General features: G+C 37.8%; 1 protein-coding gene across 1 annotated transcript; it reads right to left on the bottom strand.

Annotated features, from left to right (window-relative positions):
• Positions 1 to 17,606: 17,606 nt before the first annotated feature.
• On the bottom strand, positions 17,607 to 54,364 carry LOC133207280 (lysine-specific demethylase 4C-like). The gene is made up of 5 exons (XM_061344043.1): positions 54,146 to 54,364; positions 48,243 to 48,413; positions 26,294 to 26,413; positions 20,939 to 21,031; positions 17,607 to 18,550 (listed from the first exon to the last, which is right to left on the bottom strand). Exons 1-5 carry the CDS (start codon positions 54,362 to 54,364, stop codon positions 18,374 to 18,376), a joined length of 780 nt encoding a protein of 259 aa, XP_061200027.1. The 3' UTR covers positions 17,607 to 18,373.
• Between the last annotated feature and the right edge of the window lie 17,725 nt (positions 54,365 to 72,089).

Genomic DNA, 72,089 nt, shown 5'->3' with positions numbered 1-72,089 from the left:
ATCTATTTTTGCTATTAAGAAATGCCTTCGGTTGAAAGACTCCAGGAAATTTTTTTAATAATAAAAGTTCAGAATTTGAGATATACTAATTTTTCTTTTGGAGTACTTATGGAACTTTGCAAGGGTTGCTCTTTTTAGTCAGTCTTCTTTTTAAATACATAACAAAGTAAAATTAGCTGCAATTACTACTTAAGGAAAATCTCATCTCATTTTGGAAGTTAGTAGATTCAGAAACCCAAGAACAGTGCCTTTAAACCATTTCCCATTTATGTCTTTACTTGCCTCCAATCTTTTTAAAAATATATTGTATTTCCTATATTTCCTTACCCTTCTTACCTTAAAAAAATAATTAAAATTTAACAATGTTTTATATTGTCCCTGATAAAATTCTGTGGAACAATTTTAAACTGTTTCAAACCTTTTTCAAAAACATGGTTACCAATTTAACTTGTTTTCGAAGGTATTAAAGTTGTGTAAGAGTAAGGAATAATTGGATTTGTAATGTTCTATTATTTGCTCACTAACATCCTTGACAGTACTTTTTCGGCATTAAAAAAAGTATTGGAAATTGATTTTTTTTAGTGAATTGTATTGACTTTCCCATACCTTCAACCATAGGGCCAAAATATTGGACAAGATATAAACCATTTCTTGTCTTTTTCCTTTTGGTTTGGAGGCAGAGTTATAAAAAACAATAAAAACTGAGGTCCCAGGCCAAAGGTTTAAAAACCATGAGATTTTGTACAAGGGTGTACATCTCAACATATACAGCAGAAAACACCTGATAATTTACAGAGTTAAATGCAATATCCAAGAGGAATCACCTTGTCCTGTTACACCCTTTTTGACAGGAACAAATGTTACAGCATGCACATAAAATAAGGAGAATAAGAAACAAGCACATAGCAATCTTGTATGATAATTGTTCAAAATGAAAAAAAAAAAAAAAAGAAACAGAAAAGTGTATGCTAAGGTAAACCTGTCACTAATAAATCCAAGTTAAATAGTATCATAAATTGATCTGATATTACAAAATATCAAAAATAAAAATGCAATGGTGTATGCTATCAAGAGACTGAAAGCAATCCCTCAAAAGAGGACAGGCTGCAAAGTGTCTGACAGAGATAACAGCACATCATGGTGCCAGCAATGACCAATGGCAATACGGGCACATCAGCCCTTGAGATAATAGCTACAGCAATTTCCTAAAGAACAAAATTTTTCATAAATCTAAACTACAGGTCACTATACAGCTTTTGCCAGCACCTGAAGGCAGCAGCTTGGGAGAGTTTGTGAGCTGTAGGCATAGAATTTTGCTACAAATTTGATATGAATTTTGACTTGGGGCTCATAAATGATACCTCTAATTGAACTGTTCTTTCCACATTACCCCTTTCTTTCCCCTGACTACCATGACTAGCAAGAAAGAACCTAGTAAAATTAATATGAGGAGTATGTGAACATTAAATTGATTTCTCTTTCCACATTTGCAACCATTCTAGTTGCAGAGTTCCTGCTCTGCATCACAGATAAAGATCAAAAGTAAAAGGACATCTGACTCCTTAAAGAAAGCACAGGTCATGTTATAATGCAGTGGTAATAGCACATTTCATGACACCTGGCTTACAAGAGGGAGAAGAGCTTTCTAATGCACTGGTAGAAATTAAATGTATGGTCTTAGTACACCATCTGTAGTTTAAGCAGTATAGTCCCTTTGGGTGCATAGAAAAGAGTGAAATATCTTGTAAATGTGATTAATTTCAGGCAATTCAGGTAGTTTTCTCAAATTCAGTCTGACACAGAAAGATAAAACTTGTTTTTTTTTTCTTACTCATTACATGAAAAGGCTAAGACAATAACAATGAACTTCAGGTCTAAACTGAGCCATTTGCTCAGCATGGTACCCTTCATATTCTTAGGTGGTTCTTTAAGGCACTGACATACTATTCATGGATTTTTTTCTGACAGAGAGTGAATAAGCTATTCTTTTTTTAAATAAGCTATGGGATCCTGTAGTTCCTTTCTTAGAAGATTTAACCTACCTACCTCATTATACACAGACTGATATACTGCTTCCCATTACATTGGTGGCACTACATGAACTTTAATGATGTGGTTTTATCAAAAAATTCAGCTTTCAGACTTTTGGGAATATGTCCTAACTTCATGTCCATTCACAAAAAAGATAACACCAGCCCATGTCTGTAGTGACAATTTGCCAGCATTATGAAAATAAATACTTCTGATTGCATGAAACCTCTGTCATGATAGATCCTCTTCCGAAAACAAGTGAACCTTTTTCCTGACGTGAATAGTAGACAGAGATAGATATGTTAACAAACTTGTAGATTATTGCTAACTGGCAGAGTTAAATCTCTCAAGCAGGAATTTTACTTACCACAAATCACAAGTATGCCATTTCTCCAAACAAAGAGATGCAATTGATCTGTCTTGGGAAAAAAAAAGAGGAAAAATCCTGTTTAATTCCAGAATGAAGTATAATTTGTAGTTATGTTTAATTATAAAGGGAGAGATCCAGTGCCCATGGAAATCAATGGAACTATTTCAAAGTACTTTTGGTCAAGTCCATAAGTAGGATGGGTTTGTGAATCATTGTATCATGCCAATTCAATCCAAACTGCTTCAGAGGATTTACTGAACTTTCAGAGTGGAAGTGTGCAAATTTCACAGAAAATAAAGAAAAACTCCCACATGTGATTTGGGTTCTTACAGAACGTCCCATTCAGAATGCAAGAGAAACTAAAAATACGCTTGGTATTGTTGCAGAGATTAATTACCTTGGCACTCTTTGTAAGTAACGCTGCTTCCACACTACTAGGAGCCATTGGTAAGAAGGGTACATTTTTTCTTAAAAGCCATACTAGCTGCCAGACTGGTAGCTCAGATGAAACCACATCAGTCTTGTGTGGGGTGCCTAGCTAAAACCTTCTGTGCTTACAGACACTTTGCAATTTAGATGGACGGCAAGTAGTTATTATTTACCCAGGGTTTTGGGACCCAAATTCTGGTTGCTGAACCAAATGGCCCTTTACCCTGGTAGCCACAGCAGATCCTATGTGTAAAGGTCTTTTTTCTGCTTTTCATGTCTCACTGTCTTTTTCTGTTCTCATCACAGAGCAAATTCTTCTAGCAATAAATCAACCTCAGTGACAAAATGAACATAGAAATGAGCAGCCCTATAGCCAGAATGGAGCATCTTCTCCTTGGCAGTGCTTCATAATATCCCTGAAGACTAAGTATGAGCAACAGAGAGAGAAGAGACATTCAGGTGTCAGGACACTATCAACTCCTCTCTGTCAGCTTTGACAAAGCATGTAACTTCTCTACCTATTCGAACAAAAGCCTTACCCTCAATTCTCTGTCTACAGAATAGACCTGCCTTAGACAAACTTGGGTCTATAGCATTTCTTTTTCACTTGCATGCATATTCTATTTATGCGTACCTATTGCAGGAAACAGATGCTCAAAAATGAATCAGTATTTTTTTCATAGAATCATAGAATAGTTAGGGTTGGAAAGGACCTTAAGATCATCAAGTTCCAATCCCCCTGCCATGGGCAGGGACACCTCACACTAAACCATGTCACCCAAGGCTCTGTCCAACCTGGCCTTGAACACCGCCAGGGATGAAGCTTTCACAGCTTTCTTGGGCAGCCCATTCCAGTGCCTCACCACCCTAACAGGAAAGAATTTCTTCCTTAGATCCAATCTAAACTTCCCCTAAGTTTTAATCCATTACCCCTTGTCCTGTCACTACAGTCCCTAATGATGAGTCCATCCCCAGCATCCCTATATGCCCCCTTCAGATACTCGAAGGCTGCTATGAGGTCTCCACGCAGCCTTCTCCAGGCTGAACAGCCCCAACTTTCTCAGCCAGTCTTCATACGGGAGGTGCTCCAGTCCCCTGATCATTCTCGTGGCCCTCCTCTAGACTTCTTCCAACAGATCCATGTCCTTTTTATGTTGAGGACACCAGCACTGCACACAATACTCCAAGTGAGGTCTCACGAGAGCAGAGTAAAGGGGCAGGATCACCTCCTTTGACCTGCTGGTCACGCTCCTTTTGATGCAGCCCAGGATACGGTTGACTTTCTGGGCTGCAAGCGCACACTGAAGCCGGCTCATGTTCATTTTCTCATCGACCAGCACCCCCAAGTCCTTCTCCACAGGGCTGCTCTGAATCTCTTCCCTGCCCAACCTGTAGCTGTGTGTGGGATTGCTCCAACCCAGGTGTAGGACCTTGCACTTGTCATGGTTAAACTTCATAAGGTTGGCATCAGCCCACCTTGCAAGCATGTCAAGGTCCCTCTTTAGGGTTCCCTATTTCTTCCCAGACAGGTTCAAGAATCCCACCTGATTTGCTTTGTCTTTTCCATTCCAATTTCACATATAGATTATGAGGAGAAAGTGAGTGGCTTCTCTGCCCGAAGACAACACATAGCAACTCTTCATTTCGGTTAGTGTAAGAAACAGCAGGTATGACAAATAGTAATATAAAATCAGATACACAAATAGAAAAGAAAAAAAATCTCAGTGCACTGGCCAAGCACTAGAAAGGTGCAAAAAAAGAAAAAAAAAAAAAGAAGACCAAACCAAAAACAGCTGAAATGAGGACAACCTACTATTATTGCATGCTTACTTTATAACACTTCATTTAATAACTGGTTCTGAAGTATAACCAGCAGTGCACTGAACATACTAGTAGTATATCTTCTGAGAGGATGAGATGCTGCAAAGGAAAGCATGTGAAGATTCATCAGGGTTAAAAGGAAATCCATGCCATCATACGGAAGGGAATAGTTTTGTTCATTTGTTTATTGTATTAATGCTGTCTGTGCACGTTTTGCATACCCTTCTATTGATGAATTTACAAAATCAAAGAGCACATGAAGCTCTTTCATCTTTTTTGTTTCTCTGCCATACTGATAAGTAAGTAAATCTAATGAGATGAAAGTGATAATCTACAAAGCACATTTTTTAGACTTTAAACATAGATCAATACCAGTGAGTAAAACCATGGCCAAAACTGCATGAAACCTCTGGGCTTATCTGTGTTTGGTTAAGCCATTGTCCCGGGTTCAGCAGTAGCAATCATTTTTCTCCTGCTTAGTAGCTGGTGCAATGCTGTGGTTTTGACTTTCAGCCTGGGAACAGTGCTGATAACACCAATGTTTTCAGTTGTTGCTCAGTAATGTTTACTCTGACCAAGGACTTTCTGAGCCTCATGCTCTGCCAGGGAGGAGGGGAAGCCAGGAGGAAGCAGAGACAGAACACCTGACCCAAGCTAGCCAAAGAGATATTCCATACCACAGCACGTCATGCCCGGGATGTAGAACTGGTGCCAGTTACCCAGAAGGGCTAAATCACTGCTCAGTCAAGCTGGGTATCAATAGGCGGGTGGTGAGCAGTTGTATTCTCTTCCCTTGGTATTTCCCTTATCATTATTACTATTGGTGGTAGCAGCAGTGATTTGTGTTATACCTTAGTTACTAAACTGTTCTTATCTCAACCCATGGGAGTTACATTCTTTCGATTCTCCTCCCCATCCCTCCAGGAGTAGGGGGAGGAAGAGGGAGGAGTGAGCGAGGGCTGCATAGCTGGGCTTAAACCACGGCAGCCATACTTTCCAATATTCTGCAAAATCCCATTCTGGAGTGGGCAAAACAACACATCATGTTACTTAGATATCCCATACACAAAGAGCAGTCAGATCCTCCCATTTCAGACAAATCTGTTTTATAGGGAGAATGACAGTAACTTTAATGACAACAACAATAAATGAAATAACAATGAGAGTAAGATTTCTTTAAGGGAGCAGTGTTGTGCTCCCCATAGCTAGCAAGGTGCATCATAGCAAAAAGACTTAGTTGCTTCCATCTAAAATAACGAAGCCAGCACAGCTAGAGGTTATATGTGCACCAGGAAATTCAGCTGTGAAAGACAAAAAGTATGATAGAAGGCTAACGGTCTGCCTTTCAGATGTGAACAGAAGGCACAGGCATTACTTAACTGCAAAATTTCTTGATTATTTCTCCCAAGCATGTTCATTGATATTGTATATCCAACAAAACAAAGAGTATGACTTCATTCTCTTTATTCTATTCTGACAGACAGTGTATGTTTAGGAATTCCCTCTTGGGCCTGTCATCTGCTTGATATATACAACCTTCAGATATCCAACTTTCTTGAGATTTAAATTGTAAAACTACCTGTCTGCTACCATAGAGCCCCAGGTAGTCCCTGGCAGCTACCATACGTCCCTCCAATGAATCAGTAAGGAGGGCTAATGAAGAGCTCTCACTGTATGTGTAGAATAGAGTAAAACCCTCTGGTTGCCAGCAAATCAAAGATCAAACGAGTATGAGGCAGGACACCCACTTGCATAGAAATGCTCTTGTTGGAGGCTGGTTAGAAAAAGGATCAGATAAATAAGTAAAAAGGTACAGAGGGTGTATGATGTGCCAAAATAGAGAGTGAAAGAACAGGAGACTTACAGCAGAGTTCAAAAGTACCTTTCCCTTTATGTTTTCCTCTGGATAGCTCTGACAAGTATTACTCAGATTTGCAGGATGGGGGGGTGGGGGACTGGTGGGTGGCAGGGGAGGGATGTTCCTTCCTGTTTGTAATTATTAAATAATGACAAGGTAACATTTGAAAACTTAGGAAATCATATGTCATCAAGTATCTATTCATATTTCAAGGACCCATCTTTACTGAATGTGCTGAGTTCATGCCCCTAAAGAGAGACAAAGAAAGTAACTGTTACAATGCTACAAGTAGTCTGGAAAATCTAAATCATGTTATGATGTGGGTAGTGAAACACTGGAACAGGTTGCCCAGAAGGATTGCAGTTGCCCCATCCCTTGAAACATCCAAGCCCAAGGTTGGATGAGGCTTTTAGCAACCTTATCTAGTTGGAGATGTCCCTCGTCATCTTCAGCCAGGTTGGACTAGGTGACCTTCAAAAGGTCCCATGAATCCAGACCAGTCTATGATTTTATGTGAAGACTAAATCATAAAGACAGTCTTCACAAAGCTAATCTTCACAAAGATGTCCCTGCCCATTGCAGGGTGGTTGGACTTGGCGGCCTTTGAAAGTCCCTTCCAACCCAAACTGTTCTATGATTCTATATTTTTAATTAGTCTTATCATAAATAGATTTTTGAAGATGAAATGGAAGACTTTGTGTTCCCCAAAAAAGGAAGTTCCTGGTAAATGTCTTCTTAATGTCATTATAGTGACTATTTCCCTCGACTGACCACAGAAAACACAGATTACCTGTCTTCCAGTATAATGAAAGCTTACACTTCACTAGCCTTATCTTATTCCTCAAAACAGGTCTTGCTATCCATGAGCTATTTTAGACAGATGTTGTTCCAAGCTGTTCTTAAAGACCTTCAGCAACAGAGATTTCAGTTACCTATTGCAGCACTTCCCTCTTAACAGAGCTGCCCCTCAACTGGCAAGAAAAATAAGGGACTAAAGCTATGCATTTCTGTAGGGTCATTAATTACCAGCTTGTCTTGGTAACCTCCACAATTTTACGTAAAATCATTTCCATCCTTGTTGGTGTCTCTGTGCATTTTACAGATCCTTGTGTCATTATTGTTTTTAGCATGTGGACTGCCAGCAAACCCAAGCCACAGCAATTAACATCCAGCTAGGCTTGCTTGAGCAAGACTTTTTCTTGGAAAAGGTTGGAATTAGATGACGTTAAGATCCTTTCCAACCCTAACCATTCTATGATTCTATGATTCCAGTCACGCTATTTGTAACTTTCTGCTCACCCAAGGAACAAGTACTAACTGAGTTTGGAAGAAAAATTCAGACTTTTCTCCATCAGTGAATATAGCTCCCTCTTTCACCAGTATCTTTGCAGTACCCTTTTATCCTATGTAGAGAGTGACATGCTGTTGCGTAGTAAAAGTTTCACTTGATGCCAAAATGCTAATAAACAAAATAAACTATAAAAGCCTATAAAAACCATTAACAGTCAACACAGAATTAACTGTTGAGCAGGGTTTTGTAGTTTTGTACCAAACAAAAGTTGTGCCTGAAAGGCTGGGAGGGAGGAAGAAATTACTTCCTCAATGATTACTTAAGCTAAAAATTAGTTTTTTAAAGACTTTTTTAATGATAAAAAACACTTTCATATAAGACTATGTTTCTTGTACTTAATTGAATACATCCAATCTTATTAAACCCAATGAGATTAAGGGGATATCTTGCTCATGTCAGCAAACAACCAACAATCAAGTCACAAGAAGAACAGAGAGCAGAGTGATGACAGGGCACTGGAGGGAAGCCTCCTTCTAATTGACCACCTGTATCAGCCACAACATCTTAAGCCTTAAACCCTTTGCTGAGGGAGCAGGTTTAACTCTCTCTTCTAGAGTTTTAATGCGATATTTTCATTCTATTCTGATTAAATGTATTGTCAACATTTCATCTGAAACAACAAATCATTTAAATAATTTGTTTATAGTATGTATTAATATATTATAAACAATATATTAATACATACAATATATTAATTATAAACATTATTAATAATATATTAATAATTATATATTAACATAATTAATATATATTAATATATAGAGTATATATTTGTTTATAATATATATTAATATATGTCTCAAAAAAGAAAACAAGAATGGGCTTTCACTAAAAATTATAATTTAGATGTATGTTGATCTAGAAATCAAAAAGACAACTTTTGCAAGTTTGTTTTTTTTTCAGTAGATGGTTTGAATACATTTTTTAGGTCTGTAGGCCATAATTGAGATTACTGTATTTTCTTATTTATAATATTTTTAGATGGAACTTACATGGCTAAAGAATTGATGATTGTATCTGATAGCTAATCTAAAAGGATAGAACCATTTACAATTACTTTGTCTTTCCTTTCTTTCCTAGAACGTACATTTTTGGTAATTTAAGAAAAAAAATACTTTGCATTTATTCACTTGAAATGCTCCACTGTACCCCATAAACACATGATTAGAAAAGATAGGCTTAAGAAGTATGTGTATTCCCTTATTTTACTTTGATTCAAAAGCAGATAATCAGGATTAATTTTGCTGCAGAGCAGAGAGGCTTTTATAAGTCCATAAATTCCAGGTAAAATCCAGTGAATATTTATTTTGAATACTTCGGTTCCATTCTCTGATCTCTCTCCACTATTTAATTTCTTCAGGAATGTATGCTTGAGTAGAACCTCTGCTGTGCCATAACCTCACCTCCTGCTTTCCTATTTCAACTGGTTTTAGAGCTTGACAGCAAAAGTAAATACCCTTTTTTACAGAAATCCATCATATTTTACCTCCAAATAGTTTCCTTAATTCCTGCAGGACCAAGCAACTTCTTTACTCAACATAAAACAAAACAAAAAAAACCACCATCCCCCTCCTCCCCCAAAAAAGTCAAACACGAACAACTCTCCCTCCCCCCCCAAAAAAAGAATAACAAAAATACAATACTCAGACAGTTGCCTTACCTTTTTTAGAGAAATATGTGGCTTCCTGTTGGAGGATGTGTGTTACATTACAGAATACATCTGATTAAAAATTCAACTACATCAGATGCTGGGTCACAGATCAAACATCTTAATTTACTGCATTTCACATGTAGGCAACAGACAAATTAGAATTCATAGTTAAATTGCTGCTCCAACTCTCCAAAAGTGACCATTTGTTGCTAAACATAACTCCTTATCCTTAAGGACTGCTAATGATATAATCACTATCAGTGGAATGCCACCACGGCTTTTATTAGCTCTCTGGGGAAGCCACTAAAAGACTTCCATCTAAAAGACTGCTCTACTAATGAGCTTATGAAATCTAAGATTGACCTGAAAATACACACTTAGAAATGTTATTTTACGCTCCAAGACTGCTGCTCCAAATGTCCAGATACAGAATTTGGGCTTTCTTCTGTCACTCTTCTCTTACCAAAATTATGTTTTGGAATGGGGTCCTTATATGGATATTTGGGAATAAATTTGACAAGATTCAGTTCATGAAGCATGGTGATATAAAGGAAAAGCTTTTTCTGGATATATTTTTTTATCAAGCTGGAAATCTCCATATTGAAAAATTACAAAATCTTTTAGAAACATGTTTTTGTTACAAAAATAACCAAACAGTTATAATGCAGCTATTGATCAACATTTCTGCAATATACTACCACAGAAAATCTAAAAGTATGACAAGAAAGTTATTAATGTCATCTACTGATTTAGCAAAAATTGCTGAAATATTTCCTCTCTGGCCTAAACTTCAACCCCAGAACTACACCCTAACGAATTCTAAAAGATTCAGAGCAAAGAACACAGCATTAAACGTACACTTCAAATCTTAACTCACTCTACATCAAGACAGGCAAAAATCAAGCTCACCATGGAAACGAAGCATTAGTCTGTCACTGTCAGTACAGGAGTGTATACAGAACTGTATAGGAGATAAGAATGTTTTCAGTAATCCATAATACCTGGCCCTTCACATGTTAAAAACTGCTGGGGAAGGAAGCACCAGACAGAAAGGAAGAGATGATAGTAAGGAAATTGTATTGGCTAAGGGCTATATGCAAAGCATAAAACACAAAAGCCAGATAAAAAGAAACATAGCAAAATGCAAAACAGTGTTTCTGCCGTAGGGAATACCATAAAATTTGCTAGAGAAAATGGATTACATGGCCTGACAGCAGTAAGGGGATACCAGAGACTGTTCTTATAGCAGTCTATAAGAACAATTTATAACTGAGAACTAAGCTATAATAGCTATATTGTTACAGCTTTCAGTGGGCCAAAACTTGCAGCTTTTACTCAGCCAGCTCTCACATTAGTACTATGCAGTATTAAGCAGGGGATTTGGGCCCCATCCTGCATTGAACAATCTGATGCTGCCCTGTATGGAAACTCTTGCCCTTCTCCCCCATCCCCCGGCCATTTAAAATAGACACATCAAATTTCTGCAATAGTATTCGCCATTGTCAGACCTGCTTTTTCACTATAGCACTGTGAGAGGAGTAGAGATGTGCATGTCTCAGACCTGAACTGTCTCTTCATCCTTGACTGTTAAGGTATTGCTCAGGCAAGAAAGGGAGAAGACAAGCCAGAGAAGTTGCGAAATACCTCAGAACACGTGGTAAGGTGTAGCAACCCTTTCTATCATACTTTCCCCAGCAATCATAGCAATGTAAGACTCTCCACTGGCCCAGAGGTAACATCTCCTTTTCAACTGGACGCTTTTAAACTCGTCATGAAGATCAGTTGCTTTTAATCACTGAGAAATCAATTGTGCTGACATACCAGTATTGTTTTCCCCCAGGGCCTCCCTCAGTGGCTACTGTGTCCTGTTAAAACACATCATCAAATTAATACTTCTGATGGCAAGTGATTACCCTCCTGGGGTTTTCCAATTGGTTTCCTGTGTCTTTTTAAAACATTACTAATTGATGTTAATTTTCTCACTACTATCCCAGCAGTCAATTTGATAGACACTTCATGATACTGTCACCAATAGCTTTTTCTGTTTTTTATGAAGTATCTATTGCCACACGGCCTTGAAGGACTGCCACCAAACTATGTGCTCAAACTCGAGAGCAATGCACACTGACTGCATGTTTATGGGTAGGGGTTGTGGTCTATATGCACCCCTACAGCACTTGTCACCATCCCCAGCTGTGGAAGCCCCTGACAAAAAGCTGGCAAATACTCCTCCACTTATGTGTTTTCTCTGTTACAAAGACACACTATACAAGAGTTCTAAACACCAGATAAATTGTGGAAAGGAGTCATCACAAGTTTTTTCTGAGGTACACAGTAGATAGAGCAGGAAGAAGAGAGGGGAGGCACTGCATTCCCATAGGACATGGAACTGTGGCTTTTTGGTTGCAGGGCTGGAATTCCTGTTCTTTGAAAATAAACCTATGTATCTCATACTACTGCTAGAACTTTGTACACATCTTGGGTCCTCATAATAACTTCCCTGAAAATCTGTCTTATTTACCCCCTGACATTCCCAAATCTGCTTTTTTTGGTCTTTCTTCAATTGAATCAATGAAATTTATTTGTATAAATGATATTCTAAAAATTATTAATCATGAACAAATGTAAAATTCCATTTCCTCTTTTTTTCAACAAATCAATGAAGTCAAGTATGTTGCTATCAAATGCATGCTGGTCATATATTCATTTCTGCTGTTTACTATTTTCTGTTCAGGAATATACTGTTTCATGAAAGGTAAAACACATTTGTCTTCTAGGTTTTGCAACTGCAAATATTGCACTTAAATTAAGATCACAGACTGAATATCCATGATGAAGGGGGAACTTCAGATTTCAGTGGAACTGGGATTTCACACTAGATGTTACTGGCAAGGATGCTTCAGTCATAAAAGGTGTTTTCAGCAGAGAACTTAAAATCTGGAGCATGTGAGTAACTACCTACTTGATCAAACTACAGAGCAAGAGACTGGCTTTTGGCACATGGGCGCTCAGTCAGATATACATACTAAACTAACACCCACCAGGCAAGGCCGTTTATGAATGTCAAAGTCATATACAGAACTGAAGATTTTGAACAGCTTCCCTTTGTGTCTTAGCTCCACACAATTGCCAAAGGAAGACAGGAAGATGTCCTTTAACCTACTTCTGTACATGGAGTTGGAAGAAAAATTTTAGCTCATTTTACTCTGCCTTCTGGTGAGAGACTCTGAAGTGGGAGCTACAAAAATGTATAGGTAGAGAACAGAAAGGTTCCAGCCATTCCTCTGAGAGGACTTAACACCTTAAATAATGAACAGAAGAGGTATTCAGCGCAGAAATCTTATTTCTATTTCAGTAAGTCAATAGGAAAAGGAAAAATAATACCTTGTTTTCTGCTCCTTCTTTCGAACTAAAATAATAAATAAATAAATAAATAAAAATTCTCCTGTTCCTACTTTCACTGACCTAATAGGGCTCAAAGGAAAACAACAGGGTGATGCAAATCAGCTTTGGTTGACTGGACTGGACTGATGTAACGGTCATATTACTTATGTCCACTGCAAAAGCTCACAGAGAAAGGGAGAGATGTGAATTGCAGTGAACTACTTTTAGACATGGAAACTTTTCAAAGATAATTTTGTTCTGTAACACTGTTCTCTGAGCCTTTTCTCCTCGATAATGCAGCATGACATTGCCATCAACTGTTAGCACTATGTCAAAAAATGCCCTTTGGGAATGCAGTGCCTCTTCTCTGTTCTTCCTTGCTTTAACTCCTGTACATCCCAGACAGCCATTAAGGTGATTGTTTCCCACAGTTTCTCTAATGACTAGATCTGTAAGGAACACATAAAGAAGCTTTAAGCATTATGTTTCTTCTGGGAAAATTCTGGCATTGGCTGTATAATTTTGCAACCTTAACTCTAGTGTAGCAATTTAAATGCACACAAACATGCAGATCTTTTTAATGACCAATCTGAAAAATAAATATATTTCAACTCATCCAACGTAACTGACTTTCAATCTGTACAGCAGGACCAAATTCTTGGGAGAACAGAGGTGAGTGTTCCTTGAGCTCATGCAGTTGCTGGCATCAGGAATAGCTGTTCCTAAAGGCAACCAGCCTGTAATTTGCTGGTACATTTCACAGCCATTTGCTTATACCAGAAGGAATTTGAGCTTCAGGCATCATGGGTTCTGCAGGGGACTGTGAACAAATCCCTTCTTTGTAATGTAGACCCCATATTTCTTCCTCTTCCACCTCCTTGAATCTTCCCCCCCTCCTTGAATCCTTCCTATCTGCCATCAACTCTACACCTTTGTACTGAAGTCAGTCTTTTATTTAATCCCACTTTTCTATGCTACTGCAGCAACATTAGCAGGGCATTGAGAACATCAGAGAGCCTGTCTCTGTGCTCCATTTAAGTAACTAGACTGAGTAAGAAAAGACCCTCCCAGTCTGCAAGCCTGACAAGGTCAGTGCTGAGCTGGCTGTGGTGACAATACATGCACAGTTGCCTCTGTCACTGCAGAAGGGCCCTAGGGTGGGGCAAGCACTGCAAGTGGTCCAGGCTCCTCCAAGACATTACCTCAGAGATCCCCTCACACACCAGTCAGTTTGTAATAGCTCAATCAAAATGACTGCACATCTCTTGAAATATTAACAAACCTATTTCTGATAGGGTTTGTTCCCTGATTCTTGGAAACACCCTTTCCCATCCACCAGAAAGTCCCTGTTCTACAGTAAAAACTGCTTGGTGTTCCCTGACTTTTTCCAAGCACAAACTGACACATAATTTTTTTTTCAAATTGTGAGGTATCTGAATTGCCAAAGTTTTCAGTGACTCAAACCAGATTCTCCCAGAAGAAAGTTTTGGCAGCTACAAGCCCTGCCTACAAATCTAGGTATAGAGGAAATACATTAAAGTATTGAGCAAAATGTCATAGCAGCATGGCTGCAGGACAGTTCAGCCTGATAGTAACAGCGAGTCCATAACCAAGTAGACAATATATACAACAGCTCAGATGAACTCCAGTAAAACCTTTATGCCCTACCACAACATCACTCATCTTCTTTTTGCTAGATGTGTCAGAGAAGAATGCTGTCTAAGGCATTTGGAATTCATGACTAGAAGCTTCAGAGATGGCTTTCGAAGTCCAAAGGTGTGTGACAATTTTATCAGATGGTTCCAAAATTCTTAAGAAATATGGATATGCCTTTTGTGCATATGTGCAGGAAAGATTCCTCTTGCCCACCAGACATAAACTTTCTCTCCTGCTAATACTAAACACTGGGCATGAAATACTTTGGTTGGTTAACAAGAAAGAGAAATACCATTACAAAATTTAAAGACTACAAAAAGGCAGCATTTCATAAGAGCAAGCCAAATTATCAGTTTGCCTTCATCTTTTATCGAAGTTAAAGAGTTGTGATTGTGGCACTAAATAGAGATGGCTAAATCAACCAGAACAGGTAGCAGATACAACTATTTGTTATTTACCTAGATGATAATTCAAGCAGTATTTAGTTTACCAGTAAATTTTTGTTATGTTTCTTACACTGGAAAACATTTCACAAAATCATAATGAGTGGAACTGCATAAACAGGGGCAGCTTTATCCTGCCCCTTGTTGATAACTATCAGGTTATCATATTAGCTTTCCCGTTACAAAAAATTGCTGTTCACTTACATCACAGAGGGCAAGTATAAACAAGCTTTAAAGCAAAAGTTTTGTGGGATTTTATCTATTACCCTTCTTAACTAAAAATTTTTAACTGCTGTAGCACAGCACAATATATTGTAGAGCCCCTATTAAGCATCAACAAAATTGCTTTGCTACAGTAATACGCGAGCAAATAGGGTTCAAGAGAAGTAATCTAATTTTTATCTAATTCTAGTAATTTGATTTTATCAGACCTTAGCTATAGCTGTGGAAATCACAGTTGTAGTGCTAAAGCATTCTACTTCACAAGCCAGCATAAACTCAAGTACTTCAGATACTTCCTTTATATTTTTTAGATCAGTAAGAATATACAGGGGGAAAAAACAAAAAGGTGGCGGCAAAAATGCACCCTGATTAAGCTACCACTTTGTGTGTGTACACTCACAAGCACACCTATAGCCTTCAGGATTTTTGAATATACAGAACAATTGCTTTCCTCCTGTATGCATAAGATAACAGAAAGAACATGGCTCCTCCTGTCCTGAGGTATGCACCACTCTCTAGCTACAGACATTCAATTCCGTTTATTTTTATTCCAGGAAAACCACTACTAATTCAGTTAGCCTGTCTTTAAAAGTAACCCTTCACTCTTCCTCATGCAGACACTGTAAGGGAAATCGTTACGAATGCCAGAGCACTTTTTCCATCAGAAAAGACATATCCAGCCCTAACATCAGGACAAAATAACATGTAAAGGTTTTACTGAAGCAAGAATCTGGCTATTGAGAATTGTCTATACAAACAAAAAACAGCAAATGATGGAGTCCACCTACCTGATTCAGATAGTTGCAAGCTCCTGGTTTCTTCAGAGCACAGCACACCACACACTGCATATGAATCTGCTCGCTCACATACCTGAAAGGTCCATATCAAAACCAATGTGGAACTGAAAACTGTGGCTTTTCAGGAGTTCTAAAGGAACAGAAAAGCTCTTTCTAGGCCAGTTATTTAGCTAATCCAGTTTGCAAAAGCCATGAGGTCTTCAGACAGGAGGCATGAAACTGCCACCATGAAAATGACTATGCTTTTCATTTACATATCAGGTATTTTATAGCACCTTATAAAGGTCAGAAATAATTTCAGAGCCTTGCAGAACTTCCAAAGTGAGGGCTCTTTTTGCTGAAGGACAGACGGGGAAGCAAGCCAACTGACAGATTTTGCACGTGTGTTTTTAAAAATATTTGCAGTACTTTAATCATCAGATTTCAAGGAACTTGGAGAAAACTGCTGGATCCATTTTATAGAGATGAGGCAGTTTATTCACAGTGTGATAACAGGTCATACCAGAACTGGGCAAAGAACGTAATTTGATTTCTAGCCTCTGCAGTACTGCATAGCATCATCTATTTAATTACAAATTATATTTGTATGTATTTAACCAACTAGTAACATCACAGGTGTTTTGAACCTTCACGGTGAATCATAAAAGCACTCTTACCCTACAAAAGTACTTTGAAAGTAAGCATCAGTAGTTAGGTTATCAGCTGCATTTACCTCTAGAAGGCAGCAGCAATCTTACATATGGCATATGTTTCATTAGGTTATGTTTTTGATTTACAATACCAGAAAGGGTTCTGATATTCTGAAATATGTCGGACAGTACCCACCACAATATACTACTCTAGAGAAAGTGTTGTCAATTAGAAATATATTCCAGTTATCAAAGATAAGCAATTTCTTAGACTAAAAGGATTCTGAGCAATTTCATGATGCAGGAAAAGATATTTAATGTAACAGAAAATATAAATTGTCAATTGAGGTGTCACATGGTAAATTAAAAGATTTCACTGTCCACTTCAAAAATAATAAACATGCAGTGGATACAGGAAACCAGAGATCTGTGTGCCTCAGCATATAGAGGTCTGGGTTTGTCAAGAAAAATCCCCTGGGTCCATATATTCTTTTTTTTAAGTAGAACCTCAAAACAGCAATGCTCAGATTTAAACTGGATTTTGAGAGGGTTCTCTTTCCTGTGGCAGGCAGTCAGAAATCCTGCTGACGGTCCAATTTACAAGAAAAAGATGATGTCATTTTGATAAAGCATTCTTCTAGTTTCACATGCCCAAGTTTTCAGACAAATTCAGACTTTCTGATTTCTGTGAAACATCCAAAAGGATCAAGATCCCAAAGAATGCAGGGAAATAGACAGGAAATGAAAGCACAGTATTTATCAAGTTTGCATTTTTAACATTAAGCCTATGGGTGTGTATATATTCTGCTGTGTTCAGGAAACTACACGCATATTGCATATAGTGAAGTCCCTTGATTCCTGTAAGTATAAAATAATAGGATTGAAAATCACATCAACAGGCAAAATGCTGCAAGTAAAAGTATTTATTTGCTTAGTTCAAAACATTACTACATTGATAAAACATTAATTTAAAATGAATACCATAATATATTCATTCAAAACTAGGCTGTTAAGCATAAAGATTTAAATTCTAATTCTTCAAACACGAAATGAAAGAAACTTGCATTTTACAAATAGCTATTTTAACAGATCTTATGAAAAACATGTTGAAAAATAACTGCCAAAATCTCCCTCTTTAGATATACAAAACACCCTTGCTTTGCTGAAGGTATCTTCCTTAAATGGCAAAAATATCTAAACCAACAGCTGTGTCCGCATCAAACCCTACTGAAAGCAGTAGTGATATAAACATATAAAAGCACTGTACAAAGTACAGCTTGTGTCTTAATACTGTACATACTCATATTTGTTTTAGATGTTTCATGAAAACTGCTGTTACCGAACTTAACATCCTTTCCTGCCTGCTGAAAAAAAATTTGCTACCGATATTATCTCTGCTTACTAAAATGTCTCCTTTTTTGAATGTGAATTTTCTCCCACAGTTCAAAAGGAATTTTACTACATATCTCAATGCAAACAGGAGTGAACGTTTTCTTCAGCATATCCGTGTGTAATCCCTCTTACTCTCACTTGGCTTCCCCCTTAGTTTCATAACCAAAACATTATGAAATTTTAACAAATTAGCTGAAGAAATCAGAACTCAAGAACTTCAGTTTATGAGGTTGATCTACAGATTAGGTCACTGTAAAACAGTGTTCAATTAAACTGAAACTAATTGCAAATAATGATGCATGCTTTGTAATCAACATCCCTCTCCCTCTCTTGCTTTCTTTATAGCCTCTTCTGGCATTCCTTCTGGAATGAGCTTTTTAAGAAAGTGCGGTATCCCGGATCATCCACATACTCATTCTTAAAGCGGGAACTCAATACTCTCTGCCTCTTCTTCTCTCCCAAGATAATGTCTGATCCATAAAATGTGTCTTCAAATCTCATGTCAGAGGCTGTGGACTAAAATCAGACATAAATTACACATACAGCTTAATATAGGCCATCATATTCTGACAAGTTACATGGAAACATAGATATATTTGGATAGACTGTATGAAGCTAGCTAGACTGCTATTATGCAGTTACAACCGTTTTCAGGAAGATGCCAAAATATTAAATATATATTTTAAATGTAGATTTAAAACATAATTTTTACTTTTCTGTATTTTGCATGTACTACTGACCATCTAATTCTCCAGGTCTGCAGTGTTCCATAGAAACGTCTGACTAACACTAGTTATTCAGAAAAGTTTGAAATGCAAGGTAATACAGCACAGATCTCTGAAAATAAACTTTCACACTGCTTAATTTGCAAAGAATCAGAGTCACAATTTTGGTTGTCTGTCAGCAAACTTAAACTATTTGGGAATCAACTGAAACCAAGCAGCAGGACAGCAAACAGCAAGCCAGTTGGGAAAAAGCAGCAGCAGAAATTTCTGGACCAACTTCCACTACTGAGTCATGATAAAATTCCCAGTACTGGGAATTACATAATTTGTAATGAATTGGTATAATTTATTTCAAGACATAGGAGCAGTATCACAAAGCTGTCTTTAACTTGCACAGTTTTCAGCATGAGGAGGGAAGGAGGTGGTGTTTAAGCTCCATATTCACAGAATTTGAGGCAATAGTAGAAAACCATGTAAAGGTCTGAGCACAGGCTGTGGCTTGTTTCATTTAGTTGACCAAATTCAATGTTTTTAACCTGTACTTAATCCTCCAGTGAAGTCAATTGTGTCAAATGCAAAAAAAATACATAATGTTGATAAAAACTCCATTTTAAAAAGGGTAGCATAAACCCAACTATATTTGTATTGTTATCCTTAGTGAAATGCAAGTTTGCATTCTACAGAATGTGCAAATAATTATAAATGCTTTTTACGCATAGTCTCTAAAAAAAAAAAAGTCAGTGGAATACTTTCCAAGTACAATGAGAAATCCAATTGAATATAACCAACCAGATGTTTATTTAACACTTTCCAAGACATCTATCTTAACCTTAGATGGTCAGGACATTGAAAGACACGTGCATTAATGCCAAATACACTGACAAAAAGGTATCTTAGCCAAGAATATCTGAACACTGCACTTCCCATTAGAAAGAGCTGTACTAATCATATTCTGTTACTTCAGTAAAACAAGGTATCCTGTCAGTAAACACACCCTCAGCAGGCTGCCAGCCTCATTTCTCCAGCTTTATCCCCCCTTTCATAAATGATGCCAATTCTTTCCTTTGATAAACTCCTAGATTCTGAAATATAAGGCATCTATTTTTGGATTGGCTGCTGAGAACTGGATGAAAGGAAATTCTCATAATAACAATGATTGCAGCTGCACACGGCAAGAAGCACAGAAAGGGAAAGTCAGCGTGGAACCTTCTTCAGCTACCTCAGTATGTAATGTTATGTATTACATCATACAATCTGACAGACGCCTGCAGAATCAACTCTGCACATCATTCCCCTACAGCTCCTTGCACTCAGCTTTCAAGAATCAGCTAATTAATGTCACATAATGAACGTGTGAACAGGCATTGTATATGAGTCCACCTCCCTGCAGCAATGAAAAATATACTGTACACTGCTCTCCCTTTCAAAGCTTCATTGCAGTGAAGCAACACAGTTTTGAACAAACAGCTCTAAACAGAACATGGACATGAGAAGAACATGTTGCTCTTCTGAGTAGGCTTGATAATGGATTGAATTGCACAACATTTAGTATTAATGACAAGGACAGCAGTTCTCCTGTCTCCCCCAACAACTGTATGACAGAACTTTCCCTTTCCAGTCTTTAAGTGTTCTGCTTCTATGAACCTCAACACTTTTCCACATGGCAGGCATACAAATGACTAGCTTGTGGATATTCTTTGAAACTGCAGGAAACAAAAAATCCAGTGACACTGATGAGTTCTGATCAGGCACTTTGTTTCTTAGAACAAGTTAATTGCATTTTTATTAAATTCAAGGCTTTTAAAAGCATTGCATTTAAAAGCTCTGAAAACTTGGGAAGTTTTTTAAAAAGTATACCCATTATAAGCATACTGAAAGAACAGAATGTCTGTCAATTTAAATATTTACTAATGTGATAATTCATGCTCTGACAGCTGATCGAACAAGATGTCCCTTTTAGGAGAAAAGAATTATGTCTGACAACAGCATTTGCCTGTACTAGAAGAACAACTAACCACTAGCAAATGGACACTTGTGCTAATTGTTGTGTTGACTAAGAGAGTCATGTTAGTACAGGCTTCACAAAACATTTGTCCAATTTAAACTGAAAATCTAGAATATAGCAGAGAATAATGTTACTGGCATTTCAAACATATACATACTATGAGCAAATACTCACAAAACGTGCTTTTACTCTCTTAGGGAGCTCTTCATCTAGTGTATAGATCTCCTCTCTCTTCATTACTATTTGAGAGCCATCTTCAAATTCAACCTAATTGGAAAAATGTGTATTTGAATATAAAATCATAATTTAACTCTTGCAAGAAGTTTCTGGGAATGTCTCCAGACAAAAATATATGTGCAAATACAAAAGATTTATATTTTGCTATCTATTTCAGGAAGCTGAAGTTAAAACATAAAAAAAGTTATTTCTTAGGAAATACAACACATGCATAAGTTGAAACTGGTTTCTAAACAGAGACTTCAAAATCATCACTGACACACAACGAAGTAAAATTTACTACATTAGGAATGCTGAGCAGTAACAATACAGACACCATTTTGTGGGAATGACATATTGAAATGTCTTCATGTCATTTTTACTCACCTCTAATTTTTTTTTTACTTGCTTCTAACAAATAAATAATTAATTTTAACATTCTGTGATTCAAGGTTGAGGAAGACCGTATCACGAGAAATAAAGTATGAGTGACACTAAGGAAATACCAGTTAACAGAATTCTATTGAATCTGATGGAATTTCTTTAAAATGCTCTGTTCAGAAGATGAAAAGCTTTATCACACTTAGGTTTAGATTTAATCCAATATGAACCCTGTTAGCAGAAAATGAGAAAGGAAATGTAACTAGGTGTGGAGAATGTTAAAATGCTAGGGTTTTGAAGCATTTAAACCTTTTCAGTTGCTGCTGTTTCTTTTTTAATATTTCATCTAACAATTGTGAATTTCAGCTATTATCTATGACTGCCGTTTTAGTTCCCACAGAAAATGTACTTAAGTATAAAGTTCAGTATAAAACTAAAAGAAGTCCCATTCCAAATCTCAGGTGACTTAATGAAAACACATGAATGACAACAGACTTGGGGGGGGAAGAATAAGCCCAAATTCAAACATAGGAAAATATCAACTTATCGGAAGAATTATTATAGATAAAACAGAAAAAAAAAATGTATTTGAACTTGTAAATGCACTGGGTTTTGAAGGTTCAAATTAAAACTTTGCCACAACTGAGTATGTCACATTAATTGTTAACAGATGAAAAATCTGAGGTAGTATATTTATTCTCAAAAGCCAGGGTATAGATCTATGAATTATTAACTTCTTTAAAAGCAATTTTTTAACAGCAATTAATAGAAGCACAAATCTGGAATGCCTTTCAAATCCACAGAACACAGATGGATAACAAAGTCACAAAAGTCATACTTGCTGGTTTTTGCTCCTCTTACTAACTCCATAAGCCTAGTCTGTTAGCACTATGCTAGAGGAATTTAAAGGTCAATTTGGCTTAAGCTTGTTTAATAAAATTATGACAATTTAGGTATTTCTCACCAGGCATACAGGAGCAGTCTTTCTGCTATTCCCCTGCCTTACTGTACAATACATTTGGTAATATGTTTTTTGCATGTTACAGTTGGTAAAAATGGTTTTTGTATCACTGGTGAAAGAACCAGGCAGGAAATGAACTCTGCCAGCTCCATGTGATCAGAAAATCACCTCCTGAATGGGCAATATTTTTATTTTCAGTGTGCAGCAGGAGTAACTGCTTCATACCACAGAATCAGGTATACTTGCATTGTGAAATATATTGAATACTTACAATGAAGAGTAACCAGAAGTTCTTCAGCTATAATTCAGCATACCACACTGGAAATTAATTGCCTACCATTAAGAGCTCCTCTAAGACTTCAAATAGTATCATGATTCATGCAAAATATAAACCTACCACCTCTAATAGTTCCAATTTAATTCAGACTCCAGATACTATATTTCAAATCATCAATTTTTACCCTGCAAGTTATTTTATTTGGACTTCTGCTGCTGCACCTTGTTTGTGTAGTATGTTATCTCCATGAGATTTTCTCAGGACATCATAAATTAAAAGGTCAGCTGACATTAGTAAGCAGTTAATAAAGGGAATGGGTTATTCAAGAATCTCAAATGAAACTCAAAAAGTTATAGTGAATGTCAACATAAAAAAAAAACAATAAAAATCAAACACAGATCACATTAACAATCTGACTTAAACATATGCTTCATTTGGTAGGTATAACACTGCTTAGGGATTGTATAGGATCCTGGGTGGTAAAATTGTGGTGCATTGTGTCATAGCTCCTGCATGCACTAGTACAGTTGCAGTCAATACAAATGTCTCGTGAATATGAGGAAAATTCACAGATTCATCCAAGTAAAAAAGATTTGCCTTATTAGATCATAATACTCATTTCAGACAGTCCTTTTCAGTCTCTCCTTTTGTTGTGCCATCTAAAAGATCACACAAAAGGCTTCATAAGAGAATCTCAAAGGTGAAACAGAGATCTCACAGGGCAGAAGAATTGAGTATATGTACGCACAAATACTGGGACCTTTCAGATTTGCTGTGTAGGAAGACTGGAGGAAGAACTAGCAATGTGTGCTGAAGTTCCTCCTTCATAATTGAAAAATCATGGCAGTCAGGTGAAGTTCCCGATGACTGGAAAAAGGGAAAATGGATGACCCAGGGAATTACAGATGAGTTAGTCTCACCTCTGTGCCTGGCAAAATCTTGGAGCAGATTCTCCTGGAAGGCATGCTAAGGCACATGAAAAACAACAAGGTGCTTGGTGACAGCCAGCATGGCTTCATTAAGAAGAAAACCTGCCTGACCAATTTGGTGGCCTTTTATGATGGGGCTACAGAACTGATGGACAGCAGTAGAGCAGTTGATGTCATCTACCTGGATTTGTGTAAAGCTTTCGACACTGTCCCACACGACATCCTTGTCTCTAAATTGGAGAGACATCAATTTGATAGGTGGACCACTCATGGATAAAGAACTGGCTAGATGGCAGCACACGAAAAGTTGTGGTCAATGCCTCAATGTCCAGCTGGAGACCAGCAATGAGTGGTGCCCCTCAAGGATCGGTGTTGGGGCCGGTCTTGTTCAACATCTTTGTCACTGACATAGACAGTGGGATTGAGTTGCACCCTCAGCAAGTTTGCCAATGACACCAAGCTGTGCGGTTCGGTTGATACGCTGGAGGGAAGGAATGCCATCCAGAGGGTCCTTGACACGCTTGTGAGGTGGCCTGATGCCAACCTCATGAAGTTTAACCATGCCAAGTGCAAGGTTGGAGCAATCCCAGGCACAGCTACAGGTTGGGCAGAGAAGAGATTCAGAGCAGCCCTGGGGAGAAGGACTTGGGGGTGTTGGTCGATGAGAAAATGAACATGAGCCAGCTTCAGTGTGCGCTTGCAGCCCAGAAAGCCAACCGTATCCTTGGCTGCATCAAAAGGAGCGTGACCAGCAGATCGAAGGAGGTGATCCTGCCCCTCTTCTGCTCTCGTGAGACCTCACTTGGAGTATTGTGTGCAGTTCTGGTGTCCTCAACATAAAAAGGATGTGGAACTGTTGGAACAAGTCCAGAGGAGGGCCACGAGGATGATCAGGGGACTGGAGCACCTCCTGTATGAAGATCGGATGTGAAAGTTGGGGCTGTTCAGCCTGGAGAGGAGAAGGCTCATAGCAGCCTTCCAGTATCTGAAGGGGGATACGAGGATGCTAGGACTGTACTGACAGGACAAGGGGTAATGGGTTAAAACTTAAACAGGGAAAGGTTAGATATAAGGAAGAAGTTCTTTGCTGTTAGAGTGGTGAGGCACTGGAATGAGTTGCCCAGAGAAGTTGCGAATGTTCCATCCCTGGCAGTGTTCAAGGCCAGGTTGGACAGAGCCTTGGGTGACATAATTTAGTGGGAGATGTCCCTGCCCATGGCAGGAGGGGTTGGAACTTGATGATCTTAAGGTCCTTTCCAACCCTAACTATTCTATGATCCTATGATTCTAAGTTAGCCTTATGCCCTCCATGTCACAGACTTTCTGTAACCTGTGGCCATGTTATGGCACCCTTCCTCCCATCCTAGAGATCGAAATAATTATTTGTCTCCAAAATCCTACCTAGTCTATCTGGACCCCCTTTAATCTTTAACCTGTGCTATTTCCCCTGTGATAGGGTTTGTTACAAGGCTTTTTACAGTAATCTCCCATGACTGTTATGCTGACGAACTCCAAACTTTACTGAACCTCTGCATGCTTATCCATTTTCCTTCAACTAACCTGGTTTCATTATGTTGTCCAAGAGGTCTAAAATAGGACAAAGCTTGTTTCAACTATGTCAGATTCCTTCAAATAAGAAAGATGACAACATTCCTCTAATCTACCTCATAGTATTCCTCAGGAGACCAGCTGTTCAGAAGATTAAATGATTTGAAGATTAATGTTACTATAGAATGCTACTATAGAACAATAATATTTTTATTTTATAAAGAATTTTTCACCTTCACAATGTAATACAGCTGCTAAATATAAGAGAAGAGGTAAGATTTAGAGACTAGCTCAGGGGATCAGGCATTTGAGGATTTGAGCTCTATTGCAAGTCATTGGCAAAGTGAGAAGGTCAATGCAGCAAGTCATTTAGCTTCCCTGTGCTTTAATCTGTCTACAGATATAATAGTAAATTTGCTATTTTTGTAGAGTAATGTGAGGCCCTTAGATGAAAAGAGTTACATAAATGAAAATGATAATATATATAAATGAAATGTACCTAGATTCTCATTCTTTCAGAAATGCCATTATTATTCTGATTGTTTTATTGCAGTTTCTAGCATTCACTTGGGTACTCAAAGATGCTGACTGATTTTTCTCAAAGGCAAGCACATAAAAAAAAGTAATTATTGTGTCTTTGAAATCAGAAGTCAGCTTTTTAGCCTTGCTCTCAACACTCAGCTCCCTTTTGCCTTTGCTAGGGACAAAAAGCCCCTTACATTCTCTGTTAATTAATTCAAAAGTGCCTCAGACAAATGAAAAGTGAGGCTACTTATGCACCTGTTTTTACTATCCTCCTTCCCATCCTTTTAGCAAATGCTTAAGGTTCATTTTAGTCACTCACCAATACTTAATTTTATATCATTTATTATATAATTACCTGACATCAAATAGAAGCAAATAACCTAGAGACCATAACAAACATTATTTTTTAATCTTAATATTCATCCTGTTTACCTGAGTTCATATTAAATAAGCCTTTTTCTTAATTTTATAAGGACAGGTAAAACCTCAACTTCTAAAGAGCAGCACTTGTTAATGGTTTAGGTAGCTTTATTTATTAGTTTAAATGCATTAGCAGTTACAATAAGAGGTCACACTCCAGCTTTTTGCAGCTTTGAAGATGTGGTTGGTCACTCTAATGATAGACCCGAGTGAGCAATTTGCAATAAAGACATCTGAAAAAGAAGTACATGATAATAAATATAGACACTCACCTGATACATGTAAGTTGTGTTTGTTCCCACATACTTCGCACCATAGAGTTTTCCATCAGGCCATTTCACTTGGACAACTTCTCCCTCTGCAGGTGGGCCCAGCCTTAGGCAATCTCTGCTCTATTTACAAAGAAGGATAGATTCTCAAATCAGTGAGTGAGCCATCACACTAAAATTACCAGTAAGATGCTTTTTACAACTCCGTAATTGGAGGAGATTCATTACCATGTGTGTTTCAAGTTTTATACTCCTGCTAATGGGCTAACAGAAGAGACTGTTAGCCTTTATGAAAATGAAACATGGACCAAAGAAACATTTCTCTTTACAGCTTGATGCTGCATTGGTAAGGCAACATATGCATAAATCAGATAGTTATCAGCAACTGTGATAGATTTCTCTCAAAATTAATTTTCATCACAAACTGAAAATAAAGATCACTAAATTGCAATTGCATATGTGCAACATTTTCTCTTTTACATATTCAAGTAACTCATGTTTTGTTAATCACAGCACTTTTTTTTTTGCTAGATGTTAACTGCTGACTGAAACATAACCTGATGGATCAAACTATAAATGGTGAGAATACCAATGGATTATTTGTTTAGCTGATGGAGAAACACTGAAAGAATCCAAATGCTTACAAAAAAGGTTTAGGCAGGATTTTTTTTTTTTTCCAGAAGATAAAAGCATTTTTTTTCTTGTACTTTGGCCAAATTCTGTGCCTGACTTGCTAAGCATGTCAGAGCAGCAGAGTTTATACTAGTTGCAATATATCCTTGCTACAGTTTCCTTTGCCCTATATGGCTTAGTATGACATAATTACTCATTTACAAAGCACACTGACCATAGAACCGTAACAACAGCTGTCTATATGAGCAGATACATGAAGGACCAGAAAAAGATCACTCCAGGTCTGCACTCACCAATTCTTTGGAAGCTCTCTGCCAAATAATCATTCCCGCAAAGGCATCTATATTTCAGACAGACTACATCACAAGACTGTCATGTAAATTAGCAATAATATAGTAGTATTCTCCTAGGTGTGAGAGAACTTACTGGTGACCATATCACCTGAGGTCACTGCTAAGAGGTGTAGACGTGGAAGAGAACAGATAAAGCCAAGCACTCAGGTAAAAGTACTCAGTGACAATCATAGAATCATAGAACCATAGAATACTTAGGGCTGGAAAGGACCTTAAGATTATCAAGTTCTGACCTCCCTGCCATGGGCAGGGACACCTTGCTCTAAAGCATATCACCCAAGGCCTCGTCCAACCTGGCCTTGAACACTGCCAGGGATGGAGCATTCACAAGCTCCCTGGACAACCTATTCCAGTGCCTCACCACCCTAACAGGAAAGAATTTCCCCCTTATATCCAATCTAAACTTCCCCTGTTTAAGTTTTAACCCATTACCCCTTGTCCTATCACTACAGTCCCTAATGAAGAGTCCATCCCCAGCATCCCTATATGCCCCCTTCAGATACTCGAAGGCTGCTATGAGGTCTCCACACAGCCTTCTCTTCTCCAGGCTGAACAGCCCCAACTTTCTCAGCCTATCTTCATATTGGAGGTGCTCCAGTCCCCTGATCATCCTCGAGACCCTCCTTTGGATTTGTTCCAACAGTTCCATGTCCTTTGTAGGCTGAGGACACCAGAACTGCACACAATACTGCAAGGGAGGTCTCACGAGAGCAGAGTAGAGGGGCAGGATCACCTCCTTCGATCACGCTCCTTTTGATGCAGCCCAGGATACAGTTGGCTTTCTGGGCTGCAAGCGCACACTGAAGGTGGCTCATGTTCATTTTCTCATCGACCAGCACCCCCAAGTCCTTCTCCACAGGGCTGCTCTGAATCTCTTCTCTGCCCAGACTGTAGCTGTGCCTGGGACTGCTCCGACCCAGGTGTAGGACCTTGCACTTGGCATGGTTAAACTTCATGAGGTTGGCATCAGGCCACCTCACAAGCATGTCAAGAACCCTCTGGATGGCATTCCTTCCCTCCAGCGTATCAACCAAACCACACAGCTTGGTGTCATTGGCAAACTTGCTGAGGGTGCAACTCAATCCCACTGTCTATGTCAGTGACAAAGATGTTGAACAAGACCGGCCCCAACACCGATCCTTGAGCGGCACCACTCATTGCTGGTCTCCAGCTGGACATTGAGGCATTGACCACAACTTTTCGCGTGCTGCCATCTAGCCAGTTCTTTATCCATGAGTGGTCCACCTATCAAATTGATGTCTCTCCAATTTAGAGACAAGGATGTCGTGTGGGACAGTGTCGAAAGCTTTACACAAGTCCAGGTAGATGACATCAACTGCTCTACTGCTGTCCATCAGTTCTGTAGCCCCATCATAAAAGGCCACCAAATTGGTCAGGCAGGTTTTCTTCTTAATGAAGCCATGCTGGCTGTCACCAAGCACCTTGTTGTTTTTCATGTGCCTTAGCATGCCTTCCAGGAGAATCTGCTCCAAGATTTTGCCAGGCACAGGGGTGACACGGACTGGTCTGTAATTCCCCGGGTCATCCATTTTCCCCTTCTTGAAAATGGGGGTTATATTTCCCTTTTTCCAGTCATCGGGAACTTCATCTGACTGCCATGATTTTTCAAATATTATGGCCAGGGGCTTAGCAACTTCATTTGCCTGCTCCTTCAGCACCTGCGGATGGATTTCATCAGGACCCATGGACTTGTGCACGTTCAGATTTTTAAGATGGTCTCGAACCAATTCCTCTCCTACAGTGGGCCCAAGGTCTTCATTCTCACAGTCCCTCCATCTGTCTTCCAAGACTTGGGTGGTGAGGTCAGAGCCTTTGCTAGAGAAGACTGAGGCAAAGAAGTCATTCAGAACCTCAGCCTTCTCCAAATCCTGTGTAGATAGTTCACCTGAGAGCTTCCTGAGGGGGCCTACGTTCTCCCAAATCTGTTTTTTATTTGCTATGTACCTGTAGAGTCCCTTACTGTTATCCCTAATATCCCTAGCCAAATTTAATTCTAACTGGGCCTTAGCTTTCCTAACCTGGTCCCTAGCTTCCCGGACAACATCCCTGTACTCTTCCCAGGCTGCCTGTCCTTGCTTCCACTTTCTATAAAACTGTTTTTTCATTTGAATTTTCCTCAGCAGCTCCTTATCCATCCAAGGAGGTCTCCTGGGCCTCCTCCTGCACTTTCTTCTAGCTGGGATGCAACACTCCTGAGCTTGTAACAGGTGATCCTTGAAGACCAACCAAGAGTCTTGAGCCCCCCTGCCCTCTATGGCTATATCCCATGGAACCTTACTAAGCAGGTTCCTGAAGAGGCCAAAGTCTGCTCTTTTGAAGTCTAGGGCAGTGAGCTTGCTGCACGCTCTTCTCACTGTCCTAAGGATCTCAAATTCAACCATCTCATGGTCGCTGCATCCAAGGCTGCCCTGGAGTGCCACATTTCCAACGAGCCCTTCCCTGTTGGTGAGCACAAGGTCAAGCATGGCACCTCTCCTTGTCGGCTCCTCTATTACTTGCAGAAGGAAGTTTTCTTCCACACAATCGAGGAACCTCCTGGATTGCCTGTGCTGGGCTGTACCGTCATTCCAACAATGCCCTGCAGGACCTGGTATTACCTCATGTTAATGCAATACTCTAACCATTTTCAAAGTCTCATAGAGCAATTTATAAAAATATTGTATTTTTGAGTTCAATAGTCCACTTCTAACAGAGGTCAACAACCATCATGAGAAAGAACTTAAAATGTGGGAGCAAAAATGCACCACAAAGATCCTTACTGGGGCATTATCTTGTTAGAATATCATGCTACCCAAATCCTGGCTTCATAAACTATTTTAATCACATGTATCTTAACCCATGAAATTTGATTCAACACATGAAAGAAGTGAAAAGATGGAGTTTCACAGAAAAACACTTTCCTGCATGACAACACTGTTTCTGTCAACCTTCAGCTGCTCGTGTTAAGAGGACAGCTCTAACATACATCCTGCATATTTGCCTGGCAAAGGTTGCTGTGACAGACACAGAAAGATACATCCTTTCAACTTCACCATGTATTTGGGGTAGTAGGTGCCATTACTGTAGGACCCTTCATGGTATTTCCAAGAGAGGCAGGGGGGTAGGGGAAAAGAACGGCTGCTGCCTATTTTCCAACAGTGGAATAATTATGACTTCTCGGGGAACAGGGATTGCTAAATATTTTCAATGCTCCCTCTCCTAAGTTATGACTGTCAGGACGATTATTTTCATTTTGGTATTTCTTTCTCTATTTCTTGCTAAACTGAAAAAAGGAGTCTTGGCTTAGTATCTTGAACCAAACTTTGAAAAAGCATCATGGAAGATAGGAAATTTCCTATTACCAATGTCAAACCAAACATTAATTTTCCAAGAACAAAAGCCCAGCATGAATTACTCCCTTTGCACCTTGCACCAAAAAAAAAAAAAAAAAAATAATCTCATAGCTTCTCTAGGATAGCTAATGGAATTGCTCATATGGAAAATTAGAGTTCTCATGCAAATAACTAGACAAATAACAATCCCATTCTTCATGTATCATCCTAATGCCTCAGTCTATGGAACAATGTTTTGGAAACCTGTAATAAATAGTTTTTGCTGTTGCTACCAGAGCTCCTTTCTACCTTTTATTTTCACATTGCATAACCATTTCAGAGAGTCTCTTTTTACTGAAAAAATAATTCCCTCCATTATCTTCTGGGGAATGATCAGACTCGTTTCATAGACTGACAAAACTGCAAAACTGCAACCTCACTTTTCTCAGTCATATACTGAAAAGTCAGACATCAAGATATGGTAATCCTTCAACGTTTCTGTACACCACTTGAAAATCTACATCGAGTTTGTAAAACATAAATTTCCCATACGATTAACTTCATATATATTCTTCTTTACACAAATGGAAAAAACTGTGCTTATCTCTACTGAAAATCCAATTCACTTGTCTATTGTCAAATTCCAGATGTTGCACAGCTCAGAACCCCATGTCTGAGCATGGTGAGCTACCGAATATTGCTTAGGGACATGACCAGTTGTACTTGAGTATCTCCAAGAATGAGCACTTTACTGCCTCCCTGGGAAACCAGTCCAACATTTGACAATTCACATAGTGAAAAAGCCTCATATGAAGAAAAATTCCATGTGAAGATATTTCCTGTATGTCAGTTACTATCTAGTGTCTTTCATACATGTCACTCTGCACGTATTTGCTACTGTATTACCAGGTCCTTCTTGTAAAAGTGAGCCATAATCGGACAAAGGACTCCAGATATGGTCTCACCAGTGCTAGGTTTACAGCCATGCAAAAAGTTTCTTTAAGAACAAAAAACTGCAAATAAGAGTAATCCTAAAACTCTTCTTGGTTATTATTACAGGTTTTAGAAACATTAATTCTGGGGTTCGTTATATGCATTGAACTAAAATAGTTACCAATCCATTCACAACAGATTTGAAAAATACTCTAAATACTGGGTTTTGCTTATTTTCCATCACTTAGGAATTCTTGTGTACAGCACTACAGATAATGTAGATGGTTTTGATTGTTTTCTGTTCTGATATTCCTTTGTTTTTACCACAAAACAAATTATATTCCTAAGAGGCTTAGAAATACTTTGGTTCTTTAAGGCTGGACAGAGCATTTGAAAGTAACAAATCCAGTTGCATGGCAGAGTGGTGATGGCTGACACAGACTAGAAACAAATGTGGAGCCATGCTAAGAAAAAAAAAAGGAAGTCTGCACCTGAGGCTTGCACTTTAATCTAGGAACCGTGAAATGTTGCAAAATTCATATAACGTGATTACAGCCACTAACAGCTGAAGAACATACCTTAGTTTTTTAAAACTTTTCTGTAAAATATGTTCAAATGCTTTCCTAAATTAAGGCTAGAAATTACAGGTATTCTGGTCTAGGATGAATTTATGAACCATTGAGACTATTCTCCAAAACTGTCAGAAACAGATGCTCCTTTTTGACAGTGTTTTGCCTGGCAATTATGTTATTAATTCAGCTATTTCAAATTCAACAGTTATTTTCAAAATTATAAGATATAAGAGCCTTTGACTTCTGTGTTTGATCCAAAGAAGCCACACTAAAAACAAATATCTTTAGTCAATTCATAGGAAATGGAAAAACTCTGTGGTGCAATCCTTGAAGACAACATGGCTAAACAGGCTCATATCTTCAGCCACTGGTGAAAAGAAGCCTGCAAGTTAAACTGATAGTAGAAAGTATATTGTAGTCTTTCATGTCAAGATTGCAGTAGGAAAGGATGAAATTACTCTGCAGCTACAAATATCAGCCAATGTTAATTTACAGAGTCGCTGGTCTGACAGAAAGCTAGATAGAGAGGACATCTTAGGAAGGAAAATATTAACATGCTCAAAGTAGAATATGTTAATGAAAAACAAGAAGCTTTCGGTTTGAAGCATTTTTCCCCAGTGAGGAATGCAGCAGTTGAAAAAAAAAGATAAAAAAAAAAAAAATCTAGACGCTGCAACTTATTTAATAACATTTAAAAAAAATCCCCAAAACAAAACCAAACCAGGTTTAATACATGAAAAGCAAAAAGCTCTCAGAAACATGTCTGAATATTCTGACTTCAGAAACTCCCCACCACTTCATTACTCTGAATCTAGCAGCAGTAAATGTTTTCATTAGCTTGTACAATGTTCTGCCTTTCAACACTCACTTTAAAGCTCAATGTCTGATCTTTCAGAAGCTTAAACAGATTCATACCCTTCCAAATCCGATTTGGTCTCTGGTGAACGCGTAGTGTGATTGGTGAAGAAGGGATCAATTAACTCTTTTAAAAGTTATGGTCATAAAATTTAATATTGAATGTAATATTCACAGCACTAACATTGGTCATTGTACGTCAACAATTTGTTTGAAAAAAACCACACCAACCCACAAATGAGGCCCATATGTCATCTTTTAGAGGAGGTATAAACCCAACAATAGTTGCGTATTTAAAATTTTTGTTAGAAAACACTTATAATCAAATAGAAAAATGTGAATATTTGTCTAACCAAATTAGGGCGCAACTCTGTCAGATCACACGGTTCTTATTAACTGTTTTGATGATGTGATCCTAGCCTGACTAAAGAGAGATAGAAGAGTTCTGATGATGAAGGTTCCCGATTCAATCCTGCCACTTATAGACTAGTATGCCTTGTTTCAGAAACTGTTTTTGCCTCCCACTGTACTTTCCCATGAGCATTCTGTGGCACACCTACTAGAAGAAAGAAAATCAATCTCCATCTTGATCAGATCAGAATACTTTTTGTGGGAGATTACTAAACTCAGTTCCCTCAGTTGAGTTTCCAGAGTGGGTTTAATAGAGAAAAAGAGAATTCAACACTGCAAGGTAAAAGGCATTTGCAGTCCACAGAATCACAGAAACATAGACTAGTTTGGGTTGGAAACGACCTTAAGATAATCTAGTTCCAACCCCCCTGCCATGGGCAGGAACACCTTGCACTAAACCATGTCACCCAAGGCTCTGCCCAACCTGGCGTTGAGCACCACCAGGGATGGAGCATTCGCAGCTTCCTTGGGCAACCCATTCCAGTGCCTCACCACCCTTACAGTAAAGAACTTCTTCCTTAGATCCAATCTAAACTTCCACTGTTTAAGTTTTTACCCATTACCCCTTGGTCTATCACTACAGTCCCTAATGAATAGTCCTTCTCCAGCACCCTTATAGGCCCCCTTCAGATACTGCAAGAGTGCTATGAGGTGTCCATGCAGCCTTCTCTTCTCCAGGCTGAACACCCCAAACATCCTCAGCCTATCTTCATATAGGAGGTGCTCCAGCCCCTGATCATCCTCATGGCTTTCTTCTGGGGGCAATCTTTGTTGGTGACATGGACAGTGGGATTGAGTGCGCCCTCAGCAAGTTTGCCGATGACACCAAGCTGTGTGGTTCGGTTGATACGCTGGAGGGAAGGAATGCCATCCAGAGGGACCTTGACACGCTTGTGAGGTGGGCTGATGCCAACCTTATGAAGTTTAACCATGCCAAGTGCACGGTCCTACACCTGGGTCGGAGCAATCCCAGACACAGCTACAGGTTGGGCAGAGAAGAGATTCAGAGCAGCCCTGCGGAGAAGGACTTGGGGGTGCTGGTCGATGAGAAAATGAACATGAGCCGGCTTCAGTGTGCGCTTGCAGCCCAGAAAGTCAACCGTATCCTGGGCTGCATCAAAAGGAGCGTGACCAGCAGGTCAAAGGAGGTGATCCTGCCCCTTTACTCTGCTCTCGTGAGACCTCACTTGGAGTATTGTGTGCAGTTCTGGTGTCCTCAACATAAAAAGGACATGGATCTGTTGGAACAAGTCCAGAGGAGGGCCACGAGGATGATCAGGGGACTGGAGCACCTCCCGTATGAAGATTGGCTGAGAAAGTTGGAGCTGTTCAGCCTGGAGAAGAGAAGGCTGCGTGGAGACCTCATAGCAGCCTTCCAGTATCTGAAGGGGGCCTATAGGGATGCTGGGGAGGGACTCTTCATTAGGGACTGTAGTGATAGGACAAGGGGTAATGGGTTAAAACTTAAACAGGGGAAGTTTAGATTGGATATAAGGAGGAAATTCTTTCCTGTTAGGGTGGTGAGGCACTGGAATGGGTTGTCCAGGGAGGTTGTGAATGCTCCATCCCTGGCAGTGTTCAAGGCCAGGTTGGACGAGGCCTTGGGTGATATGGTTGAGAGTGAGGTGTCCCTGCCCATGGCAGGGGGGTTGGAACTTGATGATCTTAAGGTCCTTTCCAACCCTAACTATTCTATGATTCTATGATTCTATGTCCTTCTTATGTTGAGGACACCAGAACTGCACACAATACTCCAGGTGAGGTCTCATGAGAGCAGAGGGGCAGGATCTTCGACCTTGCTGGTCACACTCCTTTCGATGCAGCCCAGGATATGGTTGGCTTTCTGGGCTGCAAGCACACACTGCTGGCTCATGTTACCAACACCACGAAGTCCTTCTGCACAGGGCTGTTCTCAATCACTTCTCTGCCCAGCCTGTAGCTGTGTCTGGGATTGCTCTGACCCAGGTGTAGGACCTTGCACTTGGCATGGTTAAACTTCATGAGGTTGGCATCAGCCCACCTCACAAGCGTGTCAAGGTCCCTCTGGATGGCATTCCTTCCCTCCAGCGTATCAACCAAACCACACAGCTTGGTGTCATCGGCAAACTTGCTGAGGGCGCACTCAATCCCACTGTCCATGTCAGCGACAAAGATGTTGAACAAGACTGGTCCCAACACCGATCCCTGAGGGACACCACTCGTTACTGGTCTCCAGCCAGACACTGAGCCATTGACCACAACTCTTTGTGTGCGGCCATCCAGCCAGTTCTTTATCCACCGAGTGGTCCATCTATCAAATTGATGTCTCTCCAATTTAGAGACAAGGATGTTGTGCGGGACAGTGTCAAACGCTTTGCACAAGTCCAGGTAGATGACATCAACTGCTCTACCCCTGTCCATCAGTTCTGTAGCCCCATCATAGAAGGCCACCAAATTGGTCAGGCAGGACTTCCCCTTAGTGAAGCCATGCTGGCTGTCACCAAGCACCTTGTTGTTTTTCATGTGCCTTAGCATGCCTTCCAGGAGAATCTGCTCCAAGATTTTGCCAGGCACAGAGGTGAGACTGACTGGTCTGTAATTCCCCGGGTCATCCATTTTCCCCTTCTTGAAAATGGGGGTTATATTTCCCTTTTTCCAGTCATCGGGAACTTCACCTGACTGCCATGATTTTTCAAATGTGATTGACAGTGGCTTAGCAACTTCATCCACCAGCTCCTTCAGGACCCACAGATGGATTTCATCAGGTCCATGTACTTGTGCACGTTCAATATCCTAAGATGACCTTGAACCTGATCCTCTCCTACAGTGGGTATAAGGCCTTCATTCTCACAGTCCCTGAATCTGCTTTCCAAGACTTGAGTGGCATGGTCAGAGTATTTGACAGTGAAAACTGAGGCAACCTCAGCCTTCTCCAAATCCAGAGTAGTCAGTTCTCCTGTTTCATTCCAGAGACGGCCCACACTATCCCTAGTCTGTCTTTTGTTAGAAACATACCTATAGAAGCCTAAGTAACAGTCTGAAGCTGTAATAGTCTGAAGATCCTCCTCAAAAGCTGATGACTACTACTGGAGTCCAGTTCTGTCTGAACATAGCCCTAAAACATAGCCCTAAAACGTTTTCATATATATATATTTACACACACAGGAAAATGCATTTTGTGCGTGTGCGTGTGTATAAATATAAAATATATTTAGACACATACAAGATATATAAAGAAGATTGAGATTTCTTTTTCCATGTAGAAAAAATAAGGCCAAAATCTCAGAAAGAATACTGAACAAATATCAATCTTTGGTATACAGTATTAAGAGAGAATATTGTCTGCAAGTGGTTCATTCTTTTAAGTTTACTCTTACTCACCAGTAACACATTTGATTAAGCATAATTTTTTCCCTGATAGCTGCACTCTTTTATAAAACTTAGGCTTACATTCATAAACTGGCATAATTTAAAGTAATTTATTAGGCATACAGAGTAGCCTCACCCTTTTATGAATCATTCAATTCTTCTAGAACTTGTTAAATTACCCTGGTTTCAGCTATAACAGAGTTAATTTTCTTCCAAGTAGCTGGTGCACTGCTGTGGTTTGGCTTTAGTCTGAGAACATGTTGATAACACACTGATATTTTAGTTGTTGCTAAGTAATGCTTACCTTGATCAAGGACTTTTCAGTCTCTCATGCTCTGGCAGTAAGGAGGGGCACAAGAAGCTGGGAAGGAACACAGAAAGAACACCTAATCCAAACTAGCCAAAGGGGTATTCCATACCACAGCACGTCATGCCCAGTATATAAACTGGGGGGTGTTACCTTGAAGGCCTAGATCGCTGCTCAGGTTGGGCTGGGTATCGGTTGGTGGATGGTGAGCAATTGTATTGTGCATCACTTGCGTTTTCTGACTTTTCATTTCTCCTTTTTTGTTTTTTGTTTTTTTTTTTTTTTTTTTTTGGTCCCTATTATTATCATCAGTATTGTTATTGTTGGTATTATTTCTATTATCACTATATTTTACTTTAATTATTAAAATGCTCTTATCTCAACCTGTGGGTTTTACATTCTTCCAATTCTCCTCCTCATCCCACCTGCGGTGGGAAAGAGAGGCTGAGCAGGCTGCTGCACAGTACTGAGTTACCAGCTGGGCTTAAACCATGACATAATAATTTTCACATCTATCATATCCATAACTTTATTTTACCCATTTCCCATGAGGGTATCTCTACAAAATCCATAGCATGAATCATCAAACTGTTATCAAACATTAACCAAGATAGTAAACACAATCAGGCTGGCATCTCTTTCTTCAGGAGACTGTCTAACGGCCCCTATTGCAATCTCAGAAACTCCCATTTTATTTTTCCCAACAGTAACAGAATTATTTGTCTCTTTAACTGGCAGACACAGTGCTGAGCTCTGCTATTTTTTCAAATCACTATGGTTTAGACTGTATTCAAAATAAAATATTTTTGTTTGTTTAAATTGTATTTAAATTTTTCTCCATGTCACTTAGCAAAAATTTTTGCATCTCCTTGACACTCATAGGTTTTACTTGTTGATTTGCTTTGTTTCCAAAACAAAGCACAAAATGTCTCATTGTTTATTTAAATTCTTGTCAAATACCATTAATGGTACCATTGACATAAACAATACAGGGCTAAAGTGGTTAAGTGTAGCTCTTACAACATGTTTTGTGAGCTAGCATATACTTCTAATCCTATTTTTTGCTACATGGCTCTGCTGTGAAAGAATAAAAAATGCAGAAACAGTATAAATTATGTTACATAATGGTAAAGAAACAGAATAAGTATACACTGAACCTGACTGGCAGGTTCTTCCCGGGATGCTATGAATTTAAGGACAGTTTAAGTCTTAGCTCAAAACTAGTATTTGTAACAACTAGTTTAGCCAACGTATTTTTCATCCTTTGAAGTTATTCGTTATTTCTGTACCATACCACATCAGAAATCTCTAGGAAGACATATTCCAAGCAATCAGCAGCTGTCTTGCAGGAAAACTGTTTACAAATACATTTTGTTGTGCTGCTGCAGCTTTCTGTATCAGAGGGTTCTCATGAATCTCACTATGTTGTTGTCATGCAACTTGGTGAGAAGGAATGGCAAAAAAGGCAGAGGTAAGTAGCAGCCTGGCTTCAGCCCCACAGCATGCCTGGTGATAATCCTTTCAGTATTGTTCCATCTCCGTGAACAGGGGCCATGACACAGTATTGTAATTCTTCTCCTAGCAGACTGAAAGCTGATAATCTAGCCCTGAGGCTTCAAAGATCAAAGAGATACTGAAAAGACAAACTAGAGCTAAATCAGACTGTAATTGCAATAAACCTGGCCTTCCTATCCTGCATACCTACATATTTTTACTTTCGCTCATCTTGTGTCTATGACTTTATATTGTTAAAATCTAGCTGTGAAACAGAGACTGTCCTTTTTCTGTCTGCTGCTGCATTGTTTACATCTGTAAAAACAGCTCAGACCTCAGTATTAATCTATCAAATCACAATTTGCATGACGCAAGCCATAATACTGACTCCTTTGGGGTCTTATAATTCATGCAGTGTCCAAAACTGAATAATCAACACCTCTATCCTTTTATTTTGGAGAAACTGAAATACATTTCACAGCAAATTCAATTAATAGCAAATTCATTTCAATTTATACCAAACAAGCATTCTGGTATTAATCACAAAATTAACAGCTACTTCTCACAACACAGACAAAACACGCTAACTACATCTGATTTTCACTGGTAAGACTTCAAGTGGGTTTCTCGTCCCAAGACTCACAACATGAAAAACTAGGAAAAATCCAGACCTGATTTTTGTATAGAAACAGTCCACTCGTTGACTCCAGTTGAATCACGGAAGTAATTTCTAAATTTTCCCCTTAAATAAGGACTTGAGTTAAATTTACTATCCTACTTCATTCCTACCAGGCTAGCAATGAGACAGTGCTCTCTGTACTGACAGAAATCAGCTGAGGATGGTTTGAAAGGGAAGGCGTGCAGAACTAAGCACCAGGTGACCATGCTGTCAGGAATAGTTAGGTCTTGCTGAACAGATATAGGAAAGAAAAGGCTCCCATGGGAGAGCAGTCTTTGAACAGCCTTGAGGATAGACCTTCCATGTCCCGAAGGCCATTCTAAAAATACACTTAAATGCAATTTTTCTTCTCTGCCTACCTTACTTCATCTAACATTAACTTTCACCATGAGTGCTAGTGATTAAGCTTCCACAGTCATGCTCACCTGTAGTTGTTTCATAAGAAGTACAACTAATGTGATTACAACTAACACCTATTTAGAAAAGCTTGTCATAGCGACAAATGGCATACCGCAGCTGCAAACAGTGAATATATCTACCAACACCATTAAAATGGAAGTGGAGGAACAAATTATGGAAACTGTGAAAAAAATCCTGATCCCAACAGGCTGTCAAACTGTGTTTTTCTTTTCCAAGCTGATAGTATACAGGAGTTAATGCAAATTTTTTGAAACACAAAATTAGGTTTCATAATTTCCAGGACAATTTGAATGAAAAGGAGAGTAGCTAATTTGCCACAGTCAGAATTTTATCTAAACAGGAACAGCAATTTCCACAGTGCATTAGCATTTGAAAGAGCAACCCTGATTCCCAGGAGTGCAATTCTGATTTTGAATTGGTATAAATTTACTGAAATCACCAGATTAACAGAATAGTTGCTGTAATTCAACAAATTTAGCCTTGGATCACAGAATGCATAGTCTAAAAATATTATAAATTTGTGTATAATATACTGACCTTAAAATGCTACTGAAACTGGAAGAACTATTGGATCATACTTTCCTGAATACATCTAATTTTATTTGCTTTCCATTCAGCTTAGAAAGATACTATTCAACCATTACATTGCATTTCAGCAAAGTATTAGTAACACAAATAGAAACATAACACTAATTGACAGATGCAGAATCACCCAGAAGGCCACAGTTCAAGGCCACACTGCAGCATGTGACTTAGGATGTTCAGGGTGGTACTGGGCACCACAATAAGGCACAAGAAGAGAGGACACTGTGGAAGCTTAATTTGGGGTACAATATACTGTTACAGGACAAAACTCAGTGTCAGTGGTAGGAAGGTGAACTTGGCAAGGACACCAGGATGTCTGACTTGCTGTCCCTGACTGAAGTCAGGGCTCCTCACAAAGTTCCTTCAGTACAGTAGAGAATCCTTGTGTATGCTTACATGAAAACTAGAGGAGACTCTTGAATCCTACAGTACTACCTCATACCCTGCCCTCCTATATATTGGTGAAGACCTAAAGATTATAGTTCCCCATAAATCAATTGCAGTCAGACAAGTACAAAGAGCAGTTCATGTTCTGCCCCTGCCTCAAGACCTAACACACACCAAGGGAAATTCTCCTTTTTCTCTCACCCTCTGAGCCCCCTCCCCAAACCCACATGGCAATTCTGGAAATAATGTACTTCTGCAGCACACAACAAATGGGGTAAATTACCAGATCTGACATCCTGCAATTCCTGAGTTACTTCAGATAAAAATGCTGAGGGGAATTAATGCTCCTCCCTGCTGCCAGCAGCCCCATCTCATCCCAGAGGGTCCGGTGCAATTCCAGGGATTTTACTGTGCTGCATATGCTCATCATAGCTGCAGTCACAGCCCCAGACATGGACACACATGCCCTCTGCAAACATAGGAAGCACTGTAATATATTTCTGTCTCTCAACTGCTTCACTGCAAAGTCAGCCATCTTATCGTAAACTGCAAAGTAATGGATTATCTTCCATTTTGTTTCTTCTGCCGAGCTGTGGGGGCATTACCTTCAACTTATCTAAAATCATTATTGATAAGGATCCATAAAGCATTCTATTATAAAGTGGAAAGCACAATATACACAGAAAACTATGTAAAGATAATACTTACACTCGAAGCTTTAATTTGCTTTTAATCTATTGTATATTCATTTTTTATGCTTATCTGTTAAGTTGCCTTTTTACTGTAACAGAAAACAAAGGAAAAACAAGAGCCACAGAAAAATCACTTCTGCTCTCCCTAATGGAGCAAAGTGAAAGTAACTCACTTAAATCAATACGGTTATAGTACTGTACAACAAGCTTCAGATTAGAATCAGATTATTGCATCTTTTGATGTCTTGCAGCTTCAGGAGTTAAACTATGGAATAAAAGCCTTCAGTCTGAAGCCTTAGAAGTTGATCTTTGCTTCTGAAAATGTGTGATTTTAACTTAGTAAGACAACAGTTTTAAAAACAGGAATTCATTTGTGTTAATATTCAGGAGATGGAAACAATGCTTTGCACGTGCAAAGCAGAGCATTGTCTGTATCAGCACTTGCAAATCCAATGCAAAAGTTCAGTTACAAAAAAGCGCTAAAAAAATTCTCAGCTCACACAATCTTGAATTAAATTCCTCAAAATGTATATACATATTTAACAATTTGAAGTATTCAACAAAAAGCCCCTAAACCATAAAATATAATGCAATTTTTATAAATCTATCTAATCAGGAAAAGAAACGTAAGTTTTCTCCTCAGGGGTATGTCATGCAGATCTCAAACTTGCTTTCCCGAATTATGCAGAATCGTCTGTCAATGGTCACAGCATACTGATTAGTAAGTTCAATTACAGAGCAGACGATTTTATAATGCTGTGAACGAAACTGTGCCAGCACAGTAATGCATTATGAGTAATGCAACATGAGTAACGTATCATTCAGCTCAGAGATTCGATGTCATCTCTGTTAAGAAATAAACCAAAGATTGCTAAACTTATTATAATTCATTAGGTCTCTTTTCCCACATCACAGAAATACTTCTGAGGACTTTTTGGCTGAGTTTATACCAAATATATCTACCCTTTTGTTACCTTGAAAACGCCGTTGCTTGCTTTTCTATTTCACATTCTCAGATCGCTGGTGATGGTGATACAGATTGCCCAGAAAGAGCACAAATTCAACAGTTCTAGTTTCTTTAGCCATTCTTTATAGATTTACATGCCAGTATAATAAAACCGAATAAGCTATTATTGTCTGTCATAAGTCTAATGGATCTTTCACACATACAAGGCAGGTAAGCACTACTGTTTAACATTTTGATTTGAACAGGCAGACAAGCAGAAAACAGTTGCCACAAGAGATAAAGACAGAAAGGTATACAGAAGAGAAACCACTGGAAAAAAATGCTAGAAACCAGTGAGTTTAGTCATTTAAAAAAGCCAGACAAGCTTGATGGAGGAAAAGTTGCATACATCTGGTTTGTAGGACAGATTTTCAAAAAACCACAGCCTCCTTTGGGAATTGCTAGGGTTAGGATCAATCTTTTATTTTTTATATTCAGGTGGACATTAATGGACTATCAAGATTGACACTGTAGCGTAGTGTCTCTGAATGTCCACCGTTCAAGCAGTATGGGTTTTCAAAAGCTGTAACAAAAGTATTAACATATAGAGAAATTGAGGAGCTGAGTGTCCACATAGACATATGCAGACACCGATTTATTGCAACAGTGAAAGTCAGTAGTCAAGGGGAGTCATTAGGAAAAAGTTCTTGTAAAGAAGTAAGACTGTTCTTGAAGCTACATTCTCAACACCAACACTCACAGCCCCCAAAAGTGAGCTACCTTTTCTAACCTGCACATGCGAAACCTCCCACCTATAAAATGGCACACTATGGTTTTCAACTAGTGTTCCCTTTAGCTAGCCTGTATAGGAAATAATTTTTGGAGAACAATCCAGCTAAATCCCATTTGTTCTACATCTGAAAGGAAGATGAAGTAAACCCATTCTGTCTCTCACTACTTTAATAAGACTACCTTTGGGACAATCTGGATTCAGCCTGACCCTTCTGACTGTACTTTACAGCAATTGTCTTTAGTGACTTCCAAGATTACAAATGCCTATGCAGCTTCAACCCCATGCTAGATATTTAGACCATGAAGGATCATTCTGAATCTCAGAGTCCACAAGCATCAAGAAAGCTAAGGTAATTAGCAAGTCTGCACACAGTATGTGAACATGGTAGAGTGTGGGCCATGAGATGTTTAATCTTTCATAATTTTGTAGGGTGTAAAGTGAACATTTGTGGGCTGGGACAGAGGTAGAGGATTACAAAGAAGGTTCCTGGCTAAGAAAAGTGGGGCATGGCCGCTGGAGGTTTTTTAATAGCTTTTCAAATTACATTGCTATCGTACTAGAAGGATTTTTCTCCAAATACTGGCAACTAAAATGTGCCCAATTTTATTTCAAAGAAAGAAGAGGATAATAATTTTGGACGTTGTGAAATTTAAGTGCACACTGTAAGTTGTAGCCTTCATGATAATTTCAGTGAAATATTTTGGCTGTCAGAATTCTCAACAGGCCTGCTACTCTGTCCCCTGCCAGTGGTAAGTTTAAAGCATTGACAGACACAAAGATAGAGCTTAATCTCCTCCATTCTCTTCACACTGAAGGCTCTCTTGGGTCCACGACTGAAAGAAGGTACTTGCATCAGTATCAGCATAATTCTGTTAAGGATTCCAGGTATCGGTGTTGGTATGTTAATAAATCCACTGCTTGGTGGGGGTTTTTTGGTGCTTGAATTTCTTCAGGTAAAATGGCCTCCATTTCAAAAAACAACGGCAGACCAAAAAAAAAAAAAAAAAGCAGCAAGATGTTTGATGGACCAATTTGACACAGGCAAAAGAAATTCCTTGCTCCTGCTTTTGACAGCTGAAGTCTGAATGCCTTAACCTGAAGCAATGCAAACTTTTTCAAGAGTCTGCTTTTTGGATTTAATCAGGACCTCAGAAAATTACCATACTGTGGTTCTGCAAATCAAATATAGCATCTCCTGAATATAGCATCCAAGTGTCCTTCCTGACACACCTCACTCTTTCAACTCTTAAGACAATCTAGCTTGTAAGGAACAGTTAACTGCAGTGTTCTATAAGTTACAATACCGCTTAGGATAGTATTCAATTTATAGATTTTAGTAACTAAAGTCCATTTGTATTGTGGGCATGACAACCCACAGATCACTTTACTTTCTCAGTGGAGAAGCCTGACATTTATACACCAAATAGAAAACTAAAACACACTGTGGGTACATGATGGCAGCAAGAGTAAGCACACTCATTTTTGTTCACCTATTTTGCTTGATAACCACAAAGTGAAACCACAACAGAAAAGAATTGCATGCAAACTGGCTACTGGAGGACCAGGACATTCACTGGGGCAAGTGGCCTGGAAGGATGGACAATTCAGGAGGGGCATGCGCAGCTCTCCTGTGATCAGACCTCCCCACAGAACCAAAGCATGCCCAGCTCTTAAACTTTATTCCTTTTTCCTCCTCTCTTCCTTACAATCAGCATAATTTGGTGAGAACATTTCTGTTCCTGACAAAGTATACTGCAAGGCTTGCCTGTTTACCTGGAATTTTAGTAAGGTAACATGGGAACAACTTCATCTTTAGCTCTAATTCCAGGTAACAGATATATGCATATACTTGCTATTAAGGCATTATTGACAAACACAGTATATAAAGAAACACAACTACCAAGACATACCAGTGGTGATATGTCTATCAGGTACTAACAGTGGAAAAAAATAAACAAAAAAGATACTGTGGTACCTTTTAAAGGTACATTTATACCCTCCTAAATGAGCAGGCCAAGGAGGCAATTTCTAATGCATAATCTGCCTGTTGTGCAAGACAGTACTCCTCCAGATGCTGATCTGGGAGCTGTGTGACATTAACTCTCCGAGAATGGCGTCACACATACATGATATCTGCTGGTAGCAGTTTCTCAGGACTACAGCATATGCATTCCCCACTTACATGCCTGCAACTGCTGAAGCAGTCATCTCACCTCCTTTAAGACACCATGTACTAACCCCCCACTGCAGTCCTTCCATGACTCAAAGAGGAAGCTGTCTTGCTGTTTCTTCCCACAAAAAATTGTACCCATATACTTCTTTGCACCCTCTTACACTTGACTGGTTAGCATATCAACAAGCTGTGTAATAGGTTAAAGCACTGTAATTGAGGTGCAATTATTCTAAGAAATTCTGACCACGAAGAAACATGTACAGTACCCAAGCAACAGCTTGAAATAAAAGTATATACAGCTATGTCTCTATCTAACACCTAAACTTCAAGATAAAACCCAAACCAACTATTTAGCAGATGCTAACACAAAGAAAAACACATATGAGAAACACATATGTATACCCTGCTTTGGTAGTTATTGAACGCTTACACACAATGAGTTTCATGAGGCTTCCAGACTGAAATTTCCTTGCTCCTTATTTTTCCCCTTAAAAATAAATCACTGTATCTGAACATTGGAACTGTGGTCTATTGTGAGCTGAGCTGAAATTATGTCGTAGATTCAGCACATACTGGAAAAGCAGAGCTGCTGCTATCTTTGTGAGCTAGTTGAAAAGTGAAAACAGATTAGAAAAAATAAGTTCTTCAATGGGCAGCAACACTGCTTTCACACCAGATTTGATGAATAAGTCCTCCCAGCGGCACTAACACCTGATACGCACATTGCATGGATTAGCAAGTTTTAGTACAGGCAGAAGAAAAAACATATTTTATTTTTTTTCCCTTCCAGTAACTGCTGCAGGTATATTATCTAAAGAAAACACAAGATTTATCTAAGGAATGTGACATTCTTTTGGTGTTTTCATCAAACAACTGTATGTTGTTCATCCACTATCTGAGAAGCACTGAGGCATATCTAGACCTGATTACGTTTATTCTTAGCTTCAGATCAGACTACCCCACTAGGGCAGCAAGCGGTTTCTCATCTCTGCCTTTCCAGAGCCTCCATGCAGGCATATACGAAAAAGGGTTTCTAATAACAATACAGCCACACTTGTTTACTATCTTGATCATCCTAAATCAGAATATCTTTCTGATTCTATGATTAATGGAGCCTTTTGGAGTGTTTCGAATTAAAGGATAAAATTTCAAAGACATGTAAGAGGGATTTGCTGACTGTCTTCTATTCAGAACAGAAGAAAGTAAACAGCTCAATCCCCATACACTGCTCTGAAATGTACCCTTTCAAATACTATATTTTCAAAAGGTGTCAGACTTTTCAATAACTAAGAAGACTCTAAGAACGACAGTACCATTTCCATTGATGTATACATCAGCTAATGCTACTTCCAGGAAAATATTAGGACTGCAGAAAACAGAACAGCTCAAAGGCTTTTGTGGGAGAAAAATATGTAGTACTCCTATAGCTGCATCACTTGAGCTGCAAAGCTGTCCCAGTTTCGGCTGGGATAAAGTTAATTTTCTTCTTAGAAGCTGGTGCAGTGCTGTGGTTTGGCTTTAGTCTGAGAACAATGCTGATAACACACCAATGTTTCAGTTGTTGCTCAGTAGCACTTACTCCAATCAAGGACTTTTCAGCCTTCTGCTCTGCCAGTGAGGAGGGGCACAGGAAGCTGGGAGGGAGCAGAGACAGGACACCTGACACAAACTAGCCAAAGGGGTATTCCATACCACAGCATGTCATGTCCAGTATATAAACTGGGGGGTTACCCAGAAGAGCAGATAACTGCTCAGGTTGGACTGGGTATCGGTTGGAGGGTAGTGGTCAATGTTATTGTGCATCAAATGTGTTTACAGTTGTTTTTCCTCTTTTCTCCTTTTGGTCTTATATTTTCTTCCCCTGTTATTTCCCTTATCATTATTATTAATAGTAGCATATTATTCTTTAGTTATTAAATTGTTCTTATCTCAATGCATGGGGTTTATATTCCTTTGATTCTCCTCCCCATCTCACCCAGGGAGAGGAGAAGAGAAAGGTCTGCAAGCAGCTGCATGGGACTTAGTTACTGGCTGGGTTTAAACCACAACAAAAGCGTATATCCTTCCTCATTGCTGCATACACCAGGCTCTTCCCTGCAACATACAGTACAGGCCATGGGACTAAGTGAAAAGTGGTCTTGCAACAAACAGCACTTTTGCACACCAGTTTCCACTGAATGCTTTAACTTTCAGAGATTTTTTGTATGAGATGTAGAAAAAGTATCAATTCAGCAGAAAGACTCAGAGGATCAGGAAGTAAACAAGGACTAGAGTTACTGTGAGGAAGAAGTCAAGCGGCACCTGATGAACACAAGGAAGGTTAACATCCAATGTATTTATTGCAGATGTGAAGGGAAACAGAATCTTTCCCCAGTTGTCTGGGAATTTTCTTCTATGTGCTAAGTGCACATGGTCCTTTAACACTTCTGAGTTCTGAGAAACATGGTAGTTTATGTAAGTGCATAAGGGAAATCAAAATCTCAAATTCTTTTTCGATATGCAATAAACTACACATTTGTCTCCCTGATGATTTTTATCATTAATAATGTAATCTTGCAAACTGAATATCAGAAGGTGTAAACAAGTTGTTAGATTCTTGAGAGTTAGTCTTCCCATTGCAGCAGGACTTTTCTACTCTGCAAGGAATTTTTACAAATTATCTCTGAGAGACAGAGAAGGGTATATGGAATTCCCTCTCTCATATCCTTTATTAAATATATATTTCTTATTTAATTAAAAGATTTTCTAAGATTATTTTTTATTCATTCGGTAAAATGGCAAAGACTGATTAGAACAACCAAGAGTTGGAAGCCCATTAGAAAATAATCACTCTCAGCAGCTAAAGTAACAAACAGGAACTGAATATTAGGGCATTATCTCTTCAAGGTCAAAAGAAATTACAACTCTCTCTACTTTAAAAAACAAACAAACAAAAATCAAAAACAAACAAAAAAAAAGGCAAAACAAAACCCCCGAAGAACAACCCAAAAAAACCCACACCAACAACAAAAGAACAGATATCTAACAAAAAATACTTACTGCAATGTCTTCAGGAAAAGTATCCAGACTGAAAGAGCCATCATCAAACACCACTTTATAGAAAAGTTGTGATGTCACTCTTATGACTCTGCAACTATAGTATCTTGTATTCCTGTGTTTCGTGATGACTGTCTGCCCAACTCTAATGCCTTTCTCACACGCTTCAGCTCTCTTGAAAAAAAGGAAGAATTTAAAAGAAAAAGTAATTTTTAAATACCAGGTTACTCATCTGAAATTTATCACTGTCAAAACAGAATTCATAACGCTACCCAATGTAAAAACTTCAAATGCAAAATTGTTCCTTCCAATTGTGATCACACAAATTTGTTTTACATAGGAGTTTCTCCATTTTATGAGAAAACAAATGGCATTTGAAGAATAGCAAATCACAGCACTCAAAAATATTTTTCAGCAGATGAGTATTAAAACTCAGCTCCCAGCTAATGTACCCCCAGGGAACTTAAAAAGCAGCCTTCTGCACCAGAAAAAATAACATCAAGAGCTCCCACCCTAGTAACACAAGGAAGGTACTTCTTCCTTATGATCCTGGCTCATTACCTCACATATGTCCATTTGTTTATTGAAAAGTGAGTTATTGTGGCTTTGGTGAGATCTGATCTGTTGAACTTTTCTTTTAATGCTACTAACAGGGTCAACTACACTAGCAAATATTAAGTATTTTTTTAATTTAGAATAAATATAATGAATAAAAATAATTTAAACATTTATATATTTCTAAATTTATATTTATTTTCTATATAAACAGCATGGAATACTTTACGTATGCTAAAGTAATTACTCAGATTTTTAATTTGAAAAGCATTTAGCACTGCTTTTCAAACCTTAAGAGGCAGTGAATTCTTCAATCGATATAGTGATCTTGAAAAACATCTGTGAAAAGCTGGAGAATGCTAGTTGTATAATTTTTAGCATTAATATCAAAGGGAGAAACAATGACAGCTTTTGTTAAGATTCCAAGCATAAACAGTAATGTCAATGCTTCTGGGGCAGAGAAAAAACACCCTGAACTTGAACACTTGTGGTTTTGTGGAGTCTGTAGTCACTACTGTATATCCTTCTTTGACCAGTTTCTGGGATTTAGAGTTTTTAAACCTCTTTGCTCCCTCAAACTAAGGGCAAAGTACAAATATTCTGTACCATTTCTGGAGGCAGTGTGCTAAATCTCTGTGTGTCAGAGCTCTGCCTGACATACGCATTTGAAGGATTTAGTGAGGTCACCTCAGATAGTAAAACCCAGGGATGTTCCTAAAACATCTTCAAATTTAGATAGAAATAATGTTCTGAGCATACTCAGAAATTATTTAACCATTTACATGTACAACAAAATTGTTTCTTCCTCTTTTCACTTGTCTATAGTTAGACTGAGTAATATAATTAACTATGTAAGTCACACTTTACTGGTATTATCATAGGAGTACATAACTTTGTACACAATTTTGAAACATATATAAATATATATATGTTAATTTAGCTTTCCATTATTTACTTCAGTCTATTCAGTTATTTGGGCAGAAAGGGAAGGAGGGATAAGAAGAAAACTGGAGAGTATTACCTGATTTACCTATATAATAAAGAAAAAAATATATATTGCAGAAAATGAAGGAGAATTAGCTCTATTACAAGGTTTAAATGTTTTTAAAACCTGAAGATGGAACTCTTCAGAGATGGTGGAAGGCAAAATATATTTTAAGAGACAATACATGCTTATTTGTTGATAAAATTTTCAGAGAAGAAGTGCCATTGCTCATTAGAACAAATAATAAACAACAGAAATGCAACCTGGCTCAAGGAGATTATTTTTTTTCTATTATCTCGGTAGGACTCTTGATTTATTTCTCACAAAAATATTGACAAGCAGACTCTGTAACTGATTTCATGTCCCAGAAAACATTTCCTGCCAGAAAATCTGAAGAATTTATTGATGTTAAGAACGTAATTTTTGATCAGTAAGGACAGTTCTTATGTAAGGGAGTCTATCAGATTAAAGAAACAGCTCTGGTAATTACCGGCTTGTTGAGAAAGCTGTGGTTTAAAAAGCATGATTTTAACAGTAAAGGAAGCCAAGGATGAAGTAGTATGATGGCAGAAATGAAAACAACAAGATACAAAGAAAAATAGCTAACCTCCCCTTCTGTGTGCAAAACTCAATAAGATAAGAAGGACAATCTTTCTCCTTCATTTTCTGTATGACAGGACACAAAAATCTTGTTAAATAAAATATACAGAATCATATGGTCATAGAATAGTTAGGGTTGGAAAGGACCTTATAATCATCTAGTTCCAACTCCCTTGCATGGTCAGGGACACCACACACTAAACCACCTCACTCAAGAATCCATCCAACTTGGCCTTGAACACTGCCTAAAATATATCCTACAAACTATGGTATATGAAATAGTAATAACCATCATGAAATAGGTATCTGATGTATATCTAAATATATAGCAACTTTCTCTCAGTAGAGTTTTTAATGAAGGATCCTCAAAATTCTGAAACCCACCTTATAAAAGAACGTAACTCTCATCATCATTTTAAGCTTACTTCTCAGAACTCCAATTTTGGCATAGAAATTATGCATGACAATTGAAAACTATGTTGGTTTACAATTTTGGGGTAGTATGTCCTTCCTAAGGCATGCCTTAGTCTCACTGAAATGTTAAGAGATGGGCAGTATTTAGCAGACAGTGGCAAACAATGACATTCACTCCACTACTCAGGTGTTCTGCAGCTTTCATTTGAAAGTATCCCTTTGTTCCCTGTGCAACAGTGCTAAGAAATGGCCAATAACAGAAAAAGATAATTTGAAATAGCTCAAAAGGCAGCAACAGTAGGTTTCTGCAACTCCTATCCAGTGGGTTTTTGCAACTATCTTTGCCCCTTCTAAAGACAGTCTTCAAAATGCATGTAACTGGGGTTGCCTAGGTGGCCTTTTCTGATCACACTTTCTAAATGACACATCACCTGAGTGCATGTTTGCTTCCAGCTGGCTTTCTCTGACCATCAGTGCTGTCTTTGCTAATCTTGTAAGGATCCCATGGGGGATTTTTCTTTCCTGTCAGTATAAATTCACATAGCTTCTTTTTCTTCTTTTTTTCTTATTTCCTTGTGTGCAAAAGAGTTCTTTTAATCAAAACATATCCATCTGTAGCACCTATTCTCCACCGTATTTCCAAGTATCTTGCAGTTTGATAACAAAAAGGTGTGAGGGATATATTTCATGCCCAGAGAAAAGCACATTCAAAGAGAAAAAATGAAAAAAAAAAAAAAAATCAAAGCAAAAAAACAACCTACTGCCTGGAAGTAGTAAATCACAGAGCTTTCCTTGCATATTGACACTCCAGTTTACATAACAAAGTAACATAGGCCATGATAGGAATAATCAAAAACATTCTGTGCAAAACACCTATTCTGCTAGCAGATTTTTGTGTTATTTCTAAAGCTGTGCCTTCAGCAAATACAGGAGTCATGCTTAGTTTTGAGTCCATGGACCTCTAAAGAACCTATTTTTGAAAAGTAGAATCAACATCTAAAAGGTCCAGTTCTTGGTACTTGTACATTTACTTCCTTTGGCAGCATTATATGGATGCAAGGATTATGCTTTCCCTTTTGATTTCCTTTTTGCTGATTTTTTTTAGCCAGTGTTATCCATGGTTGAAATTAAAAAGGTAGTTTAGGAAAAAATCCAAAAGACAATACAGCAATACACTTGTAAATGTATACTGCTGAGTAATTTGGACACAATTTGCTTGAGATGACAGCTCTAGATAATGTGGACACGTACTTCACCTCATCACTGTAATAAGCCCTTGCCTGATGTAAAGCAATACACTCGTAAGAGAGAGAAATGACAGGACAAGGGGTAATGGCTTTAAACTGAGGGTTGATTTAGATTGGACATTAGGAAGAAGTTCTTTGCAATGAGGGTGGGTGAGACACTGAAACAGGCTGCCCAGAGAAGCTGTGGATGCCCCATACCTAAATGTGTTTTAAGGCCCTGGAAGATGGCCCTGTCCATGGCAGTGAGGTTGGAACTAGATGATCTTAAGGTCCTTGCCAACCCTAACTATTCTATGATTCTAACAGTAGTAACAATACACATTTATCTGTACCTTTTTTATTGAGCATCCTCATTGATTTACACATTACAATACCACTATAGATATATGTTGTAATTTTTCCTAGTGTGCAGAAGCCATCCTTTGGTTGCTGAGTTTTGTTAGATTTTTTTTTTTTTTAACTTGAAGAACGCAGCAATCACTGGTATTCATTGAGCATTTAGGCACAATATCTAGAGGCTATATTAGTGGAAAACCAGATAATTTAATTTTGTTTCCTTGAAATGAGGTGAAGTGTCCTTGTTTTATGTACAATGCTTTCAACAGCTAAAAAACCAGGAGATTTTTTTTCTTTTTTTTCTTACAAGAAAATCTGATTCCTGTAAAAATTTGTAAGGGTACAAAAAATATTTCAGTCTGCACAATTCTCCTGTTCTGCTTTCAAGCAAGGAAGTTAAAACAGAAACTAAAAAAGTTCATTACAAGTAAGATATATTGCTATGTCTAATGGTGAAGTGCAATGTAATTTCTGCATGAAGAAATAGCTAATAGAAGGGAAAAGCATAACAAGAAAACCAATGGCAAAAAAACTTCCAAAGGCTTAAAGATATGATTAGATTAATTATCCAAAAGACAGAGTATAAAACCAAGCATATACAAACACAGGACCATCTCACATGTCCCAGAAGATAAGAATATCCCACCCAGAAAAAGATTCTTTAACAAAATACCTGATCTTTCCAATTTTTGGCCCAATGAGGAATACAAAAGCATGTTTTTTCTTTCTCTTCTCCAAATCCAATTTTTATTTGAGCCATATGAAAATGTTGATACCACAGATTTTCAAAAAGGTTGGTGCTGAGTTTCAGGGAAGTATGTGCTAGTCTCATTCAATCTACTTTTAACATCCTTCACAAAATCTCTAAAACAGTAGCCACACAAAGTCCTTTCCCCCCCAGTTAGTGGCTGCTGTTTTTGTCTTTGACACTACTTAATATAGGGGAAGAAAGCCAGTAAGAAAAAGAGGATTTTACTGGATTCCATGTTACTGTATTACTAATGTTTTTTTTTTCAGCTATGTGTTTTGTTTCTTACCATTCAAAATAATACTGGCTACTTTTCTATTCCAGTTAAAGTGTACACTAAAAAACTCTGCAGTTTTACATTAGATTGAAAGTATGAATTTATTTCAGATTGAAATTCTGAATTTAAACAACCTACTACTTTTCATTAGCATTTTGTAGGTTTTTCTATTAATAATTAATATGAACACAAAAATGCCAGGAAAAAAAAAAAAGTCTCCCTAGGAGAGATATACCACTATATTAAGTGCTGTATCAACATAGAAGAAAATAACCCAAAACTTCAGCACATTTACCATTTAGCATAAAAGGTAATAAAGTGAAGGAAATCATGAACATTGATTAACAGCATAAGGGAATTCCAGTATCAAGAGACATATACTGGAGGAAGGTGGAAAACTTAAGGGGCTAAGGAAGTGGCCACAACAGAGAGAAAACAGTTTTACTGTTTAAACAAGTAAAAATAGGGCTGTTTCACTGTTTTAAACAAAACTGTTTCACTGTTCATTGTCAAAACTAGGTAAAACCAGATCCTGGTTGTGTCTGCAAAAATGTGTTAGGCATATTAAGTACCATTTCTCCCAGGTAATGGTAGAAGGAAAAACTTTCAAGGTGTAATGGTTTGTTATGTATGGAAATATGATAGAGATAATATAATAGATCACATGGACCCCTTCTTCCATGTTCTATGGAAACATACTTCTGCAATTCCATTTTTAAAGAAACAAGGAAATAAATTCCTTACCACATTTTGGTTGATCTTGTGCCTGAAACATGTGACATAGACAACATATGGCCAGTCGTCAGGTGCCATCAGCACTCCTGCAGCATGGGCACAGGTAACATGGAACGAGGCTGGACAGCATCCATATGAACACTGAATGCAGGCACCAGAGGTTTTCTTAATTCTTTGTCTGCACAAGTTACATTTCTGTAGAAGCAAAATAAACAGAGTATTTATCATACTACACCAAGTCTGGTGACTTCTGCAAGTATCTCAAGGGCTGAAATGTTATTTATCCTTCAATAACTACATCTTCTATCGTGCAATATGCATGACAAAAGAAACAATATTTATGAATTACAAGGTAGCTTTGTAACAGCTGTCTTGTATCGCATACAGGAACTCTCCTCTGGTAGCTCTCATCATGGCTAACAAAAATGTAACTGTTACTGATAATCATAAAATTCAGCTATTCTAAAATAAAGATATTTTATTTAATGAAATGTAACAGTGAATTTAATAATTTGAAAACATACTGCTGAAGTAGTAATTACTTCAATTTGTTCTAAATTTGCCAATCACTGTTTTAAACACCCTCTTGTCTGCCTATGCTAGGAATGTAAGTAAGTGTAATCTTTATTTATTTTTACTATATGTTTAATAATCCAAAGTATTTCAAATTAACTCACAGCAAATTCTTCCTACCAGGTTACCAGAGAATTCTGGGCTATTGTCCATTAAGTTCCATATTCTGAAGAAAATCTGCAGGAATTTTACTGTATAATTCAGCACTAAGATAGTTTCAATGACTTCTAATACTCAGTTTGTGACCGAAATAATGTTTTTTGTAAGTGCTAGCCCTATCAAGCTCATCAGTCATGCTGAGTTCTAGTTCACACATCATCATGAACATGAAAAACTCTGCCTTCATATCCACACTCTGAAAGCTAATAGCCTGCATGGCTTTGCAGAAGTAGAAACAAGAGCAGCATCTGGCATCTGGAACTTGGTTAAAAATTTTACCTATCATTCACTAAAAGGACCAGTATTCAGCTCAGTCTGATGTAGTAACATCAGATCTGAAAGACTAGTAAGAAGATAATTTTGCCATCTTAAGAAATATTTCTGCCACTTATCTCATTTATATTCACATGTATTAAGCCATTTTCAGGTAAGTCAAAATACATACATTCAGAACCAAGTAAAATAGGAATTTCAGGAAGAAAACAAAATTGAAACCTATTGTGTGTAAGGTCTACACACCGAGTTCATGCAAATACACAGATCTTTTTGAATGCTTACACAAAAATTCACCAGTCCACTCAACAAAAGAAGAAAGAATGGGGCAAAGTATTAAAAAAGTAAATTGGGTGAAGTATTAAAAAAGTAAACTGCAGCTAAATTAGCAGCAACTGGAGGAACCATGCCGCAGCAGGAAATTTTGATCCCCTCAAATTATGGGCTGCACTTGCGCAAGGCAGCAAACATGCAAATATTACAATGCAGCTGTTTCTTCAGAATATGATTAAGGTATCATAAAATCTTGGGAGAGGCAGAAATCTAAAACATTACATTAAATGAGTAATGGTTCAGAAAAAGACACACTTAGAATTATATGTATGTACAGTTATTCTTCTATTTTAATATTTTAAGGCTTATCACCTTCCAGAAGTGGAAAAGCAGTGAAAAGGCAGCATGAGGACAGTGAGAGATGCTGGAAGGGAAGCTGGAAGTGCTGTCAGGAAAACTGAAAATGTAACACGTTAAGTGGGATGGCCAAATCCACAGCAGTTAAAGCAAAACTTCATCCCTTTCTGTAAAAGAGACCAACTTCTCTGTTCTCTTCTGCATAGGTTTACTTAATAAGAACTTATTAGAGAAACTGCTATATTGTAAGCATTGCAGCTTGAAAGTACTGAAAAAATAATTTATTTTTTTTTTTAAAGCTGTCAAATTACTGTTGACCGTACTCATTTCTGTGCTGGTGTAAAATTACTGTAATATTGATGAAAAGTTAAATTACCTCAGATTTACTCTGGTATGAAAGGAATACTGATTGGCCATATGCAATTACGTGAACGCAGACTTTAAGTCCCATGAAGAAAGTGAAAATACTTCCCATGTTTTAACCATAAGATGAATCCATCTCACTGACAAATACAAGGAAAGTAGCTGTTCCATCAGTTAACTCCAAACACACATTAATCGTTTGTGCTATACTAGTACACCTTTAGGTATGAAAAAGATTAAAACCATGAATATTATTGTACATCCGGGGGGGGAAGGGGGTGGTGTGGGGGAGGTGTGCGTGGGAGGAGAGAAATAAATCCTATTTCTCTCTGAGCTTGTGGAATACCAGAAAAATCCTGAAAATCAGTCTTCCTTAGAATGCACAAAAAGAATCAAGGTTGACAAATAGTGAAATAGGTTTCCTATTACTTGTAAGAGGCTTTGTTCTTTGTAGAAGTATGACACTGAAAGAGCTGATGAAGATGAACCTCAGCTCTACAGTGTTTATCAAATTTAGGCATTAATTTTGAAAAGTACATACATGCACAAATAAAACATGTACAAGTAAATTCCAAGCTTGCGTAACTGTAACAGACAGCATGAATCCCATTCAGAGATATGAGAAAAAGCTCCTTTATCTTTGAAACTGTAAGTCAAACAGTATTTAACCTACCCTATTTGATTAATAAAATCAGAATATCAGAAAAGATAGAATAAAACCCCAGCAAACTATAAAAATTTACTTTGCGTAGACTTTTGGAACCTTAGCAGAGCTGCATACCAAGCTGTATATTAGCTGTAAGTAACAAACTGTGTCTGATCCATACTGGCATTTCTTTCCTTCCCCTCCCTATCTTCTAACTAATGGTGTCATTCTCAAACTCTCATTTGGGGCTTTACAGCATACAAATTTAAATTACCTTTTTTCACCATTTTTTTCAATTAATAATGTTAACATAGAATTGCTATTAAATAATAATCAATTAATATTATTAATATTTTAAAGGGTCTATAAGGAAGATGAGGAGAGATTTTTTAGCAGGGCCCGTTGCAACAGGACAAGGGGTAATGGTTTTAAATGAAAAGAGATAAGATTCAGGCTGGACGTGAGGAAGAAATTCTTTACAATGAGAGCAGTAAAACACCGGCACAGGTTGTGGTGGATCCAGCATTCAAGCCAGGCTGGATGTCGTTCTGAGCAACCTCATCTAGTTGAAGATGTCTCTGCTCATTGCAGGGAGCTGGACTAGATGACCTTTGAAGGTGCCTTCCAACCCAAACTATTCTATGATTCCATGATTTTTATCATGGTATCCTGACAAATGTGGAGGGAAAAAAAGTAAAAAAAAAAAGAAAAAACAACAACAACAGCAACAAAAAAAAACCCTCCACACACAAAAAAACCCAGCAAAAACCAAACCAAATCCAAAACACCGAAAGTGATCACAGGAAAAAAGGCACCAATATGCTGAGTGAAGAAAGGGAATCATCAGTTGTGAAGACTGATGTGAAGAGGATTCACTCTCCTTCCTACTCTTCCCTGAAGTCTGACAAAAGGAACCACTCTTGAATCATTCCTGCAGTGGGCAGAACCTAAACAACACTCTGTCTGGGTAAGCCTCATATTTAGGTATGTTACTTGCTACTTGTGAAATTTGAAAGCTTGGCATACTTACTAATACACAGTCACGCTACTTCAGTGCCCAACTGACAGTTTTTCAGTGGCCTGAAACGACAGCTGTTCCTAACAACTAAAGCAAATTCAACATCCTAGATAGCTAGGAAGAATGTCATTTTGACTTACTGCTTGCTAGATAGTAGTGAAAAGCAGAGACAATGGGGGATGTAGCTGAGTATCAATCTTAATCAGAGATATTCAGATGCAAAATGGAGAATAAACAGAATTGTTTATATAACTGGAGATTAAGAATATAGGACAGAACAACATACTGCAATTTTCTAGATGATGAAATGACCTCTTTTTGCCCCTAAAGTAAAGAATATTACACTGCAAATGGACTTCATAATCATGGAATAGCTCTTTAATATTAATAAGTTGCAAATACATAAACAGAATGGATTTTAAAGAACAAGTCTGAAAAAACTGGATGCCTGTATTTTGCAGAAGAAAGACCACTGACAGCTTTCATAATTATTTCTATGAATCCTTATATAACTTGTGCTGCTTCCCTTAAAAAAAGTAACATTTACAAAACAAAATTCAGTGTTTAACAGGATCGTGAATTAAACACACTACCACTGCTTTCTGATGCAAAGATTTAAGAAAATAAACAGAAGTGAGATTGTAGTAGAAACCTGGGACGGGATTTTAGGAAATAATCTGGAGTAATGAATTATCTCAAAAAGATTTCTAGGCCTTGTCAAGAAGAATGACTTATGTGAAGAAACTATAGTAAGGCAATAAAGTCTGCAAAAAGAAACTATTTCTAGAGAGCCTCTGAAAATTATTAAATTCCAAATACTACTAAAAATCAACCCATAAGAGCTCTTCTACTGCTGCAGATGGTTATTAACTAGTCATTAACTGAATTCTATAGTCTTATCCTCTGTTCTATATTTGGAATTTCTGACCCTCAAGGTGCCATCAGAAATATACACTAACACAAAGACACCATTGTAAAGTTTAGGAAATTAATGAAAAATCATGGGTATTTTTTTTTCCCCATAAGATCTGCATTTTGTAGTGTAGCTGTTTTGTTTCAGAATTTATATCATCAGACAAGCAATACTGCTGCTGTGTATGATCAAAGACTAGATATGAAACACTGGCCCTACTGTAACAAGTAGTAAAATACAGATTTTAACAGAGCAAGGATTTTACAGAGAATATTGACAGAAGGAGCTTCATCAGCTTACCAACTGTTATAACTTCACACATACAGTATAAAATGCACAATGAAACTAATCTTTTCTATCTCCAGTCCCAAGCTATAACATGGGTTAGAAGTGAGAAAAGATTATAGTTGAGTCATACTGCAGGAATTGGCAGCAAAGTACTGGCAAAAAGATTTGTTAATGATGCACAACGCAATCAGAAGATGCATACTATGAAGACATTTGACACATTATCTGCAGATCAGTGAGCACATGTTGTCTGCACAACCATCTTTCAGAATACAAAGTCAGCACTTATTTTGGCAGGGAGCATAGTGTGTTTCTATGGAAACAAGCTCATTACTTTTTTTCATTATATGTTTCCCTTTATTCCCGATTAAACTAAACCAATCTGAGTAATTCAGCTATTAAATTGAAAGAACTTAGAACATGTGAAGAAAAAAGTTTATTGAATCATCTAGTCCACTTCTTTGTTCAGCGGGTTCAGATAATTATAAAAATTAACTCCGAATATTGTCAGATAATGTACAAAGAGACTCTTTTGTATCCCTCTAGTATTTCAAACATAATGACCAGTACCTCAGAGGAAAAAAAAAAAAAAAAGACAATGCCTGTAGAAAATTATTTGTAATTTTCTACTACTCAGTAAGTCTGCCTATAGTAGACATGGGACTATGGCAAATTAAAGATGGCAGACATCTTTATATCTGTGTGTAGGTGATGTAGGTGAAATTCTGTTAGTGATACATTGCAGCACAGAAGTAAACATAACAATTACGCATCAGCAGCTATGATACTTTAGTATCTTATTTTCTAACAACTGTGAAATAACGTAGTTTTGGGTCTCCTTTCAATGGGCAAACTTGTATGTCATGTTGTTTAATTTTTAATTAAATATGAAAAGATCTTGAAACATCACCAAATACACATACTGTTCAAATACACAATTTTAAGATAAAATATTATCTAGACTTGCCAAAATTATGAACAACTATAGTATACATCTACTATTTTAAAGGTACCAATAGTTTTTTAATTCATACGAAAGGAAGGACATACACACAGCATTGAGTTCAAAAATAAAAGAAAAAAACAACTTGGCTCTTCTGAAGCACAGATTGTGTGACTGTAATGAAAAAGTCCTTACACTGTAAGTTAAAAGTGCAAGAAAAATAATCAAAGAAAACAAAACACTTTGTGAAGAAGTTCTTATTTTAGAAAGTTCCTGAAAAGGTTTATGTTCCTGTGATATACTACATAATCTCCTTAACTAGCAAGAGGTGAGTGTGGTGAGCAAAACAAAGCAAAAGACCTTGTTAGAGCTCCAGCAAGTGCGGCACAGTGGTATTCACCACCATGATACCTACAACTATGCAAAATCTATGGAAGTAAACTGTTGTGTATTTATTTTCAGTATTCTTGAAGACTCAGTATTTGTAATTAGACTTCAATCCAAGTACTGCAGTTAAGTCCTTACTCTTCTTCCAGACTACAGCAGTACCTTTAGTATTGGAGATATGCAGAAAGTACTTGACAGGTCTCTCTACTCTAGAGATCTACTGATGAAAGTGCCATATACACGAATCTCTACTATCTCTTCGCAGTCTATTATGTATAAATACTAAAAGGAAAATACTCAAACACCAACATCTCCTTTAAAAAGAATCATCACTACATATATGATGAATATGCTGCTAACACAAAGTTACCAACTATATAGCATACAACAATAACTCCCTTTCCTTTCAGATTCATACATAGCAGGTGACACTTTGAGAATCTAGTCATTCTCACCCTATATCTACCTCTTTTCTAAAATATTAATGTGACTGTGAAACTTCATTTTATAAGGAGACTCACTATTTTAGCTTAACTCTACTTTTTATGTATTCATATATACTTTTTCAACTCTGTTTTTATTACAGAACAAAACAAGTTCCTTTGCCAGATTATGTCTCTTCCTCTGTAGGTTTGAAATGTTACATGTCTTCTTTTGGTTTTGGTTTTGTTTCTTTTCCCCCTGTTCCAGAGTTCGAGGATGCCAGGTTGAGAGAGAGAGGTGAGACACATTGGATAAAAACACAACCACATCGCATGAGGCTCCGGCTTTTATGCTAGTGAAAGGGCACACTCATTCCGATGCAGGAGGCCAGCCTACATTGGAAGGTGTGGCCAGTTATGGCTATTTGCTATGACTGCACAGTTAGTACAAATTGGTCTCTGTTCAGGGATTTCTGAAGTGGACTGTGAGACTTTTAGGGGATTTTCGGGGAGGAGCCACCACAGGCCATTATCTCATGTGTCTTGCAATTGGTATGGGACTCTCTTTTGCTAACAGTGGTGTTAACTCCCCTATTTTCAAGGTTATGTTCCCACAACCCGTGCCAAACAGTACTGTTCTATTTTTGTGTGTTTCACCACGGACCATTACGTATTGTCACTAACACATGCCCTCATAATTTTCACCTTTTGGCTTGTATATTAGGTAGCCTAGAGAAGCTGTGGAAGTGTTCAAGGGCAGGTTGGACAGGACTTTCCACCTTCAGTGGAAGGTGTCCCTGCTCATGGCAGGTTCTTGGAACTAGATGATCTCTGAGGTCCCTTCCAACCCAAGCTGTTCTATGATTCTATGATACAAACAATTTAATACACAGCATAAAAAGTGTAATTTTATACAAGCTTCATGCCTATATTCAGTGCACCTTTCAGGCAAGCTAAAATTAAGAAGAAATGCTTGATGCTGGTACTGGAAGAGGAAAACTCCAGGAAGATAAATATGGGAGATTTGGAAGGATTCTCCATTTCTTTGTTCTCCAAGAAGAAAGCATTTTTATTAAGACTTTGCTTTAGATTTCCATAGTCCAGTTTGAACAGATTTGCCATCTAGACAAAGGTTAAACACCTGACAAGCTGTGAAAGGCTATTTAGGCCGAAAATGTGATGAGGTATCAACTCACTGCCCCACTGCTGCAGCCTCCATGAAAAATGATGGCTAGGGCCCCCAGTATTATATTGTAACTGCACTCTTCCCAGCTGATTCACTACTGGAAATCAAAAGCAACAGCCATCTTCAGATTCTTTTCTGCACTTCAGTTATCGAGTCATAAACACATTATTTCTCAATCCAAGAGACAAAAAAACTGTGCAAAATGAGATACAAACTACTTCCAGAGAGTCGAAGAGTAACAGGGTGAAGGAGACCTACAGAGGTCTGCAGTCCAACACCTTGCCAAAGCAGACCTAAATCAGGTGTACAAGGCCTGCCCAGCTGAGTTTTGAATATCTCTAAGGACAAAGATCCCTCAGCTTTGCTGGACACGTGTTCAAATTTCAAACCACTAGCTTTCACACTAAGAAAACCCTTTCTTTAGACCACACTGGAATTTACCAAGTTCTGTTTGTGTTCTTTACCTCTCAAGTTATCACCATGCATCTTTCAGAAATCATGTGTTTCCATCTTCCCTTTATCCTCTGATTACCTAGTTATAAATAGCAGTAAAATCTCTGCAAAAAAAGTGTCTCTTCCCTATCCTGAACAGACCCACTTTCTTCAGTCTCTCCATATACCTCCTGTGCTCCAGCCTTGACCATCTCAGTGTGCTTTTATTGGACTTGCTCCTGTATGTCAATAATGGAGAGATCAGGTGCAGTCTTATAAATACTAGATAAAAGGGAAGAGTGGATCAATTTCCTGAGCTGGCCAGCTACTGCTTTACAAATAAAGCCCAGGATACAGCTGGCTCTCTTTGCTGCAAGGGTATGCTGCCGATTCATATTTAACTTCTAGACCATGATCCTCAGGTTCTTTTCACCAAATCTAACCGAGATAAATTCCAGTGGCAGACTTTATATTATTGAGAATTCAAAAGAGACAGATCTCAAACCAAATCAGAGCATTACTACACAGTGTAGCTAGAGAAGTCATCCAGAACTTCCTAACTCAGAGAAGTCCTTAACAAGCAATAATTAGAAAACTGTAAGACTGTATGGCCCCTTCTGGCTTCACTGCTTCATGAGTTGTCATTTAATGCAAAACACTGCTCTGAAAAACTAACAACATTATTTATACTTAGCACAAAGATCACTGCTTCTATATTGTTTATATTATTTATTTTATAATAATTGCTTTATAATACTTCATATGAATACATTCAAACACACAGACAGAATTTAACATTTTAATAAGAGAGCAATTAAAATTAGGACATGGAGATGCAACATTGAAAGGATTATATTCTTAGCAATATCCCAAAAGCAATTTACTGAAATGAAAAATTGCTAAGACAGTCTTTATCAAAATAAAGGTACCACCATCTTTTATCTAAAAAACTCTCTGAGAATTCTCTGAAACCTTCTTAGAATTGCTAATCAGTAAAGTGACACCAATAAACTAAATGGGTATTTCCACATACACACACAAAGAAAAACAAAATTACTAAAGCAACAATCATAATAACATTTAGGACATGCATGTTCAAATGCTTAGAAACAAGAATCTTGTCAAGCTCAGATATAAACCTCTGATGACAATACAAGCACATATCAAAATTTCATCTACCTACTAGCATGACAGTAATGTACTGCTTTGTGTTTTAAAAGATTAGTAAATGGGAATGGACTTCAGTATAATGTCCTCTGGGTAAGAAGGGGTCATGGCCAATTATGTAGGTGAATGCACTTTGCCTGTGGGAAAGAAAATACAGTGCTGTATACTGAATGAGGACACAGCTGCTTGTCAAGTTGTTCTCTGTTGAAGGGAAGCTACTGTGTACAGAATACACTATTAGAAAAGAAGAACAAATAAAACCTTGCAGTGTGGTTATGCCACTGGCCAAGAGCTACACGGCACCTCTACAGTAAATTGAGCAAATGTGAGTCATGCTATTTCCAGGTGCTAATGAGCATATGAAAAACTAAATAAGTCTAAACTGGAGATAAAGGGTTGTTCCAGGGTAGAGGGCTATAGATTTTGTTTGTTTGTTTTGAAGTTGTTTGCTTATTTGCCTTTTTTTTTTTTTTTTTAATTTGAGGAAGGAATCAAGAAATACAGAATTTAAACATGTTCTGCATCACAGAAAGTTGGGGTTTTTTTTCAGTTCTGGATAGCTTGGGGGAATGCATAGATTACAAAGAAAAGATTACTTCTGAAGCTTTCAGCCAAAAGACAAAATCTGTTTTTCAGCAGCGTTGATGTTAACATTATACCCAACCAAAAAATAGTGAATTTTAACAGGCAAAAGTGATGAAAAGTACAGAAAAGTTATGATATTCTGTAAGACATATTAAAATGTATTAAGTATAAAGAGTTTTAAAACCTATACAATCTAAAATGTACCAATTTATAGTATCTCAAAACCAGTAAGTTATTTCTGAATGTTTCCCTCATTTCTAAGTCCTGTATTAACTTTACTAAGTAAATACTTAGAATAATCTGATGCAACTGAAAAAGATTGTGAGCAGCGTCTTGGTGTAATTAACCATGACAAAAATTTACAAACCCAGTGCTCTCTCTAAATTGAAACATACTGGCTATTGATACACTTACTGGTTAAAATGGTTGCTGGAAAAAATGCAGAAGCAAAAATTGAAATTACATTGTGTTTAAAATGAGCTGTTTTTTTCTCCATTATTTATTTTTTCCCTGTTGCTTTCTCTCAAAAGATACAAATATGAAAGAATAATATGATGACTTTATCTTGGGCAGGTAGGCAAATGACCTTTAGCTTAAAAAAAATCTCATGAAGTATCATCTTTCTTGCATAAACCCAAAAGTATGTGGATGTCAGCACAGTTGCAAAGCGTTCCAAGTTTGCCATGGAAACAACATTCTTATTTCAAAATAATACAGCTGCTCACTGTGGACTATTGGCATGAAAGCTTCCAATCCAAGTTCATTGACAGCTTGTGGAGTGGACAGATGAGGCATGGAAAATATTTTAAATTAGTTCATTTATCTTGCTCAGACATGGGAAGAGACTGAGAATTTTTCATGTTTATAGAAAAAAAGCAGAGGGAGAGAACGAAAGAGATGGGGGAAGGGTAGAAGGGGAAAAAGGCAGAGGTAAGAGTGGGTAATAAAGGGGAATAAAGGAAGGAAAATGAGAAAAGAGGGTAAAAGTAGGAAAAGGTGAGAATGCGGAAAAGTGGAAAGAGGAAAGGGAGAGAAAGGAGAGGAAAGGTTGGAAAAGGGCAAGACAGCACCTTTTTATATAAAGTATTACAAGTTAAGCTATAGCTCACACACTGCATATTTTTTTAAATTAGAATACATGCACTAAATGCTAGCTAAACTAGCAGATGTTTTAACTGGTTTTGACTCTGTCTTCATAGTTCTCAGAAAATAAACACTAATTCTTATTACTGCATTAAACATATGCAGATTTAAACTGTTTTGCCTTAAGGACTCAGATATTTTTCAAACATTAGGCATAATTCTCCTCTCATACCTCAGAAATTATGCCATAAACTTCCAAGATGAAGACTACAACAGATTAAGTATTTAGTTAATGCAGAGTGTCTTACTGCCATGGATATTGGATCCCAGGACATAGCAAGGGAGATGGCTCAAAAGACATAATAATGTACTGCAAGTCAGACTAATTTTGATCCTGAGATTTGAATGACTCCTAAGAATATGATTCTGACAAACTTAAACAGACACAGGTTTCCTCCTCCTGTTTTGAACTTAGATCATTCAATGGTTACCCCTAGAAAAGCAGCTTAGTATTAGATGAAACGTATGAGGACCAAATATAGCTGAGATGTACACAATAAACTTCCATAAGAAGCTCACATGAGAATCTTGCCACAAACCACAGAGTATGAAAATCTGCACAAGAACACAGATTATTTTTTTTTTACATCAGAATAATAATCAAATGTTACAAAAGACTGTAATTACTGATTGTCTTTGCAGTATCAGTTCTAATTCCATATACAGAGAGGCTTTGGATCCTATTTACATATTGGAATGTAAGATATTATTCTGAAAGCAAATGGAAAAGTGAAACAATGTAGTTCAAAGAGAATCTGTACAAAAAGAAATGTGTGTCTTACTTAATTTCAACAGAACTACCACCTATGTATATTTGATTTTTTTTTACAGCTATTTCCTGTATGCAACTTAAATTTTGCTCCATATGGAAATATGTATGGTTAATTTTTATATTTTTCATTTACTCAGAATGTCTTTCTCTTTACCCAGCTTTTCAGGCACAGTGATTAGGCTTAGTGGGACTTTTCCGCACGTCTTTATCTTTGACATTTTTCATTTTCTAATTTCCCGCTCTGGGAAATGCTTCACATCCTTGATGGACATGTCATTGATTTGTTTAGTGTTAGTACTTAGCGAGGAATGCTATTGCAGGGCAAGCTGTACTCTCTTTTGTTGTAATGCCCAGTCCAATAAAAAGATATTACAAACCCAGATTTTTTAAGTCTATTTTACCTGTCCATATGTAGACTGACACATCTATTTGGCCTAATTGGACCCATTTTGCATGCAAACTATTTTGTTCCAATTTAAAATATAATTTTCAGCTCTGCCATCTGGCTGCATATTTTTCCCCCAAATCATCTCTCACTGTAAACAGAACTTCATGAAATTATGACACCTTGGCCTATGGGACCATGAGTACAGTTTTCCATGTTATAATTTTGAGAGTTTCTTTTTGTCTGGTTGTTTGTTTTTTTTTTTTTTTTGTTTTGTTTTGTTTTGTTTTTTTTTCATCACAAACTGTTTTTTTAACGTGGGATTCTATTCATAGGAAAATAAACTGCTAACTGCTGATTTAATTTTAAAGGCAGTTTTTTTAAGGTTTTAAAAGGGTTTAGACCACGACAGGTCCCTACCAAACATTGTATCAGCAACAGTATGTAGAAAAATGAATATTTAAAAAGTCACAGAACAGGAAGAACACCTAGAATACAGTTTGACTTCTGATACCAATTTCAAAACTTCTTTTTAACTAGTTAGATTTCTGGAAAATATTCTTTCTCTCCACATAGTGCATCTAACTCTTGTGCTAATGGACCACTAAAAGATGCTTCATTGTGTCTTAATGGCATAATACATTATAAAAGTCAGGTGAAGGAAGGAATTACAACTCTCAATCTAAAGACATGTCATATAAAAGGCCATAGCTGATATTTCCAGACAGAAATATAACAAAAGTTTGCTACTATAGCACTGCCAAGTAATGGGCAAATTTTTGAAAACTTCTCTATCATAGAAAAGATTTTTCAAAACCTGTCCAGAATTCAATTAAGCCATTTATTAAACTATAATCTGACTTGAACTTCTGATTTGAACATGTCATTCATATGTCTAAGCATCTTGACAAATTAGTCAAATATACACGTATAACATTTCAAAGCATAATTTAGTTGCTTTAGTTCCTAAATAACCTTTAATTACCCAGTACTTACCTCCTAAATAATCTTTTAATTACCCGGTAGAACTATGTGTGATCTCTAACAATTTCTAAATGCTTATGCAGGAACTGAGGCAGCTCACAAAAGATTCCGCCACCTTATACACTGTCCGTTTTCAATACACAACATAGTATGTCCTGGTTTCAGCTGGGGTAGAGTTAATTTTCTTCCTGGTAGCTGGTGCAGTGCTGTGTTTTGGCTTCAGTATGAGAACATACTGATAACACACTGATGTTTTAGTTGTTGCTAAGTAGCACCCCAATCAAGGACTTTTCGTCTCTCATGTTCTGCCAGTGAGGAGGGGCACAGGAAGCCACCAGGAAGCAGAGACAGGACACCTTACCCAAACTAGCTAAAGGGGTATTCCATACCACAGCATGTCATGCCCAGTATATAAACTGGGAAGAGTTACCCAGAAGGCCCAGATTGCTGCTTGGGTTGGGCTGGGTATCGGTGGGTGGCGAGCAATGCTGTTGTGCATCACTGGTGTTTTCACATTTCTCTTCTGTTGTTATTGTCATTCCCTATTATTATCATCAGTATTGTTATTGTTGGTATTATTTCTATTATCACTGTATTTTGTTATTAAACATTTCTTTTCTCAACCCGCAGGTTTTACATTTTTCCAGTTCTCCTCTCCATCCCACCTGAATGGCGTGGGGGGAAAAGGAGGGTGAGTGAGCAGCTGTGTAACTTAGCTGATAGCTGGCTTTAAACCTTGTCATAGTGTCTCAGCAACACAGAAAAGAATGATGCAGGTACTGCAATCTCTGAAGTCCCATAGTACAGCACAGCTAGCACAGTAATATGGAGGCACTCATGCCATCCAGCCTTTCTGGGTAGCTGTGAATCATTAATATACTTATTTGCACAGATCTTTGCTCCATTGATTAATAAACCCCTGCGATTTCTGACTGGTGGGGGCACACAGTACAACTCTTCCCATACACTATACTTGGCTCAGCATCCTTAGGACAGCATCCTGTCCCTTTCCAAGACAGCTTGTTATAGCCTGAGATCATAGAGGAGGCAACACTTGAGCACCTGTGTCCCACGAAAAGAAAAAAATAAAATCACTGGAAGCAAAAGTGAAGAGAGCCTGTCTGATTCCTGGGAATTCCTGGAGATCAGTCAAGCAAGTAGGTGGTGTAACTGTTACTTCTCCATGCCACACTGATAGGGTAGACATAAATCTCTGTAAGGATGTTTCACCTTTCATTTATAACCTCATTACAAATAGCAGCTTCAACAGTGAGGAGGGCCACATTAGTAAATCACACTAAAAAAATTGGGGTTTAACTTTTTACAGAACTGTTTCTAGCAGAAGAAAGGAAAGAAGCTGAAAAAAAAAACTAGGATGCAGAAACTTGTTATATTTATGATTTAAAGTGTATGTTTTATTGCTTTTACTGCTTCAAACCTTTTACTTCCTTACTTTACTCATTTTTACTTACAATTAGCAACTAGCTTTTCAGCTGTGAGAAAGTTTGCCTGGAGAAACAGACAATGGAGGACCACACTAAGCTCTGAGAGATATTTATCAGTAAGACAGAAAAAGACTAAGAACACAAACAATCTAAAAAGGAAAACCAAAACTACTAACTCCTGAACTTTTTTACAAATTTTATTTATTCTTATTTTTATTATTCTATCTTCATTCATTCTTTAGAATAGTAATCCTATGTTCTCTGGTGCAAATGCTCAGTAGAAGTGGAAACTCTACAACCTTTTGCCCTGAAGATACTGGATATACAGCACTGTGTGATCTAGAGCTGAAAATGAATGACAACTGAGTGCTGATGAGCTTAGCTATTAGCAATTAGGCAAACATCTGGTTTGAACAAAATCACTGAACATTTTAGTGGAGTCCTAGAAAGTGCACCTGGGATCATGGTTATACACTGCACAAACCCAGTTGAAACTTCTTGAAACCACTACTACCACAGCTGTCTCTGCACCTCCACTGCCAGAAAACATGACTCTGTATGAACTATCATGAGTTATCTCTCATGAACTGTAAGAGACTTTGTGAGACTAGTCTGCTATCAGTTTGATTAGCTTTGTTTTACTGCACTGAAAATGAACAAAAGAAATGGGCATATTCGCACATGCTACTTAAAGACATTTACTACAGTACAATTTGCACATTGAACTGATAAGAGTTTACAAAGTGGTTTGAATTGAGTTCCAGAGACTCACTAGCATCTTTCATTTTCTTTAACATACTTCTGAAAGAACAGATTTAAGGTCAAGATGTTCACTGTGATCATTTCCAGATATGTTCCTTAGCTAGTTTTTATCTGTAATCTACTATTTTCATTACCTGAGGTCATCTCAGCTTGAACCTTTCTCACTTCTGCCTATGAGTAGAGGTGTAACACCTTTTAACCATGCTAGGATCTTTGGTTTCACTGAAGATTCCTCTCTTGACCACTACTTTTCCATCAATTATCAATAGCAATGTGAGAAAAACTAGTAATAGGCTTCTTTTGACTTAATGACTTCTGAAATTTGACGGAGACACATAAACCTCACAATAATGGGTTGAAGAAAAAGTGAAGACCTAAGTAAAACATTTCCAGGAATGCTTTAATTCAAAATAGGTGGTATTTTTCAATGTTACATAATTGTATTTTTAAACAGGCAACATGGTCCTCTCATTTGCCAATATGAAGTATTATAAATATGATCGCATATGTGCAGAGATCTTTTATCTGCCCTGTTCATGTAAAAGATAAGTTTGAGCAATTTCTTTGTCCTTAGCTGTATTTTTTAATAATTAACTTGTTTCTTTCAAATATACTCCCTACAACCCCACAAAAGATGGTAAGATGCATAATAGAGTGTGTAAAAGTATAACTTATTGAAGCTCTGTACTCAGTGACAAACACCAAGCTTCTAAAGTAGTTCTAAATACCCAATCACATATTCGCATTTAAACTGGTATACCATATGGTATACCAAAAGCAAGCAAAAAAAGTCTGTTTAGTACAAGAAACAGTTGGTAGTTGGAAAATATTGGGGGTATATATTTATGCTCTGTGCTTGTTTATGCGAAGTTCTATGTAATTTAATTAAAGTCAGTTTTCAGTCTGTTCTCATTGTTTAGGTAATTTGTATGCATGGTCAAGTTAGTTCATAAGTCTAATAGTCTTCCCAAGCAATGTGGATTTTGCAGTACCAGCAGATACTCAAAAGGTGTAATAAAGATATTATTCTGGCTCCTATTAGTGAAAAAAGACAGTATGTGTTTCAGTGCCCCACTAAAGCAATTTAAATTCAAATACTATAGAAATGCAAACTTGAGAGTAAATATGGTTTGTCATGCATTGGCTGGGCAATATTTCTGTTCCTTGCTGTATCCTGGAGACAAATGATACTCCTTTTCCATTATTAGGTATAATTTCTGCACATTAATTTTTGTCTGTTTTTCAATTCATCAAACATGATGAAAACCTAACATGTATCAAATACATCCAGTGCAACCGTATATAAATTTTATAGCAGATACTAAGACAGAAGCCATTCTCAATGCGGAAAACAGAAGTAATTAACACTACCAATATTAAATACATTTTGGAAGGAAGGAAGTACACTGCATTACACACCACTGAATTTTCACTCAGTATAAAGAAACTCTTCACACCTAGTTTAGCACTTATGGACATTTACTGCAGTACAATCAGAGTGGTCACTTGGCAGAAGAGTGAAAGAAAAGGCGTAAGTCTTACCAAATACTTTTGGAAGATTCAGTAGGAAGAAGTTCCTAAATGCAACTTGGAGAGTTATTAGTTGCGTACTGGCTCCATCTCAGGCAAAGTAAACAGCACAGGTACCCTGCCTGGATGTTATGACAAGCAACAAAGCAGCAGCTGCCTTTTAGCAGTCTGGGCAAGTGTCAGAGCACGTATGTGAACTATGAGTCTTGAAACATGGCTTTGCACATCTTGCATTGCCTCCTGACTTTTTCAATGCAAGTTGTTCAAAGATTAACGCAACACATCTGAAACTTGACCCAGGACACTTGAGTTTGGCGCAATGCAAAGATCTTCATCAGGGCAGAGTGTCAACCACAACATAAATTATTTCACTGTTAAGATCTCATGAGGTTTATTTTGCTCATACTGACACTACCTCAGCACTAATAACTTACTAATTTGTAAGGCAAATTGTTCGGACCATCATGTAGCCAGCATGTGCAATCTGAAACACTTGATTTTGCCAATGTCTGCTTTAAATCACATAGCAGGATAAAAGATTTAAAAAAAAATCCACACAGAAAAGCACCACAAGCTTGTCAGAAGCATAGAGCATTAAACAAGAGCAACCGCAATTATTACTTACAAGTGACTGTCAATACGCAGAAACAATATAACTGACGATGAACATGACATTGAGTAAGGTAAATAATAACCTTACCTGTGGCTTTAAGCCAGGACAAAATGACAAATATTGAAAGATAAGATAAAATTTCAGATTAAAATGGAGAACTATGTCACATTCCTCACGGATGCTTGCTATCAGCAGTCTTTAGTCTTCAGGAAGACCTCTACAGTAAAAATTCATTTATCAGCTCCCCACAGAGCTGTGCATTGAAACAAAAAGAATCTCCACATTTTAACCAGTAGCTCAAGAGAATGTAGATAGTCACATACTCTTAACACCA

Source organism: Neopsephotus bourkii, unplaced genomic scaffold, assembly GCF_033783945.1.
Source record: "Neopsephotus bourkii isolate Nb327-2 ecotype Australia unplaced genomic scaffold, CSIRO-AGI_Nbou_v1 NB_1853, whole genome shotgun sequence".
In the NCBI taxonomy this organism is placed as follows: domain Eukaryota; kingdom Metazoa; phylum Chordata; class Aves; order Psittaciformes; family Psittacidae; genus Neopsephotus; species Neopsephotus bourkii.
The sequence above is the reverse complement of the archived record's forward strand: the minus strand, read 5'-3'. Positions and strand labels throughout refer to the sequence as shown.

Coding starts and splice junctions, on each gene's coding strand:
- LOC133207280 (XM_061344043.1), bottom strand. CDS start 54,364: ATGATAAATACTCTGTTTATTTTGCTTCTACAGAAATGTAACTTGTGC. Junction 26,414..48,242: donor CTTTTCCTGAAGACATTGCA/GTAAGTATTTTT, acceptor CTTTGTAAATAG/AGCAGAGATTGCCTAAGGCT. Junction 21,032..26,293: donor ACACAACTTACATGTATCAG/GTGAGTGTCTAT, acceptor TTTTCCAATTAG/GTTGAATTTGAAGATGGCTC.